The sequence below is a fragment of the Astatotilapia calliptera genome, chromosome 9 (assembly GCF_900246225.1).
Source record: "Astatotilapia calliptera chromosome 9, fAstCal1.2, whole genome shotgun sequence".
NCBI classification, from domain to species: domain Eukaryota; kingdom Metazoa; phylum Chordata; class Actinopteri; order Cichliformes; family Cichlidae; genus Astatotilapia; species Astatotilapia calliptera.
Window position 1 is genome coordinate 843700 of NC_039310.1, and position 72089 is coordinate 915788.

Consider the following 72089-nt stretch of genomic DNA (forward strand, 5'->3'; position numbering starts at 1 on the left):
AAAATCTAACCTGAATTGAAATTAAAATTAAACAATTCTGTTTTGCAGTGTTAGTCAGTGACTGTCTGCTCCAGTATGGGATTAGAACGATGAGTCCAGCCAATAATGCGATTCACATTCGTATATACGCAGCTAATCAATGTCGTTGACAGGCTCTGACAGCGTCCTTATGTGCCGGTATTTTAGCAAAGCGGCTGATGTGGAGTGAAGCCACGTTAATGACAACGTGGAGCATTGGAGACGTGAGCAGGACAGACGGAACAACTGACGGACAAAGTGTGGACTTTATACCAGTTTTTAAATTGTGTTGATCGGCCACGTAAAACCAGAGTTATGATAAAATATCTGCAATGTTTGTTTTTTCTTCCTGAATACTGTCGTTGTTTATATTTACTGCAGGAAGAAACGGTAAAAACGGCGTTTTATAAGGAAAACCTCCAAAGCACTCTCCACCTGTGAGCAAAAACAACACCAAAAAAAACTCTCCACCCTTTCCTATTGGTCGAAAAATGTACCATGTCGACCAATCAAAAAATGAAATGGCAACATGGCATTTAGTTGTTTAGGAAGGGGGAAGTTTTAGGAGTGACGGCGTGTTTGAGATGTGAGAGATTTGTGACATTTAGCATGTTTGGCATATAAAGTTGGTGTGTTGTCTTGTGTAGTTAATGTGTAGTTAGTGTGTAGTGTAGTCAGTAGTGTTGTGTGTCAGAACAATGAGGCGACTGCTGAATGTTACAGGAGTTACAGGAGTGACACATCTGCTGCTGTCAGGCCTGCAGGTATCAGGCTGTTGTTCTCCTTCATCTCATAGTGGACACAAATTATTTTTTGGAGCGGCACAAATAATTTGTGTGGCATCAGATTTGATGCAGAACAGCTGATTGTTCTGTAAATAGTTTGAAATGTTTATTTAAAAAACTCCTTGGCTGCATTTTTAGGTAAACAGCTGCAAAAAACTTTTACTTTTTTGAAGAAGTAACTGTATAATTAAGTGCCCAACATTGTCTGCAAAATACAGTATATAATGACCAGAGTCACAGGACTCTCTCCCAGACCACAGACTCATAATACAAGTCAGAGCTTTATAAAGAAAAAAGAAAAAAAAGAAAGTTTTGTTTTCAAAATTGGAGTTCAAGTTATTTTTCCTTCCAATAGTGTTAACATACTACAGGTCATGAACAAGATTTTATTTTAATTTTTTATTGTAAGTGGGCTAAAGCAGTTAATTAAAAGTAGTCTAACATAAATGCTATAATTTGATTATTTTAATAAACATGTAACTTGGATGATTCGATGCAGACGTGACCACAGTGCACACGTCTGCTGTCGCTCACAGTGTCCAAGGGACGCTCAGGGAGTTTGTGTGTTCGCTCAGACACGTGAAACATTAGAGGGAACGTTGTTGGTGTCTCATTTAAATGATTTTTATGTTTCTTGGTTTCTAAAATTGATCTCTGTAGGAGACAATGTCTCAAAGGACACACAAGCACAGGTGTCACCGTCATTTTCAACTGGTTTTAAGCCACTTTTTGACAGACTATTTATTTTAATTAGAGGTGGAATTTCAGACATCAAACATCTGGATCCAAAACTATCATGCAAAAAACATGCTACAAGTGTGTAGCATCACTTTAGCTTAGCATTAAATCAAACATGTTATGCTACCCACTGTAGCTTTTATTGCTTTTTAAATATGAACTGACACAATGGGAAAAGCAAAAACAAATGAACAAAAACACATTGAGAGCACTCCTCAGAGTTATCAATGATCTGCTGGTTTGCCCTGATGCTGACTGATGCTGTGGTTAAGTTCTACGGGGTCTGTACTTGGACCCCTCCCGTTTTCTCTTTCAACTATTTTAACTGAGTGACAGTCATGAGCTCAGCACATTGAATGACCACATCCATAATATTAAATCACACACAAAACACAAACACAAAACATCTTGTAGCTAAATAAAGATCAAACCGGGGTCATTATTACTGGCCCTATTGCAGCTAACCCATATTCAACACTTCTGAGTGCTTTGACCCTGAAGATGAACCAATTTTCTAAACATCCCCACTTCACTTTTGACAATCGCCTGATCCGGAATCAGTCTTGTTTTATGCAGCGTAGAAGACTCAGTTACATTAGCACGGTCTATCCAAAAGACATTAAAGATGGTGATATACATGTTAGATTTCCTCTAGGCTAGATTTTTGTAACCCATCATCATGCTCTGGCATCAGATCTTATCACATATTATTCATGATATATTCATAATATTCAGGCTCTGCTGGTTGTCCCAAAATCTTTGCTTAGAACAAGGATGATAAGCATTTGTCTGTTAGTGCAATGATTATTTGGAATAAACTCAGGTGATCAGATTGGTGAGCTTTTTACAAGCAAGTCTTACCTGTGCGTCCACAAGCAGAGGCCGTTTTTATTGAGATATTTTAATTATTAGAGAGCTCAGTGTGCCACTCTCTCTACGCTAATATGAGTTAATGGTTCTCAGTCATTAGTCTCTGTCTCTCACTTTCTCTCTGTAATAAATAGAAGTGATAGTATCAAAAACATTATTTCAGTAATTACAGTAGTCTGGTTATTAAAAAAAATAGGAAACCTTTTGCCCGGCAATGATGAGAAGCAGCAGCTATGCCACTTGTTGAAACTCGGGCACTAAAGTCTTGTGTAGTCAGGGTCAGGCCACCTGGTTGTTTTAAACCAAACTTCTGAGCAGTGTGGTTCAAAACCCCGGTGTGGCTCAGTGTTTCGAAACATCTGCCCTTGGGAAGCTTGACATAGTGTCAACATGTCTGTTTCAAGCTTCCCATCCATACTGTAACCAGAGTCCCACTCACTAGTGGGAGGGGGGTAGCAGCAGATGAGAGCAAGCAAGAGAAAACTGGACAAGGGAAAAAGAGTAAGAGAGAGAGTAGTGATGTAAACTTTAGTCCTTGTAGCTAAAATCTGATTTGTTTGGGTTTTTATTTAGACCTGAGTCAAAGTTGGTTTTTTTTCTATACTGTCATTTAGCACCTTTTTCCCTTGTTTTCTTTACCAAATCTGCTGTTGAAGCACTGAGAGCTAAGGTAAAAACTAGAGAGTGTATTTTTGCGTTGTTTTGCCGACAAGCTAGGTTTTTATACCAATTAGAGATCTTCGCATTGAAAATCCTCGACTGTCTCGAGACAGCCCTAGCACAGCTTCCACCGTCTTTGTTAACGCTGGATCACCTCCCATTTAAGAAAGAATGATTTTAGTAGGACCCTAATCTCAGGGCTTATCACAAGACCTGATTACAAAATGGGATGTCAGTTTAAATAGTTTCTCTCTGAGTTGTATGGAAACTTGATCTTGTGCCTCCAGCACTAATTTCAATCACTATTTCAATCACATTGGTCCGGTAACACATTTAGGTGTCACTGAACATTCCTAAATGATCACTCTGTAGGTCCAGTGAGTGAAAGGGTTGCATTAATCTGAACTGCACCTACTTACATTAAGATATTAGAACTGAGTGGATAACTTAGAACGGATTAACTTAAAAATCTAAGTTAACCCTAAAGGAAAATAATCCAGCCATACATGTTGCTGACGCAGATCCGGATTAAAGCCAAACCTGAACTGCTTTTTTTTTTTGTATATCCTGGGATTGTGATGCATAAATTAATGTGCACTGGACATTTTGTTTATATTTCTGTCTCCTCTATTTCAACAGTTCAAACTCTCACTGGTCTTTGATCTGTTACTTTACAGCTTCCAGTTAGAAACTGTTCATGCAAAGCTAGACTCTGGTCCCAGCTGTCTGTAAAGGTCATATGGCTCAGTCCATGTATTTAAACTCTGTCCTCTAATCAACTCATCCTCAGCCTTTTCTTTGAATAACCCAGAGGAATTCTTACATACATACAATACATTTAAACTCCAGCTGCTTACAGTACGACCATAATCCTGAACAGTGTAAATGACAGTGTTTATCTCTGGGTGGTGCTCTGTTCTTACAATGCCAAGACTTACACTGCTTATGTTTAGCCTGCAAACCAGTTTCTCTTTAGGATAATGAATGAATGTATTCTATGACTTCAATAGGTTCTGTGACTGCAAATGAAAAGCACGTTTTTCTTCTCTAACAGGATCTATGGGAGACCTGCTGGACCTGGACCTGAACCCAGCTGTGTGTCCTTAAAGAGTGACGCGTCTAAAGATGACAAAATTGGTTTTAAAGTCCAGCCTCTGTCTGCTGCAGAGAGGTGAGCTGTTAGTAACACGAACTCTTTGATTTGAACTCTTTGATTTAACTGCTTGATGTTGTTGGATATAAATGGCAGTACAAACACGTCATTCCCTCAATCCCATTTATACTGTCTATTAAAAACAAGTCTGTGGTTTGTAAACAGCTGAAAATCCACTTCCGCAAACAGGTAGTGATGCTTGTGCTCATGTTTTCTTCCATCAGCAATGTTGTGCTGTAACTTTGCTGCACAGATTTCACTTTTATTCATAAAACTCAGAGACTCAAACACTGGTTATTATTTTTTAACTTCTACAAACTAAAGTCACTCTCCACTTTTCTGAAAATCCATCCAGTAACAATCAAACTGTAATCTGCTAAAATGTAGAAAATAAAGTTTCAAAATTCAGTGTCTTAAAACAAGTTCATATATCTTACTGAAATGATACTCTTTAGTGGAGTGTGTCTTATTTTAAGTGTAATGGTATATTTTGACTAGAAATAAGACAAATATACTTACTTATTACAAGATTTTGAGTTTTTGCAGTGTAGTCTAGTTAGCTAGTTGGCCTAGGATAGCCTTGGTGTTCTCCTGGACAAGCTAGAGGAGGTAGCCGGGGAGAGGGACGTCTGGTCTCCTCTGCTTAATCTGCTACACCTGTGACCCTGATATAAGTGGAAGAAAATGGATCAATGTCTGCAAGCTTCAAACATCCATCTGTGCACACAGGCTGTATTGTTAGACTTGCTGAGTTGAATTAGCTGGTAAGACCAGCATCACTCTCTTATTCTGTGTGCTGACCCTGGTTTGGCCCTTGGTGTGGTGATGAAGTCCACTGTGCACTGTCCTTGGCCGTTTATCGAGCCTCTTACTAAAATACACGCACACACCGATCTCTGCTCAGATTCCCCTTTTTATTATTTTCTCTTTTTTTTTCTTGCTCACCGGTCAGTTACATACTCTGCTGCAACCCAGTGCAATCTAGTGGCTGAAGCAAAAAATAGGTCAACATGTTACACACTGCAGATAAACAGGTCAAAGTTAGCAAAACCTTTTAGGTGGGCAGGACTCTGAGAACGTTACGATGGCCAACCTGTCAAAAAGGTGTCAAAGGCAGCATGTGGTAGGACATGATGACCTCTACAAAGTGATACGACTCATCTTTATTTCACCAAGGTTATACATAAAAACAAGGAATTGTACTCTGGTTCACTTTTCTGTGTTCATGAAAAAATATAACCCCATGCTCGCTTCTTCTGCCATTGCACTTGGAGCATGGTACCCAAACTTGGGTGGGGGTGATGATGATATCGCCTCCTCTAAACTGTCGCCCTGGCTCCCACTTACTGTAGCATTTGTGTTATATCTCATTGATCTCTAGCCATGAGAGCAGTTCTTTCTTCTGATGTTGAAACACTGAGCTTCTTTCTCTGTCGATTTGGACGCTAGGTATCTGATGGGTCTCTGCTTTGCATGTTCTGCAACAGTGACATGCTCTCTTACAGGTCGCTCTTTACGCTCAGACAGGAATCTCAGATGGGCAAATCAACTTAGTTTAGACTCTATGGAAGTGCTTCCCAAAGGGAGAGGGGTTCTTATGCGATTTGTCAATTTAACAGACAGTTTAGTAACTATGTTAAACCAAGTTACACCATGGCAGCAACATAAGCACCATTTTAAACTGCAGTTGTTTAATATTTGGTTTTATTGTCCATCAAAAGCCTACTTGTCAAAAGTTTTAGAACACACCAATGTTTCTAGTTATTTATTGCAATTCAAGTCTTTCAACTCCAATGAATAGCTTGAAATGGTACAGTGGTAAGTGGTTACCTTAAAAAAATGTAAGGTTATCCCAAAATGAAAAATAATGTACATTTCAGAATTACACAAAAATGCCTTTTTTTTTAGCCAGAACTACCTCAATTACCTCAAAAGGACAAGATGGTAAGCTGGAAAACATGGAGAAGCCAGAACAGTTTCCAAACTTAAACCCCATCAAGCTGCTTTGGGATGAACTGGACAGAATTAATGTCAGGGTCCCTGGGTCATCGACATAGTGTTTTCAGTTTTGTCATGTTCAGTTTATTTCCCACATCCATGTTTTTCACTTTCTGTTTTCTGTCACCTGTGTATTGTGTTCTGGTTAATTCCATGTATCATTAGTCAGACTAAGTTCAGCTGTGTACTCACTGGTTTCTAATCACTCATCTTCAGTCCTTTGTCATGTCATTGATGTTGTCTACACCATCCGTGTGTCCAGTGTAGCCAGCCAGTTCAGTCATCTCATCATCATCATCAGAGTGTTACATACTACTATCAGACCTATGCTGCATGCAACCAAAGGATGAAACACAAATATCTGACAAAAACGATGCGGCAGTTGTGCTGTATAAAATAATGGGGGGGGCACCAGTTTTAAAGATAAAAAAATTCATTCAACACTGCTCCACTTCAATAAAAATATGACTCATGACACTGATTCTCAAAAAACAGAAACTGTGAGTTTGTGCAGTGCAGACTGTATCCAGTCTTTATTAAGAAAAAGATGGATAAACTAAACTATCAATGTGTCCATGAGCAGTGAGCAGACAGTAATTTTCTATTTTTAATTTAAGAAAAGACTCGACATGCTGGACATCAGTAAGAATTTAAAACAGACTGAAAATGCCCAATGTTTTCAGAAATTTAAGGGTTGACTAAGTTGATTCATATGACGTTGTTTAAGGATTGCCCCTTACCAGAAGAACATTGGATCTTTATCCTGTGCTTGCACTGATTCTTCATGATTCTTCCACAGAGTGGACCAGCAGAACTCAGAGGTTCCCAGTGATCAGTCTGCCCAGCAGCATCAAACACACCTGGACTCCATATTTATGGTCTGTACTTATACAACAAGTACTTTCGCACAGTGCTTTAAGTGGCCCAAAAGAGGTGCCGGTACTCTGTTTTTTTTCCGCCTCCCCTGAGGTAACAACAACTATATTGAATGGGTTTTATGTACAACAGTGAACAGACAACCTTATACAAAATAATAAATCATTTTATTAGTTTGTGGATTTGCTTGAGCTAGAAAGAGCTACTGAACATAAATAAAATGTGCAAAAAGGTATTGAATTTTATTTTTTAAACAAAATGTACATAAAATAAATTATAAACTAATTTGTATTTTGCTCTCTCTCTTGAGTCCCTGCTGGTATCAGCAGCAGCACTTGTAAAGTGTACCTGCAGAGCTTGGTAGTTCTCCCATACTGCTTTCACTGTTCTCTCACTTGAAGCAACCCAAACATAATAACCATAGAACAGTAGAACATAATCTTGAGTCTTGAAGATGGTTCATTTGTTTACCCCTGAAAAATATACAAAAGCAGATTCAGCAAAATACAATCACAGTACACCAAATGAAAAATGAGAAATACTGTACAAATCATTTTATCTAGAAAAGGCTCCAGCACGTTTTGGGCTCCACTTTCCTTTCACTTTGGGCTTCGCAGTTTGTGGATGCTGCACTTCTCCTCCCTAGTGCCAGCCATGTCTGCACATATGTTTGTGCGTTAAACTGATCCAAGGGTGGTCCGTTGCATTTCAGGAAAAATCATATTTGAAAGCCTTTTGATGTCGAGAGAGTTTCTTTTATCTGTCAAAGTATCATTCATTGAGCTGAAAGCTCGCTCGCATTCACTTGTTGATACTGCAATGGTGTGGACAGCTGTAAGAAGCGGCTTCAGGGCTGCTGGTGTCTTGGAAGCTTTAAGGTCTTTATACTCCCTAAATCCTAGGACACTTTCCCTCTCCCCAACTCTGAATCTCTGACATAAACGTCTGACCGCTGCATCCCCATATTGAATATCTAGAGATGCAGCCCAGGAGTCAGACTGGAGGACCTTGATGTCTGAGAGGAGGTGACTATCTGTCTTTTCAGATGAGGTTTTACTGACATGCGAGGAAGTTGTTGGAGTAACATTTTCAGCCAGGCTACGGAAAAATTGGCCATGGTTGATTTTTATAACCCTCTGATTTTCATGCAGGCATACATTTCTGAAGATTTTCTCCTTTTCAGCTTCAATGGCAGTTTGTGTGTAGGGACCAGGTGTGGATACCATTGACTCAAACACCCGGATTTGTCGGTCCAGCTGCCTGTCGGCTTGATCCAAAGTCATGTCCCGTCTCTGGAGCATTCTTGAGAGGTCACTGAGTTTTGTGAGAGCGTCATACATGATGCCAAGATTGACCACAAAAGAAACAGTAGTGAGAACATCATTGAGTCCTTTGTATTTTGCTCTCTCTCTTGAGTCCCTGCTGGTATCAGCAGCAGCACTTGTAAAGTGTACCTGCAGAGCTTGGTAGTTCTCCCATACTGCTTTCACTGTTCTCTCACTTGAAGCAACACAACGCACTGATAAAACACGGCCTATCACAAGGAGACGTTGTCCAACATTGTGAGCACTCTCGGTTAACTCCCTTTGGTTTTTTGGTGATGCATGGTAGAGGGAGTAAAGCTGATCTAAGAATATTTTAAAGTGGTTGATTCCTCTTACCTCCTTCAAAACATCACAAACTGCCAGTTCCAGTCTGTGATTGGAACAATGCCAGACAAACAGGTAAGGGAATTTGGAACAAAGCTGCGCTGCAACTCCTGCTTTCCTCCCAAGCATCACTGAGGCTCCATCACAAGCAAATGCCAACAAATGTTCCTGTAGGTAGTGAGGGTCAAAGCCATTATTATGAAGACATCCTAACAGTGCTTCAGTGATGTCCTTTGCTGTGGTCCCCTGCAGCTCAATCAGTTAAAAAAATATTGTGTCTGGATTTTCACTGGAAATAGCTGACCGCAGGCACACGACAAGCACAGACTTTCCACTTATTGTAGTGGATTCATCAATGAGCACACACAATTTTCTTTCATTCATCACTATGTCATTGACTACCTTCTTTTTCATTTCAGCTGCAATGTGATCCAGTATATTTGCACATGAGTTATTAGAGTGCAAAACTCTGCCCATCTTGACACCATTTAAGACTTGCAACTGGACATCTATTGGCATGTCTGTAAAGGGACGCCCATGCTTGCCAATCTTATAAGCTGTTCTAAACACATTGCAAGTTGAAGCGTAGTCAGCCTTTCTCATATCTTCAATGTGTTTTTACATTGTATTTTGTGTTGCCTTCTCTTTTATTTCAACTGCTTTCTTGTGATAAATTGAGTCTCTGTGCTCTTTTATTTTCTTTCGTAGTGAGTTTTGTTGTGCAGCCTTGTCCCTTCCAAAAGACGAGATTAAGCACCCACTCCACTCCTGCGACACTCTCTGCCCTTGCTGCATGTCCATGCGAGCACAAACTTGACTACACACACTACAGCCCAACTTTTTCTTCCTTCTGATATTTTTATTAAAGTTTTTACATCGACTTTTACAAAAGATAAATTGAACAATATGCCATTTTCTTTTTAAAGAACATAAAGCAATATAAAACATACACTCCCACCTCATAATTATAGCAGTACCAGTGGGTGTACAAACAGAAAAAGGAAAAAGTCCAATCTGATAATACTAGTAACAAACCCAAGGGTACAAGACAACAGTTCCTGAGTGTACAAAGGAGATGTGGGGAGTATCCAAAACCCACACCCCCACACAGACACATAAAAACCAAAACACACAAACAAACAAAACAAAACAAAAAAAAAAAAAGCCCAACTTTTGATTTCTGCTGATCAGCCACTTGTAATTTGTGGAGAAATACCGGACTTGTGCTTGGAACCAACATTCTGGCCACTCGTGCTCGCTAACGCGGCTGTTGTCATCGGTAGAAATGGTGTCATTCTCGTCCTCGTCATCGCCAAAAGTGCCGTCGTCCGCGGCTGCGGCACTAGTGCAGCTTTCATTAGCTTGCGTCTGACTGCAGCGATATCATTCTGGCTTGGTGGGGTGTCAGCCAGCGAGTCCTCTGATTCTGACCTTGTTCTTTTACTACTCAGAGTCTGAAGCCAGGAGAGCATATTAAGTGTTCATTGTTTTTGTATTTTAACCGAGCAGCTGTTTGCGCGTTTTACACACCCTCTCCGGACCACGTTGAGTTGTTGACATGACAACGGCAAAAGCGACGCATGCGCTTTTCACTTGTAAAACACATTGGTGTATGGGTAATGTAGTCTCTGCTCTCGGTGGGACAAATTAGGAAGCGTGCTTGTGAAGGGCGCTCTGAAAAGCGGCAGCGCAGTCAAACGATTATAACAGATGTGCAAATGAGAAAAGCACGTTCTGTTTTTGTTTTTTTTGTCCCATTTGGATCTATAGCCATCAGAATTGTTGTCTTGAGGCCAAGAAAGATGCCAAGTGGATTTATTTTACCAAGTGGATCATCATGGCCTTGCCATATTGGTCCATTTGGTTGACCTTTATTATAATTATGAATTTATTTTATTTTCAGTTGCAAACGGGACAAACATAACTGTGGGATAGGACAGGGGGAAAGAATGAAAGAAAGAGAGGGAGAGAAAGAAAACCAAAGGGGAGAAGAGATGGTGAGAAGGGGGGGAAGAGAGAAAAAAAAAAAACAAACAACAAAAAAAACTCCTGGGTCACCTGTATGGAGAAAAAACCCCAGAGGAGACAGCAAACAACAAAGAGCAACATAATAATAGAAAAAAAAGCACCATCACAATAAACTAGCTAGTCATAGATATCAATAGTTACTAAATAATAAACGATATTGTGCAGCACGCAAGATAGACAGCGCACAGTGTGCTTTGAGGCAGCAGCCAAGAAAGCTGTAGTCTGCGTCTGTGAATACCCATGTGTACACCTGTGTGCATACCTGTGTGGATCAGCATGCTTGCATTCCAAAGGTTTCTCCATGTAATGATCTGCTAGGGAGTGTGGGGAGCCACAGCCCTGTCCTTTATGGTATCATGAAAAACACGTTCTGGGCGCATGGAGAGGTGGCGGTACTCTCAAGAGCTATATTTAGAAGTGGTGGTACTTAGTACCGGCGCGTACCGGCCCACTTAAAGCACTGCTTTCGCATCTATTCTGTTCACAGTCCTCTCCATGCTGCTCTTTGTAGACCAGTGAATTGTCAGTGTGTCCAACATGGATCTTATGTTTGGCTCCATGATTTCCGTCTGATTGGCTCATTCATGAAGTATTCTGTTCCAGTTGCTGGAGGACAACATCATCACTTTTGTGAAGAACGAGCTGAAGAAGATCCAGAAGGTTCTGAGTCTAGATTACCCAGAATGCTTAGAGAGTCAGAGGGAGGAGGAGCAGAGGAGGAGCAGCAGAGAGGCATTTGTGAAGATCACAGTGGAATTCCTGAGGAGAATGAAGCAGGAGAAGCTGGCTGACCATCTGCAGAGGAGTAAGAGGATTTCAATAAATATTTGAGCTGCTGATTGAATAGAAAATTTATTAATGTCTCAAGAGATGCACAACATGTGTTCAAAGTTGTCATATTGAATTTGTAAATCATGAATTCATATCCTTTGTTTATTTATTCAGAACATCTTGCTGAAGTTTGTCAACGTAAACTTAAATCTAAGCTGAAAAAGAAGTCCCAGTGTGTCTTTGAGGGGATTGTGAAAACAGGAAACCCAACCCTTCTGAATCAGATCTACACAGAGCTCTACATCACAGAGGGAGGGACTGCAGAGGTCAATGATGAACATGAGGTCAGACTGATTGAAACAGCATCCAGGAAACCAGACAGACCAGAAACAACCATCAGACAAGAAGACATCTTTAAAGCCTCACCTGGAAGAGATGAACCAATCAGAACAGTGCTGACAAAGGGAGTGGCTGGCATTGGGAAAACAGTCTTAACACAGAAATACACCCTGGACTGGGCTGAAGACAAAGCCAACCAGGACATCCAGTTCATATTTCCATTCACTTTCAGAGAGCTGAATGTGCTGAAAGAGGAAAAGTTCAGCTTGGTGGGACTTGTTCATCACTTCTTTACTGAAACCAAAGAAGCAGGAATCTGCAGCTTTGAAGACTTCCAGGTTGTGTTCATCTTTGATGGTCTGGATGAGTGTCGACTTCCTCTGGACTTCCACAAAACTACAATCCTAACTGACCCTAGAAAGTCCACCTCAGTGGATGAGTTGCTGATAAACCTCATCAGGGGGAACCTGCTTCCCTCTGCTCGCCTCTGGATAACCACACGACCTGCAGCAGCCAATCAGATCCCTCCTGACTATGTTGGCATGGTTACAGAGGTCAGAGGGTTCACTGACCCACAGAAGGAGGAGTACTTCAGGAAGAGATTCATGGATGAGAAGCAGGCCAGAAGGATCATCTCCCACATCAAGACATCACGAAGCCTCCACATCATGTGCCACATCCCAGTCTTCTGCTGGATCACTGCTACAGTTCTGGAGAATGTGCTGGAAACCAGAGAGGGAGGACAGCTGCCCAAGACCCTGACTGAGATGTATATCCACTTCCTGGTGGCTCAGGCCAAAGTGAAGAAGGTCAAGTATGATGGAGGAGCTGAGACAGATCCACACTGGAGTCCAGAGAGCAGGAAGATGATTGAGTCTCTGGCAAAACTGGCTTTTGATCAGCTGCAGAAAGGAAACCTGATCTTCTATGAATCAGACCTGACAGAGTGTGGCATCGATATCAGAGCAGCCTCAGTGTACTCAGGAGTGTTCACACAGATCTTTAAAGAGGAGAGAGGACTGTACCAGGACAAGGTGTTCTGCTTCATCCATCTAAGTTTTCAAGAGTTTCTAGCTGCTCTTCATGTCCATCTGACCTTAGTCAAGTCTGGACTCAATCTGCTGGAAGAACAAAAAACAACCTTCGTGAAGTCTGAAAAAAGAGAATCTGGAGAAACACACTTATACCAGAGTGCTGTGGACAAGGCCTTGCAGAGTCCAAATGGACACCTAGATTTGTTCCTCCGTTTCCTCCTGGGTCTTTCACTGCAGACCAATCAGAATCTCCTACGAGGTCTGCTGACACAGAAACGAAGCTGTTCACTTACCAATCAGGAAACAGTCCAGTACATCAAGGAGATGCTCAGTGAGAATCTGTCTGCAGAGAAAAGCATCAATCTGCTCCACTGTCTGAATGAACTGAATGATCATTCTCTAGTGGAGGAGATCCAACAGTCCCTGAGATCAGGAAGTCTCTCCACAGATAAACCGTCTCCTGCTCAGTGGTCAGCTCTGGCCTTCATATTGCTGTCATCAGGGAAAGATCTAGATGTGTTTGACCTGAAGAAATACTCTGCTTCAGAGGAGGCTCTTCTGAGGCTGCTGCCAGTGGTCAAAGCCTCCAACAAAGCTCTGTAAGTTGTATGTCACAGTAGCATTCACATTAATTGTGGTTAATAGCCTTGTTAAATGATGAAGTAATGTGTCTGATCATGTGTGTTTTGTTTATTTTCATTTTTTATATTTTGTTCCTGTCCTGTTTGTCCATGTAGCTATTGAAATTGTTCTCTGAAGCCATCAGTAGTCCACTTTTCCCCAAGTGGACCCTTATGGCTTTTGCTGTGATTTTACTTGATAGTTATGTTTTATTAGAAGATAATACCAACCCAGACCCCCAACCGGACGGCCAGCTCCTGCTTCTAGCCTCCAGCCCCTGATAGTGAACAGAGAACGGAGGTGTGAACAGACCCCATGCCTCATTCCGCCTGCTCATGTGTGGTTGTCATGAGTGTAAAGTGCATTTAAAACAGGGAAACATAGCATCAATGACCCTCTGTGTTATGGAGTGGGAGGACGGAATTAATTAGGGATCAGGAGGAAAGTATGGGGGGACTAACTACCCCCTACCTGTTGCCTACTCACCTACTGACCGCCATAGGCACCTGGTTCCCCTGTGTTAATAACATGTTAAGCCCTTTGGGGTTTTTAGGTTACAGGTTAAAGTTGACATGGCCAAATCAAATTGACATTTTTTTTCTGCAATTACAATCTCTGTGTAAACCATCTTGGTATCAAAATAAAGCTAACATTGTGACAGGTCATCAGAAGTGCAAACATCAGAGCAGATGCAACTGTATCAAATAACTGACCACAGGAAAAAACAAAAATATGAAGGAGTTTTTCTTTGCTTCATGTTTTATAACACATGCTTTAGTAGATTTAAAAAAAATGAAGAAAACAATGAATCAACAAATGGACATTACCTGTGCAAAGGTCAATGCTGCTGAAGCGAAACAGAACTTTACAGACTGTTGATTTGAGACAGCAAATTAGTTTGCAATTTGTCATAATCTATCAAAGTTGAAATTTCTTTAGTATTCAATAACAGAAAATGAGTTGTTTTTTTTGTAGAAAGTGATTTTTGAAAAAAATTAACAGAACCACAGGATTTTTGTTTTTAGATCTTTATTCAAAATCAGTTTACCTGCTCTTTAGTCATTTGTTGTTTTAATAGTTTGTTGTTTAGATTCTGAAAGAATCTGAGCTTCAAAACTGAAATTGTGACGTTTCTGTGGATATCACACATCCTATATTTATTTAAATAATAGACATGGTAGTACATCCTGTTAAATCAGATATTCTCCCTCCCGCCTCTGCTACTGGAGGGCTGAATAAGCCCAGTTATTTCTTGATACTTCGCACTTTGTGTTTTGTCAGTTGACCAGCATGCCACAAGTGTGTAATGCAAACTTGTGTTTCTTGTGTTTCTTTGGTTTTCACTGTGTAGTCTGGTGTGGCTTACTATACTTGCTGTACACATAAATAAGGGATTGATGAAGAATGATTTAGCTGAAACCCCCCCACCTACCCCCACCCCCTCCCAACATGATCTCTATAAATGAACTGTCTGATATTTCTCTGAAAAATAAATAAAAATGTATCTAAATTGTATAATAAATAATACAAATAATTTTCTTGTTTGCTCTTATTGTCTTATCAGACTGAGTGGCTGTAACCTCTCAGAGAGAAGCCTTGAAACCCTGTCCTCAGTTGTTAGCTCTCAGTCCTCTAGTCTGAAAGAGCTGGACCTGAGTAACAATAACCTACAGGATTCAGGAGTGAAGCTTCTGTGCGTTGGGATAGGAAGTCAACACTGCAAACTAGAAACTCTAAGGTCAGTTCAAGTGACATTTACATTTTTGTTTTTAAAGATTTTTAAAGTTTTTAAAGATTGTGAAAAAAATCACAAAGAAATCTTTATCTTTAAATCTATCTTTCTTTCTGTTGTTTTATTGTTGTGTTCCTAGTAAAAATGTGAAATTTCTTACTTGGCTAATTTAGTTTAACAATCAGGTCAGAATTCATGAAGGTACACACACACACACACACACACACAAACATTACATATTGCCAAATCTAGTTACTACTTGCTGTACTATGAATACACTTTAATAACTGGGTTATTTGTCTTTGTGTTCATAATTTTTCAGACTAACTGACTGTAGCCTGACAGAGAAAAGCTGTGAACATCTGTCATCTGTTATGAACTCTCCGTCCTCCAGTCTGAGAGAGCTGGACTTGAGTAATAATGACCTACAGGATTCAGGAGCGAAACTTCTGTGTGCTGGTGTAGAAAGTCAACACTGCAAACTAGAAACTCTAAGGTTAGTTCAAGATATATTTATAGTTTTTGTCAATGATTCAGAAAAATACAAGTTACTAAGAAGCTGATCTTTATGTGTGTGTTGTTGTATCTTTGTGTTATCAGTAAAAATTTGACATTTCTAATGTGGCTAACATGGTTTAATATTCAAGCCAGAATTCACACAAGAACGGGATAACATTACATATTGCCAAATCTAGTAACTCCTCACTGTACCATGAATGCACATTAATAAATGTGTTATTTGTCTGTGTTTTAAAAATCTTTCAGACTAACTGGCTGTAACCTAACAGAGACAAGCTGTGAAGATCTGTCAACAGTTGTGAGCTCCCAGTCCTCTAGTCTGAGAGAGCTGGACATGAGTAACAATGACCTACAGGATTCAGGAGTGAAGCTTTTGTGTGCTGGAATAGCAAGTCAGCACTGTAAACTGGAGAAACTAAGGTCTGATTAAGTGATGTTTACATGTCTTTTTCAGTGATTTAGAAAAAATTACCAACAAGCTGAAATGTATCAATTTGCTGTTGTATCTTTGTGTTATAAGTAAACATTAGACATTTCTAATGTGGCTAAAATAATTAAATATTCAACTCAAAATTCGTGCAAAAACCGGATAACATTACATATTGCCAAATAAAATAACTCCCCAGTACCATAAATACACTTTAATAAATATGATATTTTGTCGTTCTGTTCATTATTTTTCAGACTAACTGACTGTAGCCTAACAGAGACAAGCTGTGAAGATCTGTCATCAGTTATGAGCTCCCAGTCCTCTAATCTGAGAGAGCTGGACCTGAGTAACAATGACCTACAGGATTCAGGAGTGAAGCTTCTGTGTGCTGGACTAACAAGTCAGCACTGTAAACTAGAGAAACTAAGGTCTGATCCAGTTGTATTTAAGTTTTTTGTTAGTGATTGAGAAAAAAAATCTAAGAAGCTGGCCTTTATCCATGTATTTTGTGTTATTAGTAAAACTTTAAATTTCTAACATGGTTCACTTGGTTAATCAATCAAGTCAAAATTCATGGAAGAACAGGAACAACATTGCATTGCCAAAAGTAGTAACTCCTCCACGAGTGATGAATACACTTTAAGACCAATGTCATTTTTCTTTCTGTTTATAATTTTATAGGCTAAGTAGCTGTAACCTCTCAGAGACAAGTTGTGAAGCTCTGTCCTTAGTCCTCAGTTCCCAATCATCTAGTCTGAGAGAACTTGACCTGGGTAACAACAACCTTCGGGATTCAGGGTTGAAGATGCTCAACACTCCAAACTCGACAATTATCAGGTCAGATCAAGATTATTTTTCTTTTAAAAATGACCAGCAAGAATTAGAGGTAATGAGGAGATTGATTGCACGCTATTAGGACATGGAGCTGTGCCCATGAGCAGAGTTTTGATTTATTAAATGTATCTGTTTTTGATTTACTTGTTTTGAAAATATGTTGTTTAACATATATTTTTACAATAATAATAATAACTAGAAAGCGAAAATTTCTGAAGAAATTTTAAGTGTGCCTATGCCGCCGCTAATCAGTGTAGTTTGCCATTCAAACGGCTACAGAGAGCAAAACTCAGCAGAGCAGCCATTCTCCACCATGAACTATGATAAAACCCAAACACCGCTCGCGCCTCACAGATGACAGCTTACGGTTTTGTGTAAAGATGAGGTGACTTCGTACAGCCCCGATTTGTAGACGCTGTGCGCAGAGGTTCATAAGCAGACCCGACAATGTTTGCATAAACACGCTTTGAAGCATTACGTTATGGACCACTTTTCACACATAGTTGCTGTACCCACACAGCCGGCTGTAGCTTTTCATCTTACATCCCGACGCATACAAAAAAAAATAAAATAAAATAAAACAGCCGAGAGAACACAGACTTTACGCCTGAGAGGCGTGATTGCAGATGCCGCTGAGGTTGGTCCACCTCCCCTGCAGCGGCACTGCAGACCACGCCCTGCCACACACATCAAACACGTAAAATAAATATTTATGCAGTTTTGCATTCACTTTTTGTTTTTTTTTTGTTATTTTTACACAGTGTTCTGAATGTTTAACGATGGTCTACAGCCAATCTTGTGTATTATTATACAAACTTTGGTTGTAAGATTCAGATAACTATTTAATAAAAGCTAAATATTTTATATGAGAGTAAGAAAGAAAAGTATATCTTTGTGTCCCCCTCTCCCTGTTAATGCCCTACCTGGCCCCAGGTAGTTCAATTCAACCAGGCATTCAATTTGTGGCTCGGACTGTTTCGTTTATTCAGATGCTGGGGCAAACACCACTCCAACTCTGCTGCTGGCCCTTTGCACATCACAGTAAACACTGCGTGATTATCAACATAGTAAAATACAACAACATATATATAAAAAAAACACATTAAGCAAAAATAATCATGTTTTTACAAAATTCCACGGTCTCAGGAATGAGTATGACACAAAACTAACATAGCAGGATTACCAGCAAACTGCAGCTGAAAAGCTAATGCTTCATCTTAGTCAATTACTAAAATGAATCAGTAACATCAGTAAGCATGGACGCGGTTCAGTTGTGAGTTGGTAATATCCATTTTAAAGTTAGTGCTTAGCATCTCTTATAACACTAAATAAAGAGAATAGACAAGTCAAATACTCAAATATAAACATAATACAACATAGTTAACATAATCAAATATAAAGATCAGAAATATATAATACACTTCAAACTGCTCACACTATGCAACTAAATAGCATTAGTGCGAGGTTAAGCAACCGTCAGTACACAGGAACTACTTCCGGTAGTTATACAAGCAGCAACATCGTGAGAAATCTCTTGCTAATATGGGATGTATTGACAAAACGAGCAGATATTTGACGTTTACACACCTACATTCTCACCTGAAAATATCTTAAAAGTTTACTTTGTGACCTAGAAACACGAATAAGAGCAATATATTAAACGAAATGATGGCCGCCATTGTTTCACTCGGTAGAGGCGTGCTTTGCATTGTGGGATTTTGAGTTTTAAGGCAAATTTGCACTAAAATGTAAATATTTACAAAACTATAAAAGTTATGAACACCAAAAGTCATAGCATAGTAGTCCAGACCCAGCCGCACAAAATGATGTAACATATATAACCCGTCAGTACGCAAGAACTACTTCCAGTAGTTATACAAAATAAAAGCGTCCCCCATTATAATTCGCTATAATGCTCTTATTGTGAAGGGCAAGCGGGACGCCATACTTCCGGTCAAACTACGTTCACTAGCTAGCCGCGGCTAGCAGCAACATCGTGAGAAATCTCTTGCTAATATGGGATGTTTTGACAAAACGAGCAGATATTTGACGTTTACACACCTACATTCTCGCCTGAAAATATCTTAAAAGTTTACTTTGTGACCTAGAAACATGAATAAGACGAATATATTACACGAAGTGGGAGCCGCCATTGTTTCACTCGGTAGAGGCGTGCTTTGCATTGTGGGATTTTGAGTTTTCAGGCAAAGCATTGTGGGATGTGGAATTTTAAGGCAAATTTGCACTAAAATGTAAATATTTACAAAACTATAAAAGTTATGAACACCAAAAGTCATAGCATAGTAGTCCAGACCCAGCCGCACAAAATGATATAACATATGTAACCCTTGTGTCAAAACTGTGCGGCACATAAGCGTGGGAAAATTTTCACTAAAATATTAATATTTAAAAAACTATAGAAGTAATAACCACCAAAAGTCATAGCAACTCATTCCAGCTCCAGCCGCACACAATGATATATCATATGTGAACCTTGTCTCAAAACTGTGGGGCAAGTTACGGTCCAAAATTTCAGGCGGAAAAAGAATAATAATAACTAGAAAGCGAAAATTTCTGAAGAAATTTTAAGTGTGCCTATGCTACTGCCAATGAGTGTAGTTTGCTTTTAATGTGGTGCAATAAGTGCAGGTTGCCATTTATAACAATAGGGGGGAGCAATATGCAACATGAGCATAGTTTGCTATTTATACCACAAGAGGGAGGGAAATTGAATACAGCTGATTTTCAAGTTAAAGAAAAGTAAGCTGTATTGTGATCTCTGCTATATGCAGTGCAGCATACAGAGATGAGAGAAAGATGCTCCAGTTACACCATTACAAAAGAAGTTAATCGATATAAAATAAATTATGTTTAAGTCTGAGGTGTTCAAGAGAAGTTACAATTTAGATTTTACAGTTTTGAGTCGTTTAAAGTGAACAGTTTAACAGATTGTAAACCAAAGTAAGTTTTCTTGGTAGAAAAAAAAGCCCATTAAGCGGTATTCAATTTGTATTTCAAAGGTATTTTAATGTGAAAAGGGAAAATTATGCAAATTATGAAATTTCCCCTTGTGGGACTAATAAAGGTATCTTATTGTATTCAAACTATATTTTGTACAAATACCATTTACAATAATGTATTCCATTTAAACATGATATTTAGATTGTGGTAAACAGCAAAGCAATATAAAATAAGGAAAAAGGAAACCATTCAAGTAACTTTATATTATGAACCGAAGAGTAAGGAAAAGTATGAATGAAAAGCATACAAGCATTAATGTATATAGATAAACCCAACAATCATATGACCCCCTATGAGCAAGCACTTTGGCGACAGTGGGAGGGAAAAACTCCCTTTTGACAGGAAGAAACCTCCGGCAGAACCAGGCTCAGGGAGGGGCAGCCATCTGCCGCGACCGGTTGGGGTGAGATGCAAACAAATCAAAAACTGTCCACAGAGCTACAGGGGGCACACTGGGATCGCAACAGCAGCCATAGAGGGAGACAGATTAGGATGTTCTTTCCAGTACTGAAGTAGGTCGCTTTTCTTATGTGTGCGTTTTTCTCTGAGAGGTAGGTCTCCACTTTAGTTTCTTCTCATGAGGCATTCACGGATACTTCTGGATAAGGGTCATTTGGAAGCAAGAGGTTGGCTGACTTTGCAAAAACAGCTAGAAAACAGATAAAAGCAAAACACAATTTAAAACAAAACAAGAGACATCACAAAGCGCAGGTTTCAGTTAGCGAACTGGCAAGTCATGATGTTCTAATAAATATTTGCAAAAATAAATGTAACTTTAGAACTAAATTACCCAAAACTAAATTAAAAAGGAAGTAAAAGAGAGAAATTTGTTTAATACTGGTGTCTTTTGATTAAGTAAGTTGCCATGTGAGGTAAAACCACACGTGGCTGTAATTTGGTGGCCTGTATATAGTTCCAATCAAAGCGTATAGTTGGCTTAAATGGGTTTAATACTGGTGTCTTTTGATCACTTGACTGTATATAAACCTGTTGAACAAAAGGTGCATTTTAATTTCACTATACCTGCCCATCCTTGTAGCTGGTTTCTAGAAGAGTGGCACAGTTTCAACATCAGTGTAGAGCTTCTCCACTGCCTTCACTGGACAGAACACATCTGAGGAGTTATGAATGAATGGATGACTTAATGAATGGATGAGATTATAGTTTGTTTCAAACACTATCAATACCAAATGTTGCAATATAAAGAAAGAATCAAAAAAAAAAATACAAATGACCTGTTATGGCAGGGATCCCATCAGGTGCAGTTGCAGTCTTTCTGTTCACGTTTCTGGTCAGCTCTTCAATGGATGACAGCACATCAGCAGTCTTATCTATGAGCTCCCACTGGTGAGCTGTCAGTGTTGCTGGTAGAGCGTGCTCAGTCGCAAAGACATGAAGATCACGTTTTTGTTGCAGTAGGCTTCGCACCACGTAGAGGCTGGTGTTCTGTTGTGTCTGCGTATAAGAGAACATGATTGACTTTATTTTTCAACAAATTCGGTTCAGAGTGTATAGGAATTAATAAAATAGAAGTACATTAAAGAACAAAGGGGATACAACAAAATTCTTGCTTTCATAATGCTAACATGTAACCATATGTCTTTAACATTTAATGGTAATGTAACTGTCCACTATAAATCCTTAATGGAGGAAGACGTTTTTTTAAATTTACCTTGCTGCCTGGAGGACATAAGGAGGTGGGTCTATTCTCCGTTACCAAGGACAACCTGGCTGGTGCTGTCTGCCAACCCAGGAAAAACAGTATATAATGTTAAGACATTAAGTGACCTGACACATTAATTTCACTCTAAAATGCAATGCATGGCATGAACTGGTATGCCAGTTGGGTAACAGATCGTTTTTCTAGTGGACGTGTGTACAGTTAGTCAAAATTATAAAACCTACTAACAGATTTGAAACAGAATGGAATATTTGATACTGAACAGTAGTGGTTACTAAACTTACAAAGCAATAAAAAAGAAAATCCCTGCTGTTTGCATAATGCTGAGATGTAACCATGAATATGTCTATAACATGTAATTGTCTGTTGTAAATTCTTAATAGAGGAATATTTTTTGATATTTACCTTGATACCTGGGGAACATAAGGAGGTGGGTCTATCCTGTGTTTCCAAGGATAACCTTGCTGGTGCTATCTGCTAAAAGGGTATAGAAGACATTAAGTGACCTGACACATTCATTTCATTTAAATGCTCTGCATACCATGCACTGTTATGCCAGTTGTGTGACATTATAACAAACAATCCTAAACTGTATGGGTAGGTGTTCTTAACTGTCTCAAACGTGTTTCGAAAACTGTTCAACTGTCTGTGATCACTACTATATCTTCATTACCTGGTCAGATGGAAAACTACTGACTGCCTCATCTTGGTTGTGGCCAGTGAGCATTGGGACAGCAGGATCGACCAGGTCAAGTGGTTTCCAGCGCTTCTTTTGTGCCTGGGATCTTTTATTTTTTCTCGGCATCTGGTAGAATGTCAGCAGAAAAACAGAATATTAATTGTTGGCATTTCAAGGATGTGATCAGACCCAGCTTTCATTTTAAGTCAAGCATAATAACCAGGTAGCTGCATTGGTAGCCAAAAGACTTTACAATGCAGTAAATCGACAAACAGTAAATGAATCAAAAATTCTGATGTATACCAGCAATTTTTTATTTTAACCCTCTGATACACAAGATAACTACAAGAACCAAAAAATAATAATAAATCTCTCTTTTCTTTAAATAGACATATTGATAGTGTCACTGCCCGGTCTTAAGGCTTTGTTAAGTAAAGTTCCATAACAGTTTGTATATTGTAATTGGGAAAGTGATTACCTTGAAAGTTGGGAGGCAGATTTGTTGACCACGACAACTACTCCATTTTGGTGTACAGTAATTGGGAAAGTAATTACCTTGCAAAGCTGGGAGGCAGTGTTGTTGCTGGGGCGCTGGTAGAATGCCAGCAGCAAGCAAACCCAGATGTTCACAGCTCCTACTTAACACCTTAAACTTTCCAAACAAATCTTACAAGAACATTTGGCAAAGTGATTGGCTTGCAAACCTAGGAGACAGTCTTGTTGCCCACAACAGTTTTGTTATAGAGTAATTGGAAAATTGGGTACCTTGCAAGGCTTACAGGCAGTCTCGTAGCTGGGAGGCAGTCTTGTTGCTGGGGCTCTGGCAAAATGCCAGCAGCAAGCAGACCCAGATGGTCACAGCTCCTACTTAACACCTTAAACTTTGCAAACAAATCTCATAAGAACAATTAGCAAACTGATTGGCTTGTAAAGCTGAAATGTAGCCTTGTACTGTCTGGTTTGAATGTCCCACTGAGAGACAAAGAGGAACTTTACTGTTTGGAAGGGAGTAAAAACACTGTACCATCTAATCTTAAGTTTTAATTACAAACAACGGCTCTGGAATAAAATGGCATCCAGTGCTAAACACACCTATTTTCTAGATATCAGCTGAACACACACATAGAAAATATAAGGGGGGCACTTACCTTGGCTGAAGCAAGAGTTGAGGTGTTAAAGGCTGCTGTAGTTAACGCCTTATAAAAACAGAAAAAGAGGTGTGAAACGCGGCTACAACGAAGCTATTGTTGCAGACGCGGGGACAGTCACCTCTTAAGTTTTAATTACAAACGATACCTCTGGAATAAAGTGACATCCAAGTGCTAACCACACAATCATTTTGTAGATATCAGCGTCAAGACACAGAAAATCACTTTCAAAGGTGGAGGGGACGGAGACTCTTACCTTCGCTGAATTGCCGCTAACTAGCTTAGCATCGTGATCAATGACCTGCATTGGCCTGCATTTGTATAGCGCTTTACTAGTCCATAGGACCCCAAAGCGCTCTACACTATATTCAGTCATTCACCCATTCACACACTGGCGATAGCAAGCTACATTGTAGCCACAGCTGGCCTGGGGCACACTGACAGAGGCGAGACCACCGAGACAAAGGACGTGAAACGCGATCGCCAAGATACACATACAAAGAAAAAATCACTTCGCTTCTTAAAAGTTTTAATTACAAACGATACCTCTGGAATAAAGTGACGTCCAAGTGCTAACCACACCATCATTTTGTAGATACCTCATTTGTAGATACCATCATTTTGTAGACCTCGGCTGAATACCCGCTAACTAGCTTTAGCATCGTGCCGAACAAAGAACTCGCCAAGAATCACAAAAAAAAAAAGAAAATCACTTTCAAAGCTATGTTTCAAACCAGAGAGGGAGGGAGATACGCTTAATTTAGCCGAATAGCCACTAACCACACAGCCATTTTGTCGATATCAGCGTCAAGAAAAAAATCACTTTCAAAGGTCAATTTCAAACGGAGGAGGGACGGACACGCTTACCTCAGCTAAATACCCGCTAACTAGCTTTAGCATCCAGCTTCACCACGAGACAAAGAAATCACCCAAACACGCATAAATTCCAATCCAGGCAGAGAGACATACGCATAAATAAATCACTTTCAAACCGGGAGACGCTTAATATCCACTAAATAGCTTTAGCATCGTGCCGAACATGACCACGACAGACAAAGAATCACCCAGTCACATGAAAAAAATCGCGATCGCCAAGATACACATACAAAGAAAAAATCACTTCGCTTCTTACAAGTTTTAATTACAAACGATACCTCTGGAATAAAGTGACGTCCACACCATCATTTTGTAGATACCTCATTTGTAGATACCATCATTTTGTAGACCTCGGCTGAATACCCGCTAACTAGCGTTAGCATCGTGCCGAACATGACCACGACAAAGAATCACCCAGACACATTAAAAAATCACTTTCAAAGCTAAATTTTAAACCGGAGAGAGAGAGATACACTTACCTTGTCAAACCTTACACTGTTGTTCCGAATACTTCAGAAAATGACGTTCAAATCTCAATTTCAAAACGTAGGAGAGGTGGACAGATGCATGCGGGTCCAGCATACGCTACGGTGTCTTCTAAGGTCAATTTCAAACTGGAGGAGGGGCGGACTGACGCGCGCCGTTGATAGTGTCATCATTACGTTAATCCGCCGCACCACTCCCGGCATACCACTAGAATAAAGGAATTATCGGCCCATATTAACAAAAAATAAGTCCAGTGTGAAACAGTCGCTTGGCGAGCGATCGGGTGGTTTAGCGAGTGTCAGCCTCTTAAGTTTAAGACAAGCCCAGCTGCTTTTTAAGCGACGCGGCGCTAGCTAGCAAGCTAGCGTCAGTACACAGGAACTACTTCCGGTAGTTATACAAAATAAAAGCGTCCCCCATTATAATCCGCTATAATGCTCTTATTGTGAAGGGCAAGCGGGACGCCATACTTCCGCTGTGCGCGCCGTTGATATTGTCGTCATTACGGTAATCCAAATACTCCCGACATACCACTCGAGTGAGCCAGCACACCACAAATGAAGTTTGCCTTAAGTTGTTCTCCATTCATTTCAATGGGAAAAAACTTGCATTAAAATATTCATATTTAAAAAACTATAGAAGTAATAAACACCAAAAGTCATAGCAACTCATTCCAGCTCCAGCCGCACAAAATGACATAACATATGTGAACCTTGTCTCAAAACTGTCGGGTGAGTTACAGTCCAAAATTTCAGGCGGAAAAATAATAATAACTAGAAAAAAATTGCATTTCCTGCGAAAATGCTGTGTGGATGCCTTTATGCTGAGGATGTCTGCTGAAAAAAGCTGAAAAAGTTGAAAAAAACAAAACAAAAAAAATATTGCCCTGAGCGGGATTCGAACCTGGCCCTTCTGGTACTCAAGGGAGGTTCTCATCTCACTGCGCCACAGTCATTCTCTCAAAGAAGAGGTGGAGAGACTGACAATTGTGCTGAAATGAGCAGAAGAGGCTTAGAATTGTGCTGATAAGAGGTGGAAAGGCTGAAAATGTTTCAGAAGAGGTGAATAAGCAGAATTTGGGCAGAAAAGAGGTGAAAACTCTGAATATTTTGCTGAAAAGAGTTCAATCAGTAAAATTTCTTCTGAAAAGAGTTCAATCAGCAGAATTTTGCTGAAAAATGTTTTTTTCTGAAAACAGCAGAAAAAACTGAAAATTTTGCTGAAAAGAGTTGAATGAGCAGAATTCTGCTGAAAAGAGTTGAATGAGCAGAATTTCTGCTGAAAAGAGTTGAATGAGCAGAATTCTGCTGAAAAGAGTTCAATCAGTAAAATTTCTGCTGAAAAGAGTTTAATCAGCAGAATTTCTGCTGAAAAGAGTTTAATCAGCAGAATTATTGCTAAAAAGAGTTGAATGAGCAGAATTCTGCTGAAAAGAGGTTTTTGCTGAAAACAGCTGAAAAAGCTGGTATTTTTGCTGAAAAGTGGTGAAAAAACTTAAAATTCTAATGAAAAGGGGTGAAAAAGCTGATATTTGTGTTGAAGAAAGTTAAAAAAGTTTAACTGTTAACTGAAAGAAATATTGCCATAAGCGGGATTTGAACCCCGGCCTCCCAGTCTGAGAACGGATGCTCATCTCACTGAGCTAAAACACAGGTCAACCCGGCAAGGAAAATCAGTGAGGCCACTGATGATATGGCAGAAATGGGCAAAAAATATTGCAAAAAAAATTCAATATCTCAAAAAGTATAGAAGTTATGAGCACCAAAAGTCATAGCAGGCATTAGCAGAAAGAGCAGAATTTTTTAAAGTTTGAATGGCGAAAATCGGCTGAAAACTGTGGGAGTAGTTGAGTGCCAAAAAGTGTACGGAAGCAACTTGAAGAAAAGACTAGAAAAACTAGAAAAATTTGCATTTCCTGCGAAAATGCTGTGTGGATGCCTTTACGCTGAGGATGTCTGCTGAAAAAAGCTGAAAAAGTTGAAAAAAAAAAATTATTGCCCTGAGCAGGATTCGAACCTGGCCCTTCTGGCACTCAAGGCAGATTCTCATCTAACTGCGCCACAGTCATTCTCACAAAGAAGAGGTGGAGAGACTGACAATTGTGCTGAAATGAGCAGAAGAGGCTGAGAATTGTGCTGATAAGAGGTGGAAAGGCTGAAAATGTTTCAGAAGAGGTGAATAAGAAGAATTTTTGCTGAAAAGAGGTGAAAACTCTGAATATTTTGCTGAAAAGAGTTCAATCAGCAAAATTTCTTCTGAAAAGAGTTCAATCAGCAGAATTTTGCTGAAAAATGTTTTTTTCTGAAAACAGCAGAAAAAACTGAAAATTTTGCTGAAAAGAGTTGAATGAGCAGAATTCTGCTGAAAAGAGTTCAATGAGCAGAATTCTGCTGAAAATAGTTTTTTGCTGAAAACAGCTGAAAAAGCTGGTATTTGTGCTGAAAACAGCAGAAAAAACTGAAAATTTTGCTGAAAAGAGTTCAATCAGAAGAATTCTGCTGAAAAGAGGATAAGTGGTGAAAAAACTCAAAATTGTGCTGAAAAGGGGTGAAAAAGCTTGAATTTGTGTTGAAAAGAGTTAAAAAAGTTTAAGTATTGACTGAAAGAAATGTTGCCATAAGCGGGATTTGAATCCGGGCCACCCAGTCTGAGAACGGACGCTCATCTCACTGAGCTAAAACACAGGTCAAGCCGGCAAGGAAAACCAGTGAGGCCAAGGATAATATGCAAAAAAGGGCAAAAAATATTGAAAAGAAAAATCAATATCTCAAAAAGTATAGAAGTTATGAGCACCAAAAGTCATAGCTGGAATTAGCAGAAAGAGCAGAATTTTTTAAGATTTGAACTTAGAAAATCGGCTGAAAACTGAGGGAGTAGTTAAGCGCCGAAAAGCGTACGGAAGCAACTTGAAGAAAAGACTAGAAAAACTAGAAAAATTTGCATTTCCTGCGAAAATGCAGTGTGGATGCCTTAACGGCTGAAGATATCTGCTGAAAAAAGCTGAAAAAGTTGGAAAAAAAAAAAAAAAAAAAAAAGATGCCCTGAGCAGGATTCAAACCTGGCCCTCCTGATCAAAGGGCAGCTATTTAGCTCACTGAGCTAAACACTTTCTCACAAAGAAAAGGTGGAGAGATTGACAATTGTGCTAGCAGAATTTGGGCAAAAAAAAAGGGGGTGAAAATTCTGCTGAAAAGAGTTCCATCAGCAGAATTTCTGCTGAAAAGAGGTGAATGAGCAGAATTCTGCTGAAAAGAGTTTTTTTCTGAAAACAGCAGAAAAAACTGAAAATTTTGCTGAAAAGAGTTGAATGAGCAGAATTCTGCTGAAAAGAGGTTTTTGCTGAAAAAGAGCTGATAAAGTTTGGATTTGTGCTGAAAAGGGGTTAAAAAAACTGAAAATTTTGCTGAAAAGGGGTGAATAAAATGAAATTTGTGTTGAAAAGAGTTTAAAAAAAGTTTAACTGTTAAGTGAAAGAAATGTTGCCATAAGCTGGATTTGAACCCAGGCCTCCCAGTCTGAGAACGGATGCTTATCTCACTGAGGTAAAGCACAGCTCAGCCCATCATGCAAAATCAGTGACCACATTGATAATGTGTTCCATTCATTTCAATGGTCAAAAGTCATAACACACATCAGCAGAAATAGCAGAATTTTTTAAAGTTTAAACATAGCATTTCTGCTAAAACTTAGTATTTATACTAAATAATATTTTTTTCCTGCCAAATCATAGCATTTGTGCTGGAACACAGAAAGTTCCACCAAATCATACAATTTGTACTAAAACATTATTTATGATTTAGCAGAAACATTGGGACTTGGTAGAAATACTATGATTTACATGAAATACTTTGACTTAGCAGAAGTACTACAATCTAGGAAAAAAGTACTAAAGCATAGCAGAAATTCTATCATTGAGCAGAATTACTAGGATTTAGAAGAAATACTAAGATTTGGCACAAACACTGATGTGGCTCAAGAACCTTTATTGTGCAGTTATACTATGATTTGGAAGAAATACTATGTTTTAGCACAAATACTATGATTTGGCTCAAATACTATAACTATCCTCGGTCAGAAGGAGAGGCTGACATCCAGGGATTAGATTACCACAGGTGGAGTTTATTGCGGTCAGATGGATGGTACAGGGAGGTATGGCATACAGTAGGAGGATGTGGAGAGGTGATATGGTGTGGTTTCTATGATTAAGAACAGGGTATGCATTACAACATGCATACAGATTAAAGATTAAGAAAACTGGTAACAAATTCCTCCACTACAAATCAGTCTGATGCCACTTTTTACAGGGTTCCCGTTTACTAAGGCACTACCCAAAAGGCGCCACAAGAGGGCACTCCAACACAAGAGATGACCTATTTACACTGATGCACTTAGTAAACAGCCCCTACATAATACAGTGATATTACAGTATACAAATTCACACGAATACTATGATTTGGCAGAAATACTATGACTTAGTAGTAATACTATAACATAACAGATTTCCTAAAAAAAAAAACTATGAAATTGCATTAATTCTATGACTTGGCAGAGATACTACGTTTTAGCACAAATACTATAACAACGCAGAAATACTATGACTTAGTAGTAATACTATAACATAACAGTTCAATGTTCTTGCACAAATACCACAATATGGTAGAAATACTATGTTTTACCACAAATACTGTGATTTGGTATAAATACTGCGATTTGGCACACATACTATGATTTGGCAGAAATACTATGCCTTAGTAGTAATACTATAACATAAGAGATATACTATGGTTTTGCAGACATACTATGTTTTTGCACAAATACCATGATTTGGCACAAATGCTATGATTTAGCAGAAATACTATGATTGGGTATAAATACTATGATTGGGCAGAAGTACCATGTTTCAGTACAAATACTATGATTTGGCAGGAATACTCTGGTTTAGCAGAAATACTCTTATTTAGCAGAAGTACTATCTTTTGGTAGAAATTCCTGCTAAAAGGTACTATTTCTGCGTTTTAGCAGAAATACTGTAATTTGGCATTAATACTATAATTTGGGATAAATACTATGATTTGGCACATATAATATATTCAGCACATATATTATGAAATAACAGAAATATTTGGCCCCAAAACCATGATTTTGCACAAATACCATGATTTTGCAAAAATACTATGAATTGGCAGAAATACTATGATTTAGCAGAAATACTATGATTTGGCAAAAGTACTTAGATGTAGTAGAAGTACTTTGCTTTAGCAGAAATACTATGATTGAGGAGTAATACCTAAACATAGGAGAAATATTGATACACAGACACACATACACAGACAGTAAAGGGAACAGGAGCTGTGGAGAGTCTGGGCTTGGTATATGTAGGTCAGTTAAATTAGCTGCACCTGCTGTAGTCAGCCCTTACACACACAGACACAGAGAGAGGTGTGAGTTTTCTTCAGTGTATTTCTGACATTCAGGATTCCCCTCGAACAAATGGCCATAATTTCCTAACCGTAGAGGCTAGAACGGTCATTCAGGCATCGTTTTATTCAGAAGAGATGGGGGAATCTTCAGGTCTTCATAATTCAGAGATAAAACATAAATTCTTAAAGATATATGACTTGTAATACACTGTAACTGAGTAGAGGCGAAGCAAAAACTGCCTTGACTTGCGCTCAAACAACCTTTGGTAACTCTAAATCTATATGGAGCATCAAAATCATTCTTTCACCGTAAGAAACAGCAGGCTTTGGTGAACAGTCATGGAAATTTTCAGGGCTCTGTGGAAATCCATCAAAAAGATATGACGAGAGAAAAAAGTGGTTCATTTCCAGAGATTGAAATCTGATGAAATCTGAGCGAGGGACAAATTTCCTACCCTCAAACAAGTCCAACTCATTTCAGAACGGTAATAGGTGAGAAAGAAATTCTTGAATTGTGAGCGTCAGGAGTGTCTGAACATATACGGGGACAAGCCTCATGTCTTAACTTCGCTTCGTTAAGGAGATATGACAATTTGAAAATGCCTCTCATTAGAGAAATCCAGCGGTGATTTTGAACAAACTCTCCATTGAGTTTATATGGAGAGTTTTCTGACTTTGTGTTACTCTGAGGAGATTTGCAAAATATCTATGAGTCCCACAACAATGTTAGTGACATTTTCTGAAAGCCAGCAAAAATACCTACGTTTTGGTGTATAATTTGTGGGGCTTGAGTGGAAATTGAGCGAGTAGCAAGAAGTTGTTTGGACATGAAGAGAAAATTCAAACAGTTTCACTGTCCCCTCTGAGTTAATTGCATAGCAACCATAGCAACGCATGTATTTTCTGAAAAATCACAATTTTGCAACTGAAAACTCAAAGAGGGATAAGATTAAAACGGTAGAAGATCTGAAAAAGCTGAATCATACAGGAATAGCCAAATCATTTGAGAACATTTTAAAGTTTGAATGAAGTTTCTAGGTGAAAGTATGAGGCAGTAGTTAAGTTTCAAAGACAAGAAAGTTTTAGCAGAATTGTGGAAGTTTCCCATTCATTTCAATGGCACAAATTAAAGGAAAAAAGTGTAATATTTTAAAAAGTATAATAGTAATAAACACCAAAAGTCATAGCCGGCATTAGCAGAAAGAGCAGAACAGTTTAGAGTTTGAACGGTGAAAATAGCACAAAAATTGTGGAAGTAGATCCACGGCAAAAAGTGTACGGAAACACCCGGAATAATAATAAAGAAGAAAGAGAAACAGGATCTCAATAGTGTGGATGCCTGTTAAGGCATCCACACAAAAATTTGCATTTCCTGCGAAAATGCTGTGTGGATGCCTTAAGGGCTGAAGATATCTGCTGAAAAAAGCTGAAAAAGTTGAAAAAACCCCCCCCAAAAAAATGCTGCTCTGAGCAGGATTTGAACCTGGCCCTTCTGGTACTCAAGGCAGGTTCTCATGTCACTGCACCAAGCTCTTTCTCACAAAGAAGAGGTGGAGAGACTGACAATTGTGCTGAAATGATCAGAAGAGGTTGAGAATTGTCCTGATAAGAGGTGAAAAGGCTAAACATTTGGGAGAAAAGAGGTGAATCAGAAGAATTTCTGCTGAAAAGAGGTAAAGAAGCAAAAAGATGAGCTGAAAAGAGGTGTAGAAGCAGAAGTGCTTGCTGAAGATGGCTGTATGTGTAATGACACACTGGAGAGTGTCAAGTAAGCAGAGCGCATGCAAGCAAGGAACATGTGTAGCAACTGTCACAGGTAGTATTCGAACCTCTCCCACCGGGTCTCACGGCAGCTGCCCTACCCTCTGAGCCAAATGAGTTCTGGTCGCAAGCAAAGATATGATGAGAGGGAAAATGTGCACTGTGGAGCAGAAGCTCAAATTAGCAGAAAAGAGGTGAAGAGGAAGAAGTTTGTTGTGAAATGAGGTAAAGAAACTGAAATTTGTGCTTAAAACAAGTGAAAAAGCTGAACTCTGAAATCCTGCTAAAACAGCAGAAGAGGCTGATATTTTTCAGCTGCTCATTGAGCCAAACTGGTTCTCACGTAACTGAAAAAAGGTGAAAAAGCTTAAAATTCTAATGAAAACAGCAGAAGAGGCTGAGATTTGTGGTGATAAGAGGTGAAAATGCTGAACCAATCAGAGGTACTGCTTCTGTCTGCTTCATCAGGCTGTGTACTTGTATGTATTTCTGCCATAGACTGTTAACAAGAATCTGAGGTCCATATTAGAAAAGCTGCTAAAATCATTAAACTTTGCAGAATTGTAATAAATTATCAATATAAATTACAGGTCTGTTATAGTGTATAAATTTGTAGTGAAAAAAAAATGTTGAACAAGGTGGGATTGAACCCACGAACTTTGGTCTGAAGAGCCGTTTCATTACCAATCACGCCACCTGGAAAAGGGTGTGGGCGTCTGAAAAAAAAGGTTGATGAGGAGTCAGAATTAGATCGCGGTGAGAGGCGAAAAACGCCGTTTTTTGGAGTTACAAAACGTCGTGTAACATAATTCTTGCACTGGGTGAATCAGCGGACTTTGGAGTACTTTGACTGCGATTTACATAGCTCTTTGTATCTCCGTCGCGGAGATATGACGAGAGAAGAAACGGCTTCATTTCCAGAGTTTGTAAAATGAGAGGAGGGACAAATTTCCACCCATCAAACAAGTCTAACTCATCTCAGAACGGTAATAGGTGAGAAAATAATTCTTGAATTGTGAGCATCAGGAGTGTCTGAAGATATACGGGGACAAGCCTCATGTCTTAACTTTGCTTCGTTAAGGAGATATGACGATTTGAAAATGCCTTCAGTTTCAGTATTTCAGCTCTGAGTTTCACAACCTCCCCATAGACTTTGAATGGGGAGTTTTTAGACCTTGTGTCACTTCGAGGCAAATTGTGAAAAAACCGTAACTCTCACAATAATTATAGTGACACTGTCTTAAAGCCAGCAAAAATACCTACGTTTTGAGGTATAATTTGTGGAAGTTGAGTGGAAATTGAGCGAGTAGGAAGAAGTTGTTCAGACATGAAGAGAAAATTCAGAACGGACGAGTGTGCACTGGGAGTTAATTGCATAGCAACCATAGCAACGCATGTATTTTCTGAAAAATCACAATTTTGCAACTGAAGACTTAAAGAGAGATAAGATAAAAACGGTAGAAGATCTGAAAAAGCTGAATCACACAGGAATAGCCCAATCATTTGAGAACGTTTTAAAGTTTGAATGGAGTTTCTAGGTGAAAGTATGAGGCAGTAGTTAAGTTTCAAAGACAAGAAAGTTTTAACAGAATTGTGGAAGTTTTCCATTCATTTCAATGGGACAAATTAAAGGAAAAAAGTGTAATATTTTAAAAAGTATAATAGCTATAACTACCAAAAGATATAGCACCCATCTCCAAAAAGAGCAGAACAGTTTAGAGTTTGAACTGAGAAAATCGGCTGAAAACTGAGGGAGTAGTTAAGTGCCGAAAAACGCGGAGCAACTATAAGAATAAAGTTTAAAGAGAAACAGGATCTCAATAGTGTGGATGCCCTTTGAGGCATCCACACAACTAGAAAAATTGCATTTCCTGCGAAAATGCTGTGTGGATGCCTTAACGCTGAAGATGTCTGCTGAAAAAAGCTGAAAAAGTTGAAAAAACAAAAAACATTGCCCTGAGCAGGATTTTAACCTGGCCCTTCTGGTACTCATGTCACTTCGCCAAACTCTTTCTCACAAAGAAGAGGTGGAGAGACTGACAATTGTGCTGAAATGAGCAGAAGAGGTTCAGAATTGTGCTGATAAGAGGTGGAAAGGCTGAAGACTTTGCAGAAAAGAGGTGAATCAGAAGAATTTCTGCTGAAAAGAGGTAAAGAAGCAAAAAGATGAGCTGAAAAGAGGTGTAGAGGAAGGATTTTGTTGTGAAATGAGATAAAGAAACTGAAATTTGTGCTTAAAAAAAGTGAAAAAGCTGAACTCTGAAATCCTGCTAAAACAGCAGAAGAGGCTGATATTTTTCAGCTACTCATTGAGCCAAACTGGTTCTCACATAACTGAAAAATGGTGGAAAAGCTTAAAATTCTAATGAAAACAGCAGAAGAGGCTGAGATTTGTGGTGATAAGAGGTGAAAATGCTGAACCAATCAGAGGTACTGCTTCTGTCTGCTTCATCAGGCTGTGTACTTGTATGTATTTCTGCCATAGACTGTTAACAAGAATCTGAGGTCCATATTAGAAAAGCTGCTAAAATCATTAAACTTTGCAGAATTGTAATAAATTATCAATATGAATTACCGGTCTGTGATATTGTATAATTTTGTAGTTAAAAAAAAACATGTGGGCCAAGGTGGAATCGAACCCACGACCTTTGATCTGAAGAGCTGTGTCATTACCAATCGCGCCACCTCTAAGGGGGCGGGGCGCCTTGAAAAAAAGGGTGATGAGGAGTCAGAATTAGATCGCAGTGAGAGGCGAAAAACGCCGTTTTTTGGAGTTACAAAACGTCGTGTAACTCAAAAACTAGGTGGGATACAAGCATAATTCTTGCACTGGGTGAATCAGCGGACTTTGGTGTACTTTGACTGTGATTTACATAGCTCTTTGTATCTCCGTCGCGGAGATATGACGAGAGAAGAAACGGCTTGATTTCAATACTATGATTGAGGAGTAATACTTAAACATAGGAGAAATATTGATACACAGACACACATACACAGACAGTAAAGGGAACAGGAGCTGTTGAGAGTCTGGGCTTGGTATATGTAGGTCAGTTAAATTAGCTGCACCTGCTGTAGTCAGCCCTTACACACACAGACACAGAGAGAGGTGTGAGTTTTCTTCAGTGTATTTCTGACATTCAGGATTCCCCTCGAACAAATGGCCATAATTTCCTAACCGTAGAGGATAGAACGGTCATTCAGACATCGTTTTGTTCAGAAGAGATGGGGGAAACTTCAGGTCTTCATAATTCAGAGATAAAATTTAAATTATTAAAGATATATGACTTGTAATACACTGTAACTGAGTAGAGGCGAAGCAAAAACTGCCTTGACTTGCGCTCAAACAACCTTTGGTAACTCTAAATCTATATGGAGCATCAAAATCATTCTTTCACCGTAAGAAACAGCAGGCTTTGGTGAACAGTCATGGAAATTTTCAGGGCTCTGTGGAAATCCATCAAAAAGATATGACGAGAGAAAAAAGTGCCTCATTTCCAGAGTTTGAAATCTGATGAAATCTGAGCGAGGGACAAATTTCCTACCCTCAAACAAGTCTAACTCATCTCAGAACGGTAATAGGTGAGAAAATAATTCTTGAATTGTGAGCATCAGGAGTGTCTGAAGATATACGGGGACAAGCCTCATGTCTTAACTTTGCTTCGTTAAGGAGATATGACGATTTGAAAATGCCTTCAGTTTCAGCATTTCAGCTCTGAGTGTCACAACCTCCCCATAGACTTTGAATGGGGAGTTTTTAGACCTTGTGTCACTTCGAGGCAAATTGTGAAAAAACCGTAACTCTCACAATAATTATAGTGACACTGTCTTAAAGCCAGCAAAAATACCTACGTTTTGAGGTATAATTTGTGGAAGTTGAGTGGAAATTGAGCGAGTAGGAAGAAGTTGTTCAGACATGAAGAGAAAATTCAGAACGGACGAGTGTGCACTGGGAGTTAATTGCATAGCAACCATAGCAACGCATGTATTTTCTGAAAAATCACAATTTTGCAACTGAAGACTTAAAGAGAGATAAGATAAAAACGGTAGAAGATCTGAAAAAGCTGAATCACACAGGAATAGCCCAATCATTTGAGAACGTTTTAAAGTTTGAATGGAGTTTCTAGGTGAAAGTATGAGGAAGTAGTTAAGTTTCAAAGACAAGAAAGTTTTAACAGAATTGTGGAAGTTTTCCATTCATTTCAATGGGACAAATTAAAGGAAAAAAGTGTAATATTTTAAAAAGTATAATAGCTATAACTACCAAAAGATATAGCACCCATCTCCAAAAAGAGCAGAACAGTTTAGAGTTTGAACTGAGAAAATCGGCTGAAAACTGAGGGAGTAGTTAAGTGCCGAAAAACGCGGAGCAACTATAAGAATAAAGTTTAAAGAGAAACAGGATCTCAATAGTGTGGATGCCCTTTGAGGCATCCACACAACTAGAAAAATTGCATTTCCTGCGAAAATGCTGTGTGGATGCCTTAACGCTGAAGATGTCTGCTGAAAAAAGCTGAAAAAGTTGAAAAAACAAAAAACATTGCCCTGAGCAGGATTTGAACCTGGCCCTTCTGGTACTCATGTCACTGCGCCAAACTCTTTCTCACAAAGAAGAGGTGGAGAGACTGACAATTGTGCTGAAATGAGCAGAAGAGGTTCAGAATTGTGCTGATAAGAGGTGGAAAGGCTGAAGACTTTGCAGAAAAGAGGTGAATCAGAAGAATTTCTGCTGAAAAGAGGTAAAGAAGCAAAAAGATGAGCTGAAAAGAGGTGTAGAGGAAGGATTTTGTTGTGAAATGAGATAAAGAAACTGAAATTTGTGCTTAAAAAAAGTGAAAAAGCTGAACTCTGAAATCCTGCTAAAACAGCAGAAGAGGCTGATATTTTTCAGCTACTCATTGAGCCAAACTGGTTCTCACATAACTGAAAAATGGTGGAAAAGCTTAAAATTCTAATGAAAACAGCAGAAGAGGCTGAGATTTGTGGTGATAAGAGGTGAAAATGCTGAACCAATCAGAGGTACTGCTTCTGTCTGCTTCATCAGGCTGTGTACTTGTATGTATTTCTGCCATAGACTGTTAACAAGAATCTGAGGTCCATATTAGAAAAGCTGCTAAAATCATTAAACTTTGCAGAATTGTAATAAATTATCAATATGAATTACCGGTCTGTGATATTGTATAATTTTGTAGTTAAAAAAAAACATGTGGGCCAAGGTGGAATCGAACCCACGACCTTTGATCTGAAGAGCTGTGTCATTACCAATCGCGCCACCTCTAAGGGGGCGGGGCGCCTTGAAAAAAAGGGTGATGAGGAGTCAGAATTAGATCGCAGTGAGAGGCGAAAAACGCCGTTTTTTGGAGTTACAAAACGTCGTGTAACTCAAAAACTAGGTGGGATACAAGCATAATTCTTGCACTGGGTGAATCAGCGGACTTTGGTGTACTTTGACTGTGATTTACATAGCTCTTTGTATCTCCGTCGCGGAGATATGACGAGAGAAGAAACGGCTTGATTTCAATACTATGATTGAGGAGTAATACTTAAACATAGGAGAAATATTGATACACAGACACACATACACAGACAGTAAAGGGAACAGGAGCTGTTGAGAGTCTGGGCTTGGTATATGTAGGTCAGTTAAATTAGCTGCACCTGCTGTAGTCAGCCCTTACACACACAGACACAGAGAGAGGTGTGAGTTTTCTTCAGTGTATTTCTGACATTCAGGATTCCCCTCGAACAAATGGCCATAATTTCCTAACCGTAGAGGATAGAACGGTCATTCAGACATCGTTTTGTTCAGAAGAGATGGGGGAAACTTCAGGTCTTCATAATTCAGAGATAAAATTTAAATTATTAAAGATATATGACTTGTAATACACTGTAACTGAGTAGAGGCGAAGCAAAAACTGCCTTGACTTGCGCTCAAACAACCTTTGGTAACTCTAAATCTATATGGAGCATCAAAATCATTCTTTCACCATAAGAAACAGCAGGCTTTGGTGAACAGTCATGGAAATTTTCAGGGCTCTGTGGAAATCCATCAAAAAGATATGACGAGAGAAAAAAGTGCCTCATTTCCAGAGTTTGAAATCTGATGAAATCTGAGCGAGGGACAAATTTCCTACCCTCAAACAAGTCTAACTCATCTCAGAACGGTAATAGGTGAGAAAATAATTCTTGAATTGTGAGCATCAGGAGTGTCTGAAGATATACGGGGACAAGCCTCATGTCTTAACTTTGCTTCGTTAAGGAGATATGACGATTTGAAAATGCCTTCAGTTTCAGCATTTCAGCTCTGAGTGTCACAACCTCCCCATAGACTTTGAATGGGGAGTTTTTAGACCTTGTGTCACTTCGAGGCAAATTGTGAAAAAACCGTAACTCTCACAATAATTATAGTGACACTGTCTTAAAGCCAGCAAAAATACCTACGTTCTGATGTATAATTTGTGGAGGTTGAGTGGAAATTTAGCGAGTAGCAAGAAGTTGTTCAGACATGAAGAGAAAATTCAGAATGGACGAGTGTGCACTGGGAGTTAATTGCATAGCAACCATAGCAACGCATGTATTTTCTGAAAAATCACAATTTTGCAACTGAAGACTTAAAGAGAGATAAGATAAAAACGGTAGAAGATCTGAAAAAGCTGAATCACACAGGAATAGCCCAATCATTTGAGAACGTTTTAAAGTTTGAATGGAGTTTCTAGGTGAAAGTATGAGGAAGTAGTTAAGTTTCAAAGACAAGAAAGTTTTAACAGAATTGTGGAAGTTTTCCATTCATTTCAATGGGACAAATTAAAGGAAAAAAGTGTAATATTTTAAAAAGTATAATAGCTATAACTACCAAAAGATATAGCACCCATCTCCAAAAAGAGGAGAACAGTTTAGAGTTTGAACGGAGAAAATCGGCAGAAAACTGAGGGAGTAGTTAACGTCCAAAAAACGTACGGAAGCAACTAGAATAATAAAGAACTAGAAAGATTTGCATTTCCTGCGAAAATGCAGTGTGGATGCTTTAAAGCTGAAGCTGTATGCAAAAACTAGCTGAAAAAGCTGAAAAGTTGCAGAAATTGTAAAAACTTTGCAGAAGCAAAGGAACTTTGCTAAAATGGAATAACTTAGCAGAACTGCAATATCTTAGAGGAAACATAATACTTGGCAGAAATACAATAGCATAGCAGAACTTAGCAGAAATATTGTAACTTACCAGAAACATGATAACTTCTCAAAAATACAAGAATTTAGGAGAAATAGTATAAGATAACAGAAAGAATATATTTAGCCAAAAATACTTAAGCATTACAGAAACACTATGATTTAGAAAAATAGTACAACAGAGCAGAAATACTGTGATTTACCAGAGACACTGTGATGAACTATGAATATTGTAATTTTAAATCAATACTATGTTTTAGCACAAATACTATAATTTGACAGAAATACTATATTTAGCACAAATCTTATAAAATAGCAGAAATAGTATGATTTAGCACAATAGTATTAACTTAAACAGAAAAATTGGAAAAGCAAAATGGACAGCTGAAAAAATGCTGAACATGCTGAGGGTCCCTCAAATATACTTGTTAAATGAAAAAAATTGGCAAAAAAAAATATAACAGCCACACAATCACAAATATGGACACATATGGAAACACACATGCACAGAGAGAGACACACACAAGATCCAATTCAGTCAACCAGTCTAAATATATTGAATTTGAATCTTACAATGAGATCATCCCATAAAAAGGCTTCCCCTCTCTCTCTCTCTCTCTCTCTCTCTCTCTCTCTCTCTCTCTCTCTCTCTCTCTCACTCACACACACACACACACACACACACACACACACACACACACACACACAGAGAAGTAAGTTTCTAGCTCAGTCAAGCAGCCTTGGAGCTGCTGAATTTGAATCCACCAATCAGAGAGCCTGTGCACTTTTTCCCGCCAAAACAGGTGCATGCAGCACAGAGAGACACAGGATTTTTGCAGTCTATTTCTCATAATGACGACTCCCCTCAAACAAATGACCATAATTTCCTAACTGTAGGGGCTAGAACGGTCATTCTTACACCGTTTTGTTCAGAAGAGATGGGGGAATCTTAAAGTGTTGACAATTTATCATTAAAATATGAATTATTAAAGATAATTGACTTCTAATGCACCATAACTGAGTAGAGCAAAGCAAAAACTGCCTTGACTTGCCCTCAAACAACGCTTTCTAATTCTAAATCTATTTGGAGTATCAATATCATTCTTTCACCGTAAGAGACAGCAGGCTTTGGTGAACAATCATGGAAATTTTCAGGTCTCTGTGGAATTCCATTAAAAAGATATGACGAGAGAAAAAAGTGGTTCATTTCCAGAGTTTGAAATCTGAAGAAATCTGAGCGAAGGACGAATTTCCTACCCTCAAACAAGTCTAACTCATTTCAGAACGGTAATAGGTGAGAAAATAATTCTTGAATTGTGAGCGTCAGGAGTGTCTGAAGATATACTGGGACAAGCCTTATGTCTTAACTTTGCTTCGTTGAGGAGATATGACGATTCGAATATGCTTCTCATTACAGAAATCAAGCGGTGATTTTGAACAAGCTCTCCATTGACTTTCTATGGAGAGTTTTGCGACTTTGTGTTGGTCTGAGGAGATTTGCCAAAATTCTATAAATCCCACAACAATGATAGTGACATTTTCGGAAACCCAGCAAAAATACCTACGTTTTGATGTATAATTTGTGGAAGTTGAGTGAAGATTGAGCAAGTAGCAAGAAGTTGTTCGGACATGAAGAGAAGACTGCAAAACCTTCAGTGGCAGACTGGAAGCCAAGTGCATAGCAACCATAACAACGCATGTATTTTGTGAAAAATCACAATTTTGCAACTGAAAACTTTAAGAGGCATAAAGGTAAAACGGTAAAAGATTTGAAAAAGCTGAATCATACCTGAATAGCCCAATAATTTGAGAACATTTTAAAGTTTGAATGGTTGTTCTACGTGAAAATATGAGGAAGTAGTTAAGTTTCAGAAACAAGCAAATTTTAGCAGAATTGCAGAAGTTTCCCATTCATTTCAATGGGACAAATTAAGCTTAATATTTTAAAAAGTATAATAGTGAAAAATACCAAAAGACATAGCAGGAATTAGCAGAAATAGCAGAATATTTTAAAATTTGAACGGTGAAAATCGGCTGAAAATTGTGGAAGTAGTTAAGTGCCAAAAAGCGTACGGAAGTCCCAAGAGGAACTCAATAGTGTGGATGCTTAAAGCATCCACACAATAAAGAGAAACAGGAACTCAAAAAAAAAAATATTGCCCTGAGCGGGATTCGAACCTGGCCCTTCTGGTACTCAAGAGAGGTTCTCATCTCACTGCGCCACAGAAATTCTCACAAAGAAGAGGTGGAGAGACTGACAATTGTGCTGAAATGAGCAGAAGAGGCTTAGAATTGTGTTGATAAGAGGTGGAAAGGCTGAAAATGTTTCAGAAGAGGTGAATAAGCAGAATTTGGGCAGAAAAGAGGTGAAAACTCTGAATATTTTGCTGAAAAGAGTTCAATCACCAAAATTTCTTCTGAAAAGAGTTCAATCAGCAGAATTTTGCTGAAAAATGTTTTTTTTCTGAAAACAGCAGAAAAAACTGAAAATTTTTTCTGAAAAGAGTTGAATGAGCAGAATTCTGCTGAAAAGAGTTGAATGAGCAGAATTCTGCTGAAAAGAGCTGAATGAGCAGAATTTTGCTGAAAAGAGTTGAATGAGCAGAATTCTGCTGAAAAGAGTTGAATGAGCAGAATTCTGCTGAAAAGAGTTCAATCAGCAGAATTTCTGCTGAAAAGAGTTTAATCAGCAAAATTTCTGCTGAAAAGAGTTTAATCAGCAGAATTTCTGCTGAAAACAGTTTAATCAGCAGAATTTCTGCTGAAAAGAGTTTAATCAGCAAAATTTCTGCTGAAAAGAGTTTAATCAGCAGAATTTCTGCTGAAAAGAGTTGAATGAGCAGAATTCTGCTGAAAAGAGTTGAATGAGCAGAATTTCTGCTGAAAAGAGTTTAATCAGCAAAATTTCTGCTGAAAAGAGTTTAATCAGCAGAATTTCTGCTGAAAAGAGTTTAATCAGCAGAATTCTGCTGAAAAGAGTTCAATCAGCAGAATTTCTGCTGAAAAGAGTTTAATCAGCAGAATTTCTGCTGAAAAGAGTTTAATCAGCAGAATTTCTGCTGAAAAGAGTTTAATCAGCAGAATTATTGCTAAAAAGAGTTTAATCAGCAGAATTATTGCTAAAAAGAGTTGAATGAGCAGAATTCTGCTGAAAAGAGGTTTTTGCTGAAAACAGCTGAAAAAGCCGGTATTTGTGCTGAAAAGTGGTGAAAAAACTGAAAAATGTGCTGAAAAGGGGTTAAAAAGCATAAAATTGTGTTGAAAAGAGTTAAAAAAGTTTAACTGTTGACTGAAAGAAATGTTGCCATAAGCGGGATTTGAACCCTGGCCTCCCAGTCTGAGAACGGATGCTCATCTCACTGAGCTAAAACACAGGTCAAGCCGGCAAGGAAAATCAGTGAGGCCACTGATAATATGGCAGAAATTAGCAAAAAATATTGCATAAAAAATTCAATATCTCAAAAAGTATAGAAGTTATGAACACCAAAAATCATAGCCCACATTAGCAGAAAGAGCAGAATTTTTCAAAGCTTTACAACTGCTTGTAATGGAAATTTTACATAATCTTGGTCTTTTACTCAAATTTATAATTTGGGGCCATCTTACATCTTAAAATTGCATTGTAGGTGTCAGAGAGTTGGTATCGTAACCACCACCTCTGTTCAAAAATGGTCATTCACAGTGGACATAGATGGGTTCTTTCACTCCATTTTCAAACCAAAATGAAAACCAAAAGACTGACGTTTGTCTTTTAGACGGAGATGTATATCTGAGTCTTTCCTGTTGAGTTGGCTATTCCATGTTGTGCCATATGTTTATGGAGTGCATGTTTGGTTTCTCCTATGTAGAGATTGTCGGGAGGAAATATTATTTTACATTCATAATCTATGTCACTGAAAAAATTCATAAAATACACTTAGACTTGGACCCTAATGCTCAATGTAGCTCCTCTGTCTTAACTCCACCCCCTTCTCACTTCCTCTCTGATTTTCAACTTCCGTTTTTAACTGATATTGCTGATCTCATCCACAAATCAAAGCCTTCTACCTGCCAGCTTGATCCTATCCCCACTGTCCTTGTCAAAGCCTGTCTACCCCCTCTCCTTCCCCTCATATCTGCTATTATTCACTCTTCACTCACCACTGGAACTTTTCCTGCTTCCTTCAAAGTTGCCGCTATTACCCCAATCCTGAAAAAAACAGGTCTAGATCCCAACAACTTTAATAATTTCTGTCCTATCTCCAATCTACCATTCCTCTCAAACATTATTGAAAAAATAGTTGCTTCACAAGTCCATCTACACCTAACTGATAATAACCTTTACGAACAGTTCCAGTCTGGCTTCCGTCCTCTGCATAGCACCGAAACTGCTCTTATAAAAATAACAAACGACCTTCTTATGGCAGCTGATTCTGGTCTCCTCTCCATCCTTATTCTCCTTGATCTGAGTGCAGCCTTTGACACCATCTCTCATCCCATTCTTCTTAGCAGATTAGCTTCCATTGGTCTCTCTCATACTCCATTAGCCTGGTTTAAATCATACCTGTCTGACCGCACTCAGTTCATTCAATTAAAATCCTTCACTTCTCAGCCTTCTCCTCTATCTACTGGGGTGCCCCAGGGATCTGTCCTCGGGCCCCTTCTTTTCATCATTTACCTTCTTCCACTCGGACATATTTTTCGTAAATATAATATTCAGTTCCACTACTATGCCGATGACACCCAGCTTTACCTCTCTACCAAACCCGATTCTACTCTTCCTCCACCCTCCCTTATCCTCTGCTTAGCTGAACTCAATTGCTGGTTCTCCTCCAACTTTCTTAAACTCAACAGCAATAAATCAGAACTTCTCCTGGTCGGCACTAAACGATTGCTATCCAGAATTAACAATGTCTCTCTCACCATCAATAATTCGCTGGTCCCTATCTCTCCCTCTGTGAAAAGCTTGGGTGTCATTCTTGATAGCACATTATCCTTTAACTCACATATCAGTAATGTCACACGTGCAGCATATTTCCAACTCCGTAATATCAATCGCCTCCGCCCTTTCCTCACTCCTCATGCCACTGCCATTCTCGTCCATAATCTTGTTATCTCAAAATTCAAAAATCAAATTCAAATTTTATTTGTCACATACACAGTCATACACAGTACGATATGTAGTGAAATGCTTGGACAACTGCTCGTGACCTAAAGAAAACAAAAAAGGAAAAGGCTATGAATAAGATAGGAAATAAATATGAAAAATTAAAAAGGGTAAATTTAACTAGGAAGGAATAAAATATAAATTAAGGTTAAAAATGAAATAACTGTACAACACACTGGGAAAGAATAAGATAAAATATATAAATTAAATTGAAAATAAAATAACTGTACAGCAAAATACACAATACACAATATAAGGATGTATGAACAAAATACACAAGAAGTATAAATAAATATATACACAATAACAGCAGCAGTGATTTAAGTGATGAAGTGAAAACAAAGTCAAGAATGTCCAGTGTGTGTGTAAGAACTATATGTGTGGGTCAGTACTGTGTGGTGGTGTGATTGTGATTGAGAGACCGTATCGCCTGCGGGAAGAAGCTCCTCCTCAGTCTCTCTGTGTTGGTCTTCAGGGAGCGGAATCGCTTTCCTGACCTCAACAGAGAGAACAGTCTGTTGTTGGGATGGCTGAGGTCCTTCACCATCTTCCTGGTCTTGGTCCAGCACCGCCTGCTGTAGATTGAGTGCAGGTCAGGTCAATCTCTCGAATTGACTACTGTAACTCACTATTATTTGGCCTTACACAAAAATCCATCAACAAGCTCCAACGTGTCCAGAACTCTGCTGCCCGTATTATTACTAGGACTTCCTCTACCCACCACATCTCCCCAATCCTGAAGCAGCTTCACTGGCTCCCGGTTAAATTTCGCATCCATTTTAAAATAATCCTTTATACATTTAAGGCTATTCATTCTCTCTCTCCACCATACCTCTCCGATTTAGAACAGATGAACTTCCCATCCCGGTGCCTCAGATCTTCATCTTCTCTTTCTCTCTCTGTTCCTTCTGCTCGTCTGATCACAATGGGGGGCGGGGCTTTTAGTTGCTCTGCCCCTCGACTTTGGAATTCCTTACCACCTGACCTCAGAAATATTAGTTCATTCCCTCTTTTTAAGTCCACCCTCAAAACTCATCTGTTTAAAATTGCTTATGTTTAAACCTCTGTATGCTCTTAACTTTTATCTGTTATTCTTTTTATTGTGTATATTTCCAGTTTCTGTGTTTTTATCTGTTGTACAGTGTCCTTGGGTGCTTTGAAAGGCGCTATTTTTAAATAAAATGTATTATTATTATTATTATTATTATTACTATTTATAATCATTATTATTACTGTTGCATCACTTATGATTTATCATTATTATCATTTCATTGACACATTTATTGAAACTTTTGATGTTATATTAAAGTCTGTATTTCAGGTGTTAGCATAAGCACATAATAATCTTTCATTGCAGGTGCAACTGTAATCATGTTATACACATATAATTAATGATTTGAAGCTACAGCCGGCACGAGTTCGACTGATCAATGGATCAAAGTTCAAGCTGAAAGAATTGCCTACATGTTTACAGTACAATTTACCACATATTGCCTGTGTGCATTCAGCAGCCTGCTGCACTGATGTTTGCCTGGTAACAGATGACATAGAGGGGAGGTCATGCGCTAAGGTTAACAACACAGACACATGGTCTGCCTGGGTGAACTGACTGCAAATGTTGTGTACCTGCATACGTGACAGTTTAGTTCTGATAAGTCCAGAAGAGTGTAATAACAGGATGCATCTGGTAGGTGGTGGACGAACATAGGAAGGAACTGTTCTTTTTTAGAATATCCCCTGAGATAGAATTACTGGAACATGCATGTTGTTTTTCATCTGCGGTGATGCGAGTTACTGGTCATCATAAGTATAAATATCACACCCACCTATTGTCAGGCGGGAGATTGAGGCTGATGTTTTGCATAGCCCATCTTCACCACATATACAGGAAGTGCAGAATTATTAGGCAAGTTGTATTTTTGAGGAATAATTTTATTATTGAACAACAACCATGTTCTCAATGAACCCAAAAAACTCATTAATATCAAAGCTGAATGTTTGTGGAAGTAGTTTTTAGTTTGTTTTTAGTTTTAGCTATTTTAGGGGGATATCTGTGTGTGCAGGTGACTATTACTGTGCATAATTATTAGGCAACTTAACAAAAAACAAATATATACCCATTTCAATTATTTATTTTTACCAGTGAAACCAATATATCATCTCCACATTCACAAATATACATTTCTGACATTCAAAAACAAAACAAAAACAAATCAGCGACCAATATAGCCACCTTTCTTTGCAAGGACACTCAAAAGCCTGCCATCCATGGATTCTGTCAGTGTTTTGATCTGTTCACCATCAACATTGCGTGCAGCAGCAACCACAGCCTCCCAGACACTGTTCAGAGAGGTGTACTGTTTTCCCTCCTTGTAAATCTCACATTTGATGATGGACCACAGGTTGTCAATGGGGTTCAGATCAGGTGAACAAGGAGGCCATGTCATTAGTTTTTCTTCTTTTATACCCTTTCTTGCCAGCCACGCTGTGGAGTACTTGGACGCGTGTGATGGAGCATTGTCCTGCATGGAAATCATGTTTTTCTTGAAGGATGCAGACTTCTTCCTGTACCACTGCTTGAAGAAGGTGTCTTCCAGAAACTGGCAGTAGGACTGGCAGTTGAGCTTGACTCCATCCTCAACCCGAAAAGGCCCCACAAGCTCATCTTTGATGATACCAGCCCAAACCAGTACTCCACCTCCACCTTGCTGGCGTCTGAGTGGGACTGGAGCTCTCTGCCCTTTACCAATCCAGCCACGGGCCCATCCATCTGGCCCATCAAGACTCACTCTCATTTCATCAGTCCATAAAACCTTAGAAAAACCAGTCTTGAGATGTTTCTTGGCCCAGTCTTGACGTTTCAGCTTGTGTGTCTTGTTCAGTGGTGGTCGTCTTTCAGCCTTTCTTACCTTGGCCATGTCTCTGAGTATTGCACACTTTGTGCTTTTAGGCACTCCAGTGATGTTGCAGCTCTGAAATATGGCCAAACTGGTGGCAAGTGGCATCTTGGCAGCTGCACGCTTGACTTTTCTCAGTTCATGGGCAGTTATTTTGCGCCTTGGTTTTTCCACACGCTTCTTGCGACCCTGTTGACTATTTTGAATGAAACGCTTGTTCGATGATCACGCTTCAGAAGCTTTGCAATTTTGAGACTGCTGCATCCCTCTGCAAGATATCTCACTGTTTTTGACTTTTCTGAGCCTGTCAAGTCCTTCTTTTGACCCATTTTGCCAAAGGAAAGGACGTTGCCTAATAATTATGCACACCTGACATAGGGTGTTGATGTCATTAGACCACACCCCTTCTCATTACAGAGATGCACATCACCTAATATGCTTAATTGGTAGTAGGCTTTCGAGCCTATACAGCTTGGAGTAAGACAACATGCATGAAGAGGATGATGTGGACAAAATACTCATTTGCCTAATAATTCTGCACTCCCTGTATGTGTTTTAATAAAATAATTTGTGTTGACCCACTATGGACTTTTAGTCGTATGTCTCTTCTCAAATTTGAACCACGACAAGATCTAATACCTCCTCACTGCACTGCACAGCATACACTACATTGTTTAGTTTGTGTTTGGGAGTTTTATCCTTGGGATGAACCAGTTTTTGTTTGAGTGTATGACTGGGTCTGAAGTGTACTGGGATGTGGTCCTTGGAGAAGACTCTCCTGAGCAGATAAACCTGCTACATTTTACATTTTTTGCCAATTTGATGAAAGCCCAAGTAGGATAACTACATTTTTTAAGTCCGTGAAGGTTCTCAGTCACCCAGATCAGTTTTTTCCAAGCTCCTTAGACCACATGTTTTAAGAGCTTTCTTTACGTGTGTGTCCCTTTCTTTTCCTTTTTGCCTTAGAGGGAACTTTTTCTTCACAGTGTTGCAGGGTCCTGATCACCCCAAGATTGTACAAAGTGTAGGTACTGATCCGGGCTTCTGGTAAACTTTAATGTTTAGTTTGCCATTTTCCTCAGTGTGCACAACATACCAGTGCAGAAATACATCTACTCTTTGACTTGTACCATACTGTGAATCAGTTATTTTTCATTCAATACAGTGGTGTACTGACAGATCCAGGATCAGTCCAAATCAACAGCAGTTTGATCCACGTATGGATTGACGTGTATTTGGGAAAATGTTAGACTGTACATTTAGCAGTGTCTAACAGTATGTGTATGAGAGCCATGTAATGTCCATGTGTGCATGCTGAAAGAGACTGTGCTGGTCTGACCCCCTACTCTTTTCAGGGTGGAGCCTGCTGGAGTCCGATGGTTGAGACCAGGTCTGAGGAAGTGTAAGTGCCTTTTTAATGTGAATCATGAAATCAAAGCAGCACACATTAAACCATCTTCAAACTGTCACATCATTCATTCACATCTCTGATGTCAGGAGTCGTCATCAAAGTGTCAGTCAATAAACAGATGGATCAATAACTGCAGCTGATTCAATAAAATGACTAGATGTTACAATCCCTGATAATACATTGCTTCAAATGGAGAAAGTCTTGAGGGATGGCTGCCTTGAGGAAAGGCAGCCCGGAAACTTTACCAGCAGAACACACCGTTGTGTGCCTCAACTTCCAGGGTGTTTCCATCTTTCATCAAAGGCTATTTTTTATTAGTTGTTTTTTTTTTACCTTCCTTGGTTAGGTTTAGAAATTAGAGATCTGATGTAACCCTGTCAGCATTGATCAGGCCTCGGAGTGTGTCACTGGTTTATGTTAAATTGTTATTTCTCTTCTACTTTCTTTTGTTTAGTTGTATTCCAATTTATTTCCTCCTTTCAGTTCACTACAAGACGAAATGAAATACTTACCTCTTTATTACTTAAAGAACCTTAGTTCTTTAAAGGGATAGAAAAGATGATAGAAGTAAGACAAAAGACACAAAATAGGAGATGGGAGGGCTGGAAGGGGAGCACCCGATCTGGCATCCCACCTCTCCCCACCGGATCAGGCTGTACGCTCTACCTCCCCACTGCATCCCAGAAAAGGGAAAAAGAGCAAAGGGGAGAAGAGTCCAGTGCAGATTTTAAAGCCGGCAGGGCATGATTGCGGATACCGTGTAGGTGTGTCTGCCTTCCTCGTAGCGGCAACACAGACCACGTCATACCGAACAGCTGTATCAGTCAACCAGGGTTTACACAGTAAAATTTCTACTGTTGGGTTTTCTATCCTTTTGACACCCTCTGCTGATCAATCCTGGCTGTGTGTCTCGCGGTTAGCTGACTGCCTTAGCTGCCCAAGTGATGTGAGCCCTCTTTAGCCACAACCAGTTACTGGTCCTCTCAGCCGTGTTAGCATATTCTCGTATAGCTTGCCATTGCACCTGTCCTCTGACTCCAATCTCTCTAAGCAGTGTTTGTGTGTTTGTTCTCTCCATCAGATTCCTGTCAACTCACAATCGACAAAAACACAGTACACAGAAACCTCAAACTGTCCGACAACAACAGGAAGGTGACATATGTGAAGGAGGTTCAGTCTTATCCTGATCATCCAGACACATTTGATGTTTATCCTCAGCTGCTGTGTAGAAATGGTCTGAGTCGTCGCTGTTACTGGGAGGTCGAGTGGAGAGGAAGAGTTGAGATATCAGTGAGTTACAGACGAATCAGAAGGAAAGAACACACTAATGACTGTGTGTTTGGACGGAATGATCATTCCTGGAGTCTGAACTGCTCTGATGGATTAGGTTACTCTGTCTGGCACAATAATAGACAAACATCTATCTCCTCCTCCTCTGTCTCTAACAGAGCAGCAGTGTATGTGGACTGTCCTGCTGGCACTTTGTCCTTCTACAGAGTCTCCTCTGACACTCTGATCCACCTCCACACCTTCAACACCACATTCACTCAAACTCTTTATCCTGGATTTAATATTTGGCCTGGTTCATCAGTGTGTCTGTGCTGAGTTGAGCGTAAAGATTGTCCTCCTGTTAGAGAAACACTCTGACTGTTGAACAGATCATTCAGGTCTCTACATGTCTGTCTCTTTCACTCAGAAACACTTTTTCAGATTCATGGATTCAATCAGTTGATGTTTGAAACTGTTCTAAACGATTCCTTGTAAATTTCTTCCTCTTCAGTCCTTTAAAGATGGAAGCTCCTATTATTCTAGTATCCAGATGTTGTTTTTCTGTTTTTTTCCACTCAAAATTCACAGTGAATATCAGTATGTTGTGTTTCTCTGAAGCTTAGTTCACAACCAGCTCCTCTGCATTTTCAACAAGCTCATTAAAATGAATCCAAACGTTGGATTTCTTTCTTAATGGGATGTTTCCATCATGGCTGAATACGTGGACATCCAATAGTACTCAAATATTAAAGGCATTCAGCATCTCTTATGTTTCTGTCATTATATAAAAACAGCTGGTTTTAAAAACTGATCCAATCAAAGAAACATGAACTTCCATATTGATCAGATCAATACGTACAGCTCTGATGTCACCAACATCTCATTAAACTCTATTGATGTTGATTTGTGGCCCTCTGCTGGTGAGAAGATGAACTGCATGATTTCAGTTTAAAGAACACAGAATCCTCTTTTTTTAATTGTTCAAGGTAAAAATAAAATCAGTTTATCCAACTATTTCCACTGATTGCTGTTAGCTTCTGAAACAAGAAATGATCATTAACACGGTCCTTCACTGTTAACGAACAAGTTACACACTTACGACCACTACATTACACACTAACTACACAAGACAACACCCTAACTACACGAGATTTGCGCTAAATGTCTCAAATCTCTCACGTCTCACAAAACCGCCGTCACTCCTAAAACTTCCCCCTTCCTAAACAACTTAATGCCATGTTGCCATATCATTTTTTGATTGGTCGACATGGTACATTTTTCCACCAAAGGAAAGGGTGGAGGTTTTTGGTTTCGTCTTTGCTCACAGGCGGAGAGTGCTTTCGAGTGTTTTCCTTATAAAACGCCGTTTTTACCGTTTCTTCTTCTTCTTAAATATAAACAACGATAGTATTCAGGAAGAAAACCAAACATTCCATATATTTTTATCCTAACTCCTAACACAATTTAAAAACTGGTATAAAGTCCACACTTTTGTACACGGTTGTACACGTTCTCATTAATGTGGCTTCACTCCACATCAGCCACGCCGCTTTGCTAGTTAAAACACCGGTGTCTCCACTAGAGATGGACCGATCCGATATTACGTATCGGTATCGGTCCGATACTGACCTAAATTACTGTAATGTAAAAAATGTAATCCGATCCATTAAATATCACGAAAGCACCTCACAAAACTTGCAACACGCCGTAACTCACCTCAGAACGTTAGCACGTCGGAGCAGTATGCATCACGTGATAGAGCGGCTGTGGCATGCGGGACCTGTCGGTGGTCTGGATAGCATGTGGAGCTTCGCTAGCAACCTGGCATTTCATCTCCGACAAAGTTATCCCCGAGAGAAGTAAAGCAACTGTGTAAGTCCATCTCTTAATGTTTGTAAAGCATTCCCACGTTAAGCTTAACAAGCGACTGCCTCTCGCTCTCCGGCTGCTACTTCAATCGTGATGATCAGCTGATCGGCTTTTCTGTCGCGAGTCCGTCTCTCTTGTTTGTTTTTGGCCCACTTTGCACCAGAAAGAGGAAACCAGCGGCTGAACAACAACAGCATGTTTAAGCTTGATAAGCTGTTGTTAGAATTTATTTAATGTTACTTTCTACACCAGGATCTTTTTCTACGTAGCTGACGTAACTGTGCAGGGGCGGATCTAGCAAAGTTTAGCCAGGGGGGCCGATAGGGCATGAACAGGGAAAAGGGGGCACAAAGACATACTTTTCTTTCTTATTCTCATTTAAAATGTCGAGCTTTTAATAAATAATTATCTGACACCCAAAGTTTTAATTTGATGTAAAATGAATAGAAGTCAATTACTGTATATAGTGACTATTAAGTCTAATATATATACCCTAGTAAGCTATACTACTTTTTACTTTGGGAAGGTACCATCTGTGCAGTCTGCAATTTTGTTGAAGAAAGATGTTGAATCTATTTAATATTTCTTGAAAAATAATTGATTTCTGTGCATTTTTTTTTCACACTGCATCAAATTAAGGTTGATTACGTCGATTAAGCATCATGAGGTGGCGCGTGAGGGGTGGTTCCCTATTTTTTATTTATTTATTTTTGTTGTTGCTGGGAGTTGGAACCCTATTAGTAAGGTTGCTTAATATTTACGCTAAGTACTCTTTAAAATACCAGAATAGGGAGGATGGTGTAGGTTTAAGTTTATTAGATTGATCAGTATTGCTGAACTATGAAATTTTTTTTTGTATACAGGTATAACAGAATAGCTTTAGTGTAGTTGTTGTTTTAAACTTGAGTATGAACTTGCAGACTTGCAAAATGCAGCAAGATATTTTAAAAAACCGTTTTGTTGATTAAAAAACACTATATCGGATTCATATCGGTATCGGCAGATATCCAAATTTATGATATCGGTATCGGTATCGGACATAAAAAAGTGGTATCGTGCCATCTCTAGTCTCCACATAAGGACGCTGTCATAGCCTGTCAACCACATTGATTAGCTGCGTATATACGGATGCATTGCATTGCTTATTATCTAATGCAAAAACAACTCAATGCACAAAAGCTGTTAGGATTTGGCTTCCTAAGCAGTTGGGATGAACTCTGTTGGTTTCCAAAGAGAGGAATGATTTCACAAACAGGTTAAAAGTGTCAATAAAACATGTGTTAGCAGCTCTGTATTCCGGAGCCAGGTGCTAAGGCTAAGGAGTCTGCAAACATGTCCTGTGGTGTGGTTCAGAAACAGCTCTGTGTCCTTCTTCTGACTGGGGACTACCACTTCAGCCCAGCACCACTGATGTGTGGTGTGCAGCAGGAGGAGGGTCAGGACAGGTGGGCGGAGCCACACAGCTTTGTCCTGGAGGGCTGCGCCCCCGTCTGCCCCGGGTCCTGTGGGGCTTGGCAGTGCTGCTGCCTTAGGCCCCGGTCTGGATGGGCCTGGGCTCCCTTGCCTTGGTGGGTGCCGAAGGACGGGGGTGCCTACTGGGGTCAGCAGGGGAGCTGGCCCCATGCCCCTCCCTTCTTTTCCTCCCCATCCCCGACTGCCTCCCTCTTCCAGCTCCAACACACCCACCCACCCACACAAGTAGGGCCTTGGGTTGGGGGTGTGTCACCAGGGTGCAGGAGAGGCATTCACCCTCGTCCTCTTCTGGCCACCTGTGCCTCAATTTTATTCCACAACTTAGACATCCACATTACTGACACTCTCATAACACATACATACAGGGCCTTGAGGGTGGGCACGTTAACGGTGTCCAGTGGACGGTCTGTGTATTCAACTCCACCTCTGGCGCCGGTGCCCACCCCTCAATTTTAAATCCATGTAGACATTAAGGGTTCTCGGGAGGGGCCGTGCTAACACCTGCTGCTCTCTGGCAGCAGCACCATGCTCTCCCGTGTTTTAAATGCACCTTAGAATAACACGCAGCAACACTACACATGAGCAGGAGGAGGGAGGGTTTGGGGTCTTCACACACCCTCATTCTCTGCTAGCCATTGGGGCGGGGGGGCTGGGAGGAGGTGTTGGCCGTCTGATTGGGATCTGGGATGCGGGGCCTCCCTGCTGCTGCGGAGCCTGGGGCGGTCTGCTTGCCACCACCCCGGTCTAGGTGCCGTTTCGCCCTCTTGGGGCGAGGGTACCTGGACCCAGGGTATAGAGTATGTTTGGGGAGTGTGATTGTGTGTACATGTCCATTTATGTCTATCCTTACGTTGGGTGAGTGCTAAGTATTTGTATATGTGTGCATGAGGGTGGGAATGCATGTTTGTGTCTATATGTCAGGTCGGGTCTTAGACTCCACCTCTCTGGGAACTCCCAGGCCCTTCAAAGTATGGAGGCCTATCTCCTGTTAAGGGTTCAAATATTGAGGAGGGATACAGGAGGAATTCCAAAATAACAACACCGATCCCGCCGGGTGGAGTCAAACGATGATTTTAATGAACACGCATGGGAGATGAACACTGTATGCAGACAGCATCGATCTCGCTCGAACAATACACTATCAGTTGTTTTTATACCATCAGGGAAATTTATAACTGTCACGGTTCTGGGTCAGTTTCGACCCAATATTTTGAGTTTTGATTGTTAATTTCTTTTTGAATGATTGTTGTGGTTTGGGCGCCATGGGTATTATTATTATAATGATGATTATTATTAGAATTCTATTTATTCATGTTTAAGGATTTGTTCTCAGTTGTATCTCACGTTTAGTTTAGTTCAGGTTCCATGTGTCATTCTCTGTCTGTCTGTCTCTCAGTGTCAGGTCTGCGTCTCATGTGAGTGTGTTCAGTTTTACCTTTGTCTCGTCTTGTTGATTATTCCCAGCTGTGTCCACCACCTGTGTGTATTCCCCTGTGTTTCTCTCTGTGTATTTAAGTCGTGTCCTCTGTCATTGTAGTTGCTGGTCCGTCTGTGTATTCACCATGTTTCATCCGTGTGTTCCCTGCTGTCTACCATCGTCTGCCTCTGCTCGCCCTCCTTCATGATTGTGTTCTGGTTTCTGCGCTGTAGTTCAGTTGTTTTCCAGTATAGTTTAGTTTGTCTTTGTCTTTGTTTGCCATTTTCCCTTTGCCGTTTATTCAATAAACCACCTTCACGACTGCCTGCGCTTGGATCCTCCTTCATCTCTTCCACACGGCTCTTCTCACTCGCTGTGACAATAACGCCCTCTCATGCGTTAAGCAGGTACAATATATGCATACGTCAAATCAAAACCACAATGACTTTTAACACGGTTTGAAAAAGCAACATCGCCTCGTCTGCATTCCTGTCGCTGCCGGATGCTCGCTTATCGTCTGGAACATCAGGCACACATTCTGCAACAAACTGTTCTTTTGCAGGCACAATTTTAAAGTTGCAAGCTTTTACAAAATATTATTTGAACCTTCACCTACCCCTGAGTCTAACTGCTGTGTGTGTGTGTGTGTGTGTGTGTGTGTGTGTGTGTGTGTGTGTGTGTGTGTGTGTGTGTGTGTGTGTGTGTGTGTGTGTGTGTGTGTGGCTCGACCTCACACGAACGTTGTCTTATTAGAAGAGAGGCCAATTCTCATGTGCGGACGCTTTGCTCTTTGCTTCTTTTATTGATTTTTATTGATTTTTATGCTGATTTTTTCCCTTTTTTCCTTATGAGCTTACCTGCGATAACGTGGAGGTAAATGGACTGTGTGGAAATGAAACAACCTTGCCTTTGACTCAAAACAATGGCGATGAGCAAGCTAGTACACAGCTAAGGAGCACAGATAACATGACCAAAAAAGTAGACTCTGTGCATTATTATAAATCCTCAAGTGATAATCCCCCCTTGGACTGTCTTGGTGCAAAACCAAGACATAAATCATGTCTCCTGGAAGGGGGAGGACGTATCACAGGCAGGGCACAACGAGCTGAAATCTCTGAAACCGACTGGCCTTCACTTCCTACGAGACAGAGAAGCTCTTCTACCCCTGTATACGAGAGGAAACAGGACTGGACAACCGTGAACAGGAAGGTTAACAACAAACCTCCAAAACAACTGAATGTGAAACTGCACAACAGATTTGCTCCACTATCAAAGGACCCTGGATCTATATCAGACAACCATCCATCTAAAAGTAGCGAAGTAAGGTCTGAAAATCTGTTGAAAAGTGAAAGGCCACAGGGAAAGCTAAAGGCTAGGCCTGAAACTCTGATTCTGGGTGACTCTGCCGTAAAGGATGTACAAAGGATGTGCGGTAAGAACACTAAAGTCCTCTGCTTTCCTAAGGATATGGTCAACAACCTGAAGGAGAGAATTCTTCAAATTGCAGATGAATATCCAACTATGACAAACATTGTTCTGCATACAGGGTCAGACGATGTGTCCAAACAACAGTCGGAGGTTCTGAAACGGGACTTTACTGGATTACTAAATACTGTAAACTCTCTGAATGCAGCTGTATTCATCAGTGGACCTGTACCGCCGGTCAGAGGAGGAGACGAGAGATTCAGCAGGTTGTTTGCACTGAATAAATGGCTCATATCAGCATGTGCTGACCACTCGGTGCATTTTATCAACAACTTTAATATTTTTTGGGAACGCAGGCATCTGTTTAAAGCAAATGGATTTAATTTTAACAAGTCAGGGGTGAAACTGTTCACCTCCAACTTGTTTTATTCCATACGTCATCCATCTGTGCTTGGTGCCAAGGCTGAGATAAACGAGGAGTTATCTCATAAAGAGGAACAAACAGTACTCCAAGAACAGACAAAGCCCAGCAGAAACCTTGAGGAGGAGCTCCATCTGCCCCCACCCGGGAAGAGCCTCAGAAAGGAGAGACATCTGAGGGGTCCCTATTTGCCTCCAACTCTCTCAACAACACCAACGACCAGGACCAGGGACCACGATCTTCCCCAGTCCCCCAAACCCCTGACAGGCCATCACCCTCCTCACCCTCCCTTTCTCCCTCCTCCCCACACCTGAAATTCACTGAGGAGATGATGGAGCGGGTCAATGCTGGGCTCAGATCTACCCCCCGACCCAATCCCTTTTTGTCCCCCATAAACCCCCCACCAGAGCAGCTAAAGGTTCGCCATCGAGCCCCGCCCTCAACAGAGCAATCGAAGTCACATTGCCCAGCCTCGCCCCCCTTAGTTCCTCCTTACCACCTTCATGCTCTGTCTCCGCAGTCTGATGTGTGATCTCTTTTTTTCTTTTACTACATCTTATTAATATTTTGCTCTTTACTATTTGTTTTATTTATTTTTTGTTATTTATTTATTTTCTACTGTACCATTCTGCTGAGTGATTGTCTTCTGCTCATCAAATACATTTCATTGCAATGTTGACCCTGTGCTAACTTGCATATGACAAAGAAAACTGAAAATTGAAAAAAGGACCGGAAAAGGATGGATTGTAGTGGGCTTGTAATGTAAATGTGGTCTGATTAAATGTGACATTAATGGTGATGCTGCATCAAACCTGATAAAACAGTTCTATTAGTGGGTCTGTGTGATCAGCATCAGTGGGTTAAGGTGAGGCCTTGACTAGTAAAACGTCATGTTGGTGTATGACAACGCATGAGCCAACATCAGACTCCGAGCGCTGGTAGCTCCATAGTGTTGCAAAGAAACTATTAAATGTGCAAATTTTAAAATCAGAGGCTCTTCTAACACAGGAGCCATGTTGAGTTTAGATCACAGCCGACCACCGGCAGTCTGAAATGGAATGAATGAATGGAATGAAGCCCATTGAGCAGGTCTAAACAGGAACGCACCCATTTGTATACGTGGCAATAATGTGGCTGCAGCTGACACAGGATTGGTTCAAACTAAACATCATTTCACAGAGTTCCCAAATAAACTCACGTTTTCGTCTTTGAAGATCATCATAAAGTAGAATTTATGGTCCAGAAGAAACAGCAGGAGGTTTGAGCACTTCTGATGCAGCAGAAACAGGATTTGGAGGAAGATCTTAATAGATTAGAAAGAATTGGAACGATCCACATTTGCATCCATTCACGGTACATTTGACATCTGAACACGTTTGTACACATGATGAAAGGACAGATGGTGTTTGTGTGTCTTTCTTAAACTTAGTGTGAATGTTTCATCATGTAGAACTACTTAGAACAAAGTCTTTGGGAACATTTGGAGAACACATTTAGGAACGTAAGTAACATCCTGGTAGAACATTTTCTTAAAGCAAAGCAGAGCTGCAACATGACTGTGAGGATTCAGAAGAATAAAGTCAGAATACTTTTATTATTATGAAGACTAAGACCAGGAGTGACATGTTTAGCCGCATGTTCTCCTTAAATTGCTGGCTGCCTGACTGGTGTCCCAGAAACGATGTGGGCTTCATAGATAATTGGCAAACCTTCTGGAGGAAACCTGGTCTTGTTAGGAGAGACGGCATCCATCCCACTTTGGATGGAGCAGCTCTCATTTCTAGAAATATGGACAAATTTATTAAACCCCCCAAAATATGACTATCCAGAGTTGGGACCAGGAAGCAGAGTTGCAGTCTTACACGCCTCTCTGCAGCTTCTCTCCTCCTGCTACCCCCCCAAAAACCCATCTCCATAGAGCAGGGGTGCCCAATCCCGGTCCTCGAGAGCTACTATCCTGCAGCTTTTCAGAATCAATCAGAATCAGAATACTTTATTGATCCCTGGGGGAAATTATTTTTTGTTACAGTGCTCCATTATAAACCAACATTAAGACAAGACAGACAATACACTAACTAAGAATAGTACAATATATACATACATACATACATACATACATAACTCACTCATAAATAAATAGTTGGAAAAGAAACGTGTAGTTGTAGCAGTAAACAGTGTGTTAAGTGGATGCGTTGTACAGGGAGCCACAGGCAGGAATGATTTCCTGTGTCGTTCAGTGGTGCATCATGGGTAATCTCAGTCTCTCACTGAACGAGCTCCTGTGACTGACCAGCATGTCATGGAGTGGGTGGGAGGTGTTATCCAACATTGTCTTTATCTTAGACAGCATCCGCCTCTCCGACACCACCTTGAGGGAGTCCAGCTCCATCCCCACAACATTGCTGGCCTTACGGATTAGTTTATTAAGTCTGTTGGCATCTGCGACCCTCAGCCTGCTCCCCCAGCATGCAACAGCATAGAGGATCGCACTGGCCACAACAGACTCATAGAAAATCCTCAGCATTTTCTGGCATATGTTGAAGGACCTCAGTCGCCTCAAGAAATAGAGACGACTCTGGCCCTTCCTGTAAAGTGCTGTGGTGTTTTTAGCCCAGTCCAGTTTATTGTCAATGTGTACTCCAAGGTATTTATAGTCCTCCACAATGTCAACACTGACCCCCTGGATTGAAACAGGGGTCAAGTGTTTCCTGGTCTTCCTGAAGTCCACGATCAGTTCCTTGGTCTTTGCCACGTTGAGCTGCAGATGATTCTGCTCACACCACGTGACAAAGGAGTCGACCACAGCCCGGTACTCTGTCTCATCATCCCTGCTGATGCATCCAACCACCGCAGAGTCATCAGGAAACTTCTGAAGATGGCAGGTCTCTGTGCAGTGGCTGAAGTCTGTGGTGTAGAGGGTGAAGAGGAAGGGGGAGAGGACAGTCCCCTGTGGTGCCCCTGTGTTGCTGATCACCTTGTCAGACACACACTGTGGGAGACGTACATATTGTGGTCTTCCTGTCAGGTAATCAACAATCCAGGACACCAGAGAAGCATCCACCTGCATCGCTGCTAACTTATCACCCAGGAGGGTCGGCCTGATGGTGTTGAAAGCACTGGAAAAGTCAAAAAACATGACCCTCACAGTGCTCGCCGGCTGGTCCAGATGGGTGTAGACACGATTGAGCAGGTAGATGATGGCGTCCTCAGTTCCGAGACGAGGCTGATAAGCGAACTGAAGGGGATCCAGGTGTGGTCTTACTATGGGTCGCAGCTGGTCCAGGATGAGCCTTTCCAGGGTCTTCATGATGTGGGAGGTCAGTGCCACGGGCCTGTAATCCTGGGGGCCACTGGGACGTGGCGTCTTTGGTACAGGGACGAGGCATGATGTCTTCCACAACACCGGGACCCTCTGCAGACTCAGACTCAGCATAAACAGTTTATGAAAGACTCCACACAGCTGGGGGGCACAGGTCTTGAGGACAAGGGGACTCACTCCGTCTGGTCCAGCAGACTTGCCTGAGTGAAGTCTCCTCATTTGCATCTCAACCTGGTATTGAGTGAAGGTGATGGGTGGGGGAGGGGTGTCAGGAATCTCACAGGAGGCAACATGTGAAGAGAGAGGCTGGCACAGTGGTGTGGCTCTGGATTCCAGGCTGACTACAGGTGAGGTTGTGGGGGTGGGAGCAGACACTGTGGTGTCGAATCTATTGAAAAACAGATTCAACTCGTTGGCTCTATTCTCACCTCCCTCAGTTCCCCTGCTGTTGGTTGGCCTGAATCCAGTGATGGTCTTCATGCCCCTCCACACCTCTCCCATGCTGTTCTGCTGGAGTTTCCACTCCAGCTTCCTCCTGTAATTGTCCTTAGCCTCTCTGATCTTGTCCTTTAGTAACACCTGGGTCTTCCTCACCTCCTCTTTGTTGCCCCCTCTGAAAGCCCTCTTCTTCTTGTTGAGGAGGGCTTTGATGCATCCCTACTCCAACACAGCTGAATCAAATGGTTTGATCTCTTCAGCATGCCATCGTGTTTGGCAAAGGCCTGATAACAAGCCATTCATTTGATTCAGGTGTGTGGGAACAAGGATGCATCTAAAAGCTGCAGGACGGTAGCTCTCGAGGACCGGGATTGGGCACCCCTGCCATAGAGACTGTGTCAGCTTCCAAAAAGACAAAAAACAAACTAAAAACCAGCAACAAACAACTTAAACATAAACAATTACAAAGAAAGAACAATACAGTATCCACATCTGAACCAAAGAGTAAAACAGTGACATGTGGATTATTAAATATTAGGTCTCTCTCCTCCAAGTCTCTGTTAGTACATGACTTAATAATTGATCAACAAATTGATTTACTCTGCCTTACAGAAACCTGGTTGCAGCAGGATGATTATGTTAGTTTAAATGAATCAACACCCCCGAGTCATTCTAACTACCAGAAATCTCGAAGCACAGGCCGAGGGGGCGGTGTGGCAGCAATGTTTCACACCAGCCTATTAATTAATGAAAGACCAAGACAGAGTTTTAATTCATTTGAAAGCCTGATGCTTAACATTGTCCACCCCAGCTGTGAAACTCAGAAACCAGTCTGACTTGTTATCATCTATCGTCCACCTGGGCCTTACACAGAGTTTCTGTCTGATTTCTCAGACTTTATATCTAATTTAGTTCTGAGCTCAGATAAAATAATTATTGTGGGTGATTTTAACATCCATGTAGATGCTAAAAATGACAGCCTCAACATGGGATTTAATCTGTTATTGGACTCAATTGGTTTCTCTCAAAATGTAAAAGAACCCACCCACCACTTTAATCACACTCTAGATCTTGTTTTAACATATGGCATAGAAACTGAACATTTCACAGTGTTTCCTGAAAACCCTCTCCTGTCTGATCATTTCCTGATAACATTTACATTTACAATAATTGATTACACAGCGGTGAAGAGTAGACTTTATCAAAGTAGATGTCTTTCTGAAAGTGCTGTAACTAAGTTTAAGAATATAATCCACCCACTGTTAACATCTCCAATGCCCTGTACCAACACAGAGCACAGCAGCTATCTGAACGCTACCCCAACAGAGGTCGATTATCTTGTTAATAATTTCACCTCCTCACTACGTACGACTCTGGATACTGTAGCTCCTGTGAAAACTAAGGCCTCAAATCAGAAGTACCTGACTCCATGGTATAATTCTCAAACACGTACCCTAAAGCAGATGACTCGTAATCTGGAGAGGAAATGGCGTGTCACAAATCTAGAGGATCATCATTTAGCCTGGAGAAATACTTTGCTGCTTTATAAGACAGCCCTCCGCAAAGCCAGAACATCTTACTATTCATCACTGATTGAAGAAAATAAGAACAACCCCAGGTTTCTCTTCAGCACTGTAGCCAGGCTGACAAAAAGTCAGAGCTCTTTTGAGCCAACCATCCCTTTAACGTTAACTAGTAATGACTTCATGAACTTATTCACAAATAAAATTTTTATCATTAGAGAAAAAATTACCAATAATCATCCCACAGATGTAATATTATCTACAGCTACTCTTAGTACCATTGATGCTAAGTTAGACTCTTTTTCTCTAATTGAGCTTTCTGAGTTAACTTCAATAATTACTTCCTCCAAACCATCAACGTGTCATTTAGACCCCATTCCTACAAAACTGCTCAAAGAAGTCCTGCCATTAATTAATTCTTCGATCTTAAATATGATAAACCTACCTCTAATGATCGGCTATGTACCACAGGCCTTCAAGCTGGCTGTAGTTAAACCTTTACTCAAAAAGCATCTCTAGACCCAGCAGTCTTAGCTAATTATAGGCCAATCTCCAACCTTCCTTTCATATCAAAAATCCTTGAAAGAGTAGTTGTCAAACAGCTAACAGATCATCTGCAGAGGAATGGTTTATTTGAAGAGTTTCAGTCAGGTTTCAGAGCTCAGCACAGAACAGAAACAGCTTTAGTGAAGGTTACAAATGATCTTCTTATGGCCTCTGACAGTGGACTCATCTCTGTGCTTGTCCTGCTAGACCTCAGTGCAGCATTCGATACTGTCGACCATAATATCCTATTAGAGCGATTAGAACATGCTGTAGGTATTACAGGTACTGCGCTGCAGTGGTTTGTATCATATCTATCTAATAGACTCCAGTTTGTGCATGTAAATGGAGAGTCCTCTTCACACACTGAGGTTAATTATGGAGTTCCACAGGGTTCAGTGCTAGGACCAATTCTGTTTACATCATACATGCTTCCCTTAGGCAGCATCATTAGAAGACATAGCATACATTTTCACTGCTATGCTGATGACACCCAGCTCTATCTTTCCATGAAGCCAGATAACACACACCAATTAGTTAAACTGCAGGAATGTCTTAAAGACATAAAGACCTGGATGGCCGCTAACTTTCTGCTTCTTAATTCAGATCAAACTGAGGTTATTGTACTCGGCCCTGAAAAGCTTAGAAATATGGTATCTAACCAGATTCTTACTCTGGATGGCATTACCTTGGCCTCCAGTAACGCTGTGAGGAACCTTGGAGTCATTTTTGACCAGGACATGTCCTTCAACGCTCATATTAAACAAATATGTAAGACTGCTTTCTTCCATTTGCACAACATCTCTAAAATTAGAAATATCCTGTCTCAGAGTGACGCTGAAAAACTAGTTCATGCATTTATTACTTCCAGGCTGGACGACTGTAATTCATTATTATCAGGATGTCCAAAAAACTCGCTGAAAAGCCTTCAGCTGATCCAAAATGCTGCAGCAAGAGTCCTGACAGGGACTAGAAAGAGAGAGCAGATTCCCTTCATTGGCTTCCTGTTAAATCCAGAATTGAATTCAAAATCCTGCTCCTCACATACAAGGTCTTAAATAATCAGGCCCCATCTTATCTTAATGACCTTGTAGTACCATATCACCCTATTAGAGCACTTCACTCTCGATCTGCAGGCCTACTTGTTGTTCCTAGAGTATTTAATTTTTTTATTTTTTTTTGTCCCGTTTGGATCTATAGCCATCAGAATTGTTGTCTTAAGGCCAAGAAAGATGCCAAGCGGATTTATTTTACCAAGTGGATCATCATGGCCTTGCCATATTGGTCCATTTGATCGACCTTTATTATAATTATGAATTTATTTTATTTTCAGTTGCTACAAACGGGACAGACATGACTGTGGGATATGACAGGGGGAAAGAATGAAAGAAGGTTCAAGGTTCAAGGTTCAAGGTTCTTTATTTGTCACATGCATAGTTATACAAGTATAACACACAGTGAAATGTAGCCTGACACGCTCCTCGACATGTGGGGGGGTGTAGAGGAAGAACATTATATATATATATATATACCGTATTTTCACAACCATAAGGCGCACTTAAAAGTCTTAGATTTTCTTCAAAAAGTACGGCGCGCCCTATAGCGCTGTGCGCCCTTTGTGTTGTAAGGAGGACGTAGTAGAGAACACCATGAGAACGCTAAAGGGTGAAGTGTGTGCGTTGACTTTATCGCACATACCTGTATAAAAGAACAGGTATGTGCGTTATGCAGGACACCGTTGTTTTAACAACCCTGAAAATGGCAAAGAGACACGCTTACGAAGCACAGTTTAAACTGAAGGCCATCAGCTACGCGGAGGAACATGGAAATCGAGCAGCGGCGAGAGAATTTAAGGTTAATGAATCGATGGTTCGCAAGTGGAGGAAGCTGGAAAACAAGCTCCGACAGGTCAAGAAGACGCAGCTGAGTTTCCGCGGACATAAGGCGATCATCGAGCAAAGAACGAGCGGGAGAAGCGTTTCGACGGTCACCATTCGGCTAAAAGCAGTTTCACTTTCACTTTTCACTTTTTCCATCCGGACCAGGACTACGGTAGCGCAGCAACTTCCAGCGGATTATAAGGAAAAGCTGGCCATCTTCCGCTCCTACTGCAGCAAACACATCGGCGACAAACACATCCAGCGATGGATGACCGATGGAGACCACACCAAGAGTGGAAGGCAGCGCCGGGCGAGTTACGCCACAATTTGCCAATGGATTGTAGATGCTTGGGCTAACATGGCTGCTGGCACTGTTGTTCGAGCTTCCGCAAAAGCCGACATCATTTCCGAGGAGCCGCACGGCACGGAAAGTGACTCTGACAGTGAAGAAAGTGAACCTGGCATGTTTGATGGAGATTTAGCGCAGCTGTTCAATTCAGACACAGAGGATGAGGACTTCGATGGGTTTGATTGATGATAAAAATGTGAGTACCAAACTTTGTTTTGCTCCTGCTTTATTTTTAAATACGCACACTTGTATGCTTGTGTGTTGTTGATGATGACGATTACTGGTAATAAAAATGTGAGTAAGGTACCGAACTCAGGTTTGCTCCCGCTTTATTTTTAAATACGCATACGGTACTTGTATGCGCCCTATGATCCAGTGCGCCTTATGTGTGTGTGTTAAATACAGTAATGGCACACATAACTGAGACTGCGCCTTTTAGCACAGTGCGTCTTATGGTCGTGAAAATACGGTAGTATATACACTGGGTGAATGTGCAGTAGTAGCAGCAAGCAGGTGAATTCTGTACATTAATATGAATAGACATCTGACTATTTTACAGGATAGACAATATAAACATATTTAAAATTAAAGGAATTTGGAATGTACATTGTGCCTTGGTTTAGAGTGTCTGGAAGAGAGTCCTGTCTCAGTCAGTTATAGATGATGTGAGAGGGCGGGTGTGTGTGTTTAGGGCACGTATGGCTTGGGGATAGAAGCTCCTCTTGAGTCTCTCTGTCCTTGCCCGGATGATGCGGAACCTTCTACCAGATTGCAGAAGTTGGAACAGTTTGTTGCCAGGATGGGACGGGTCCTTCAGTATCTGCGCTGCTCTAGTCCGGCATCTCCTGGTGTAGGTGTCCTGAAGCGGGGGGAGAGCAATCCTGCAGCAGTGTTCTGCTGTACGGATCACTCTCTGGAGAGCTTTTTGGTCCTTCACACAGCTGTTCCCGAACCACGATGTCATGTTCTGTGTGAGGATGCTCTCCACAGCGCCTGTATAGAAAATCCTGAGGATCTTTGGAGAGACCCTGAACTTCCTCAGTTGTCGTAGGTGATACAGGCGCTGCCTAGCCTTTTTGGTCTGGACCTGAATGTGGGCAGCCCATGTCAGGTCTGAGGAGATGTGGACACCAAGATACTTGAAGGACTGCACCCTCTCCACTGGAGCTCCATTGATGATAATGGGCTTGTAGTCTCTGTGCTGACCCCTTCTGAAGTCCACCACCAGCTCCTTGGTCTTGCTGACGTTCAGCTGGAGGTGGTTGTCCTGGCACCACGATGCCAGATTCTTCACTTCATCCATGTAGGCCGCCTCATCGTTGTTGGAGATGGCACCCAACACCACTGTGTGGTCAGCAAACTTCACAATGGTGTTGGAGTCATGGGTGGCCACACAGTCTGAAGTGTAGAGGGAGTAGAGCAGTGGCGAGAGGACACATCCCTGAGGTGCTCCTGTGTTGATGGTGATGCATGAAAAGAGAGGGAGAGAAAGAAAACCAAAGGGGAGAAGAGACGGTGAGAAGGGGGGGGAAGAGAGAAAAAAAAAACAAACAAACAAAAAAACCAAAACACCTGGGTCACCTGTATGGAGAAAAAAAAACAGAAGAGAAAGCAAACAACAAAGAGCAACATAATAAGAAAAAAAAGCACCATCACAATAAACTAGCTAGCAGTAGATATCAATAGTTACTAAATAATAAACGGTATTGTGCAGCACGCAAGATAGACAGCGCACAGTGTGCTTTGAGGCAGCAGCCAAGAAAGCTGTAGTCCGCGTCTGTGAATACCCATGTGTACACCTGTGTGCATACCTGTGTGGATCAGCATGCTTGCATTCCAAAGGTTTCTCCATGTAATGATCTGCTAGGGAGTGTGGGGAGCCACAGCCCTGTCCTTTATGGTATCAAGCAGGTATGGAGGAGATCAAAACTCCAGACATCCAGAGGCCCCCAGAACACAAGAGACCAAGGAAGACCCACAGAGGGGCAGCTGCGCCACTGTCCCAGAAAGAGCTGAGGAGAGTCCCAGATGAGGGCTTATTCAGAAGCTGCGGAGCAGAAGCCAGGGGGAGTTGCAGTGACGCGCCTGTGAGCTCCGCCGGCAGCCAGCTGTGCCTGAGTGACCGAGCCCCAGGCCGAGAGGCCGGGAGCACCCCACCTCCGAAGTGGCCGCACTTCAGGCAGCACTTCCTGAGGCTGAGGGCACGGAAGCCGGGACCGCAGCAGGCGGAGATGATGATGCAGACACGAAGGCTGGACCAGACGATGAAGCAGACACGAAGGCTGGCCCAGACGATGAAGCAGACACGAAGGCTGGACCAGACGAGGATGCAGACACGAAGGCTGGACCAGACGAGGATGCAGACACGAAGGCTGGACAAGGCGAGGCTGATGAGGACGCTGAAGCTGGGCCAGGCGAGGCTGATGAGGACGCTGAAGCTGATGCTGGACCAGGCGAGGCTGATGAGGAAGCAGAAGCTGGACCAGGCGATGCTGAAGCAGAAGCTGAAGCTGGACCGGGCGAAGGTGAAGCTGGACCGGGCGAAGGTGAAGCTGGACCCGGGCGAAGGTGAAGCAGAAGCTGGACCAGGCAAGGCTGAAGCAGAAGCTGAAGCTGGACCAGGCGAAGCTGAAGCAGAAGCTTAAGCTGAAGCTGGACCAGGCGAAGGTGAAGCTGGGCCAGGCGAAGGTGAAGCTGGGCCAGGCGAGGCAGAAGCTGGGCCAGGCGGTAGCGCTGCAGGTGGTGGTACTGCCGGAGGTGGCGCTGCAGCCACAGGTGGTGAAGCAGCCACAGGTGGTAAGGCAGCCACAGGTGGTAAGGCAGCCACAGGTGGCCGGACGGGCTCCTCGGGCCCCCCAGCTAGCGAAACAGGAGGCTGAACGGGCTCCTCGGGCCCCCCCAGCTAGTGAAACAGGAGGCTGGACGGGCTCCTCGGGCCCCCCAGCTAGTGAAACAGGAGGCTGGACGGGCTCCTCGGGCCCCCCAGCAAAAACAGCCGCAGAACCAGCGGGCACCGGGGCCCCTGGCACACATGAAACAAAACCAGTAGGCACACGGGCCGCTGGCACACATGAAACAAAACCAGTAGGCACATGGGCCGCTGGCACACATGAAACAAAACCAGTAGGCACATGGGCCTCTGGCACACGTGAAACAAAACCAGTAGGCACATGGGCCTCTGGCACACACGAAACAAAACCAGTAGGCACATGGGCCTCTGGCACACATGAAACAAAACCAGTAGGCACATGGGCCTCTGGCACACATAAGGAGGGCTGCAACTGCGCAGAGCACTGACCCTGCTCAGGCAGTGACAGCCCGGTGCAGTTCACAGCTGGCATCTTGGCCACCAGGGGTCCAGAGTAAGCTGAGGGCAGTAACCCAGCCTCTGGGGAAGCCCCGGAGTGAGCAACAGTCTCTAATGTTGCCAGCTTTTGAGGAAGTCCGAAGTGAAACAGTTTGTCTCCCTGCTCAGAAACAGCGGTGGAAAAGCAGTGTGAAGGTTGTGACTCAGCCATTAACTGAATTATGGGTTGCAGCGATGCTAGCGGTGGTGGTGGCTGAGTGGCTGACTGGAGCGGCGGCAGAACATGTAATTGTGCCCTTAGGGAGGCTAACGGTGGAGCTACAGACTTGGAAGCTTGTAGCTGGACACAGAACTGAGCCGGAGAATGGCAATAAAGTCCTGGCTCAGAAGGAGCGGCAGCGACACAGTCTGTCAGTTTTACAGCGGGTTTGTACACGCCCACTTGGGAAGGATCCGTTACCACGAAGGTAGGTAAGCGATCCATACAGTCTCCCATCCCGCTCTGAATAGCCCCAGAAAACAAAGTCCCGGAAACTGGGGAAAGTAATACATCCCGCTCACTCACCGCATCGGGCTGCTCGAAAGTGAATGCAGACAGGGGGTGTAATCCAAGGTCCAAAAGGAGAAACTCCCGCTCCCACAGACATAGCGAGCCTAGAAGCCATGGGAGACCGGTCACCAGACGCTGTAGCCGCCTCTCTATAGCGCGCTGGGACTCCCCCCCCCCCCCATGTTTTCCAGCCACAGGTCGATGAGCTCCTGTGTGGCATCGATTAGATTCTCCCGTAGCTCCTTGGACGGGTTAAGCGCTGCTGGGTCCATGTTGTGGTCGCGTCGTACTGTCACGGTCCGGGGCAGCGGCCGTGTAAAGAGTGGAAAGGAGGACTCAAAATGCAGCACTTCTCAGATGTGAAGGCGATTTATTGACGATATCAAACATAAAGTGGAGATGGCAAAACAGAACTAAGGATGAACTAAACTGGGTGAAACTACACAAAGGAGTGGCAAACCTGAACATGAAGGGAGAACAGCAGGGAGAGCACGCAGGGGATTTCACAGGGTATGAACACAGACGACGCGACGAGGAACAGAGGCAAACATACACTATAAGTACACAGAGAGACACTGGGAAATCACACACAGGTGGGAGACACAGCTGGACCTGATTAACCTGACGAGACAGGGGAACACTAACACCAGGGACCAATAGAGGGAGTACAAACCCAAAAACCCAGTATCCAAAATCCCAAAACACAAACCATCCCAAAACAGCCCAAGAATAATAAAGAGAATAATAACAATAAGGAACACAAACACAAAGTCACTGAGTCATGGCCGCAGGACCATGACACTTCGAGATGTTGGGGGGCTTGTAGGCCCAAATAAAAGGCATGATAATGGCATCCAGCCCTTTGAAAAAGAAATACCTGAGAAAAACGGGAACGTTCTGGAATAGGTACGTGAATTTAGGGAGCACAATCATTTTAATTATATTGATACCGCCAATCACTGAAAGTGGGAGAAGTTTCCATTTATCTATCATACACTTGAGCTCATCAGTTAGCACCGAATAATTAAGCCTGAAGAGGAGTTTTGAGTTCCTAGGGATGTTAATACCCAGGTATGAAATATAATCATGGGAGACCTTAAAGGGCAAACTAGACAGGAAACTTCTTCCAATTCATGGTGAACCCTGATAAGTGGCCAAAGGTGTCAATCAGTTTAAGAAGTGGTGGAAGGGAGACCTTTAAGTCTGAAAGAGCCAATATTATATCATCTGCATAAAGACCTATGGTGTACTCTGATGTGCCACAATTTATACCAGAGATATGTTGCAGGGAGCGTTGCAGGGAGGCAACAACCCTGCTTGGTCCCACAGTGTAAGAGGAACGGGAGCGACCTCTCATGGTTGGTAAGGACCGAGGAACGAGGGCAAGCGTAAAGCAACTTAACCATATTCAAAAATTTCGGCCCAAATCCAAATTTGTCAAGAGTAGCAAACAAATAACTCCACCTGGGCATCAAGTGAAATCACAGCAGAATTGGGCAGTGTTGTTGAGTACATTGCATTTAAGAGACATCTAGTATTTGAGAAAGAAAGTCTATTGGGGATAAAACCCAATTGATCAGGATGAATTAAATGGGAAAAACTCAAAATGTCAAAAATCTGTTTTTCATAATATAAATATCATCAAATAACTTTAGAAAAACTTCCATTTGACTCGTTACATTTAATGTTAAAAAAATATATATTTTATTGTTTAATTAATGTTAAAATGTTAGTCTGCCAAATGTGCAGCAATTTAATCTATTTATTCTCTATAGCTGATAGTTTGTGGGGCCCAGGTAGACTGTATAACTGCATCTCTACCAGTTTGTCTGCACTCCAGCCTCCTCTGTGCCATGTGAAGGGATTTTCCTTAATGCAGGAGAAATGATCTCAACAAAAAGGAACAGTTTCGGCCATCGCACAGTGGAACAAATTCGCTTCTTAAATAAAAATTTTAAAAAGGGCTACCTTAAAAGCATCATGTATTTAATTTGCAAGTTCATAAGCATTTTCCTTTTCACAATCAATTCTACCCCCAGGTCAGAAATATGTATAGGAAAATTTCCCCAATGTGATATTATTGATAAATACACCCATCTTGCGATTAATTGCATAAGTGCATGGAGGCAGGACCTCACAGCAGAAGCATACTCCATAATGTGTTGTACATTATTACATGTATATTATATGTAATGTGGTGTTTTCCAATTATTGTATTTACCAACATCAAGAAGTGAAAGCAAAGAAAGACCACACCATGGTGCATGTTTGAACAAGGAGAGTTTACTGGTCAAAATTATTTATTAAACAAATAAACCACATTTTTTAACCCCAAAAAATACACGTTAGAAGCAACACAACGGCGGCCCATATCAGACAGAACTCCACTCTGTAGAGTGAGTGGGCAATCATTATGAAGCAGTTGGTTTTATTTTATGGATTCAAGCTGCTCTTCATATTTTTGGCCACCAGATGTCACCAGAGAGGACTGTGTTGAAAAGCTTCGAGTAATGAAGCGTTTTTCAATACAAGCTTCAGAAAGCTTCATTTGGCCATCACTAATAGTTTGTTTCGCTCCTCTGAGTTCACTACTTTACTCGCTGTGGATGAAAAAGCAGCTCTGCCTGTGCAAACACCTCTTCTGCGGTAGACTCACTTTTCCCCTTCTTCCTGTCCTGCTGTGGCTTGTTACTGTGCAGTCACGTGACTCATCTGCAGGCTGCAGAGAGTGAGAAAGAGGAGTAACAGATATGATTATTAGTGTTAGTAGGATGGAGATTGAGAGTAGAATACAACAGAAAATGAAGGAAAGGTGGCAAAAGCAATGGAGGGAAGAGAGGAAAGGGCGATGGTTTTACAAAATCCAAAGGAAAGTGGGAGACATGAGAAGTACAGGAAGAAACAGGAGAGAGTAGACGGTTACATCTCGACTTAGATTCGGACACACTGGTTTTAATAGCACATTACGTTCAATAGGAAAACACTGTACAGGGGAGTGTGACTGCAGTAGGGAACAGGAAATATATGTTTTATTGCATTGTCAGAAGTATGATATTGAAAGAAGACAACTAATCAGAAAGCTGGACGATATGAGAGTAAAACTGGACTTGATTTATTTATTTCGCACGAGCTCTATAAGTAAAAGTTACTTTTCCAGCTATCCAAAACATGCAGCTCAACTGGAAACTCAAAGTCACCCACTGAAAACTGACTTAGTTTGAAAATAAAAGAGACCATTTAAAGATTCAACCAATGCTAAATTTTGAATCTATCCAAAACATGTCTAGTTAATGATAAAGGACTGAACAGGTCTCCAGTAAATCTAATCAACTTCTAGATGGTGATTTGTGGTTAGAGATCAAATTTACTCATAAATGTTTTACCGGATAGATTTGAGCACAGTAGTTCCATAACCCAGTTGTCCTCCAATAATTTCCACCTACACAGATTTGAAAACTGCTTTTTTAGGATGGTGCCACGTTCTTTGTCACTCCTCAGCGTGCTGAACACGTAAAGATAGCATCCCTACAGACGACAGTTTGCTGAGTGAGACTTTCTGTAAAAAAA

General features: G+C 41.0%; 1 protein-coding gene across 1 annotated transcript; it reads left to right on the forward strand.

Moving 5' to 3' along the window:
• The first annotated feature begins 4224 nt into the window (after window positions 1-4224).
• LOC113028704 (protein NLRC3-like) lies at window positions 4225-50421 on the forward strand. Its single transcript, XM_026179087.1, has 8 exons — window positions 4225-4242; window positions 7022-7100; window positions 11379-11580; window positions 11721-13518; window positions 15595-15768; window positions 16476-16649; window positions 48684-48730; window positions 49821-50421. Exons 2-8 carry the CDS (start codon window positions 7098-7100, stop codon window positions 50342-50344), a joined length of 2922 nt encoding a protein of 973 aa, XP_026034872.1. The 5' UTR covers window positions 4225-4242; window positions 7022-7097; the 3' UTR covers window positions 50345-50421.
• Window positions 50422-72089: the final 21668 nt, after the last annotated feature.

What these genes read in the sequence shown, in the direction of transcription:
- LOC113028704 (XM_026179087.1), top strand. An exon ending in AAAGCCTCCAACAAAGCTCT is followed by an intron (nt 13,519 to 15,594) that starts GTAAGTTGTATG and finishes ATAATTTTTCAG; the next exon opens with ACTAACTGACTGTAGCCTGA. An exon ending in TGTAAACTAGAGAAACTAAG is followed by an intron (nt 16,650 to 48,683) that starts GTCTGATCCAGT and finishes TACTCTTTTCAG; the next exon opens with GGTGGAGCCTGCTGGAGTCC.